The sequence below is a fragment of the Mirounga angustirostris genome, unplaced genomic scaffold (assembly GCF_029215605.1).
Source record: "Mirounga angustirostris isolate CCGP_5_RB_7025 unplaced genomic scaffold, mMirAng1.0.hap1 SCAF_3, whole genome shotgun sequence".
In the NCBI taxonomy this organism is placed as follows: domain Eukaryota; kingdom Metazoa; phylum Chordata; class Mammalia; order Carnivora; family Phocidae; genus Mirounga; species Mirounga angustirostris.
In genome coordinates, this window is record NW_026991711.1 from 31265900 (window position 1) to 31330531 (window position 64632).

Here is a 64632-nt window from a genome sequence, read left to right on the forward strand (position 1 = left end):
GTTGTTAAGCGTCTGCCTTCGGCTCAGGTCATGATCCCAGGGTCCTGGGATCGAGTCCCACATCGGGCTCCCTGCTCAGCAGGAAGCCTGCTTCTCCCTCTCCCACTCCCCCTGCTTGTGTTCCTGCTCTTGCTGTCTCTCTCTCTGTCAAATAAATAAAATCTTTAAAAAAAATAAATCATCACGTTGTACACTTTAAACTTACATAATGTATGACAATTATATCTCAATAAAGCTGGAAAAATTCATGTAAACAAAAAAATATACATATATAATGATAAAGTCGTAATTATCCCATCTTTACCCGCAAAAATATATCTAATAGTGTTAGTAATTAAAGGATTATGATATTGCCAGTACTTAAATAATGACATTCAGGCAAGTAGATTCAATTCAATGGAAGCCAGAGAGAAAAAAGAAGCTAACGTGTTACAGATAATGATTAAGAAATGAAGATAAGAGGGAAGGATATAGAAGGGGAAAAATCTAGGTGAATCCATATTTTATCACTCCCCCAAAATGTAGACAAACCGTGAGGAGGTTTTTAGTATGGCCTTAGGATGGTGATGAGTGCTTTGCCCAGTGGATGAAGACAAGGGTCCTAAATTTTCTTCTGAACCTGCTGGATGGTTAACTGAGAAGGAATAGGTGAGAAGCCCTTGGCTCGTATCAACCTTCCCTCTGTGTTCACAGACATCTCATTAAGAGATCAACTGAGATTGTAACTTTCAAAACATGGGACCAACCCCATAATAAGAACAGTTATTTTCTTCCTACTGTAAAAATCTTAAGAGTTTAGAGTTTGGCTTCTTTTTTTTTTTTTTTTTTTTTTTTTAACATGTAGAACAGTTTCCTATCATTGAACTCAAATTATTTAACATAAAACCTAGGACTTTTTCTTGTTGTTGTTGCCATTAAGATCCTGCATCTGCATTCTAGCCAGAATTGCAAAACCACACTATAATTCTCTAAGTGATAGCAGTGAGATCAAAAGGACTTACCCTAGAATTAGCTTTAAAATAAACTATTGGGGATTCTGGGAAAGAAGGAGAGAATGTGTGTTTACTAAACTTCTCTTCCTGAAGTCCCGTGAAATGAGTAAACTCTGTATTTTCCCTAAAAGGATATCTTTAGTAATTATAATCACAGATAAAAATAGTCAAGTCCAGATTTCTCTAAAACATATTTATTTTTTTCTTTGTTATTATGGTTTGGGAGAGAAGTTCTACCTAACTTTTCATTAAGTTTACTAAAAAAGAGCAACAACTATACTATCTGTTCAAATTGTTCTGCTTTTAAAAAGGGAGGGAAAAAAAATAAGCACAGGGTTTACTGTATTAATACTTTAGAATTATAATAACCATTGTTTAATAGTTATTCTGAAACCATTAAACCATTGTTTAATGTTTACATTCTGAAATGGACCCATAGAAGAAACAGCTCATCCTTATAGCAAACTTAATTTTATATAGTTATAGGAAACAATTCTTTTTTTTTTTTTTTTAAGATTTTATTTATTTATTTGACGCACAGAGACAGCTAGAGAGGGAACACAAGCAGGGGGAGTGGGAAAGGGAGAAGCAGGCTTCCCGTTGAGCAGGGAGCCACGATGCGGGGCTCGATCCCAGGACCCTGGGATCATGACCTGAGCCAAAGGCAGACGCTTAACAACTGAGCCATCCAGGCATCCCAGGAAACAATTCTTTTAATAACCCTTTCATTCTCCCTATGATGTGAGAACTGGCTACACATTGATAATATATTACCTTCAAAAAGAAAGGATTCAAAAACTACAAAATAGACTGGCCTGAGAAACAAGAGACTCAGGTTGTGCTCCTGGGTTTACCACTGGTACTAGTCTGGCCTCAGTTGTAAGATGACAGATATTTTTAAAAGATTTTATTTATTTATTTAAAGGGAGAGTGCGCACAAGTTGGGGGGGAGGGACAGAGGGAGAAGCAGGTTCCCCCACTGAGCAGGGAGCCTGACGTGGGGCTCAATCCCAGGACCCTGAGACCAGGGCCCTGAGCCAAGGGCAGCCACCTAACCGACTGAGCCACCCAGGCGCCCTGGATGACAGATTTCTAAAAAGCTGTTTCTTATTTTCATGTAGTATGAAGAAATCTTACAAAGAGCCATAAAAAGAAGTCTCCAGAGTCCCAGGATGGCCATGATATCATGCTGAGACAGGTCTGGTGCTCCCTCGAGGATTGGAGATTATCACAGAAGAGGCCAGCCTTAGACCCAGCTCAGCCAGAAGCTTCCGAACGAAAGGAGGTAAAGGGGTTTCCTTGAATGTGGGGATCACTTGAGAATGCTCCCAAGGATCATGAGTGAAACCAGATGGTCAGTGAGGTAAATCACCAAAGTTCCCGGGAGTTCTTGCAGGAAGAATGCTCCATCCGTGACTCTATTGTAAACTTCTTTGGTCCCTGTGGACAGAAATAGACCAGTCAGGCCAAGCCATTTCAATCCTATATAACTGAATTCAAAACAAAAACATGACATTGTGGCTTTCTCAGGACAGAGAAGACAACTATCTACTCCATTTCTGCTTACTAAGACAGTTAATTACACTTTGTTATGGATCAAGGCTACACACACATTCACACACACACACACATACACACATACACATTCACACCCCTCCACAGATTGCACATACATGTATCTTCTTCCACTGGATCTTTGAATAATTAAAGGTAGTGATTAGGGCTACATGGCTTTGTTACTTCAGGAAGTATTATAATGGACTCCATTTTATTTTTGCAGAGATAGGCCTCTGGGTATGGTCTAGGTAAGAAGAAGGATATGGGGAAAAAGGCCTAACACTCTGCTCTATAAAATGTAAAGAGCTATTCATTGTAGACAGGAAAAATTCTTTGCAAGATATATTGGCAATGCAAAATTAACCTTTTGTTTTAATTTGTACAACAAAATAATTTTACAGTACTATTTCATGCCAGAAAAATTCTTTGCCAAAGAGGTGGTTTATTCATTAAACCCTCATGGCCAGAGAAAAGCTTATTGGATGCTAAGTCAAAGAGCAGGAGTTATTAATTTTTATTTTTTAAATTTTTTTTAAAGATTTTATTTGTTTATTTGACAGAGACACAGCAAGAGAGAGAACATAAGCAGGGGGAGTGGGAGAAGGAGAAGCAGGCTTCCCGCTGAGCAGGGAGCCCAATGCGGGGCTCGATCCCAGGGATCATGACCTGAGCGGAAGGCAGAGGCTTAACGACTGAGTCACCCAGACGCCCCAGGAGTTATTAATTTTTAGATCTGTTTTTAATTGATATCCTGACATATTCAGCCAATGCCATGAGAGAAAATAAGCTCTTCTCATGCATAGATTTTTCAAAATCAGACATTAGTATTATCTATGTTTATTGCCCTATCTGTTGAATAGATCTAATGTCAGGTTAGGATGGTGGTCATAAATCAACATGTCACCCACCGTAAGTATCCACTTCTAGTTTGGTCCCTTTGAAAGGAGTCCCAGGTTTATAATTCTTAAAACTCTTAAAAGCATGGCTAGAGTAGGAGCATCAATTATGAAGGTAGTACTTACAAGATTTAGAAAAAGAATGAGAAAAACTTTTCAAAGCTAAGTCCAGAAGGATCTTAATAATGCTGGGCTCACAAATCTAAACTAAAACTGGCTTTGAGTAGCTTGGTTGACATTTCTGCATGTCCTTAACACCTTGTATGTGATAGCACCTTACAAACTACAACATGCCTTATGCTACCTTAATGTCCTCCATCACCCAGACATAGCCTACTGTTACAAGAGATCAATAATGATTATAAATTTTCCAGGAGGGGTATAAATATTTGCAATATTGTGGCTACTGGCAATAAAAGTTCAGATTGAATATGCCTGGGGATGTTCTGCAAGATTGACTTAACTTTGTCTCAGTTGTAGTATTTACTTCCTAACCTCCTTCTGACTTCTTCTTTTCCATCTGCATGTGTTCCAGAAGAAAGCCAAATGAAGGCATTATGCCTTAGAGCTTTCAAAGCAACAATAGAGAAGTCGTCAAAGAACTATTATTACCTTCTGTGCTGCCGACTCCCTCCGTGGTTTATAGCCAGCCCACACCTACCCAGACATGGGCACTGGTCACTTGCCTCCATATTTCCAGCACTCAGAGATCTGTTCTCAGCATAGGAAGTCCAACTGTAAAAAGTGGAAACATTGAATGTCTGAATTTTCTTTACAGCAGTTGTAATAATAATTAACATAGGTTTATATCACAACCATGTATTGAACTTGTCTGAACTCGTTTTGTCATTCTAGCACCATACTGGAATTTATCAAAATTCAAAGAGCTTGTAAATGAAGCATGAGCAGTTATAATAACTTGAAATGTTGAAATAATTATTCAGGGTGATTTAGATTCTGTAAACATAGCTATCAAAAAGAAAAACAGCATTCTTGGCCCTCAAGGGTAAAAGATTCAGATAAAAATGTTTTCCTAATGAGCAGTATGCTTCAGCATAGTATTATTACAGGAAAGACCAAAATTCCAATCATCCTTGCTAAATTGCATGTCTGCTAACTTCAGCTATTTTGAGATTTTTTCAAGTTAAACCATTTCTGAGTTACAGAAGAAATATGCACAGTTCCCTTGTGCACGGAAACAGAATGTGATCTATTCATTCCATCTTATTCAAATTCTTTAGAAAATTAGGCGAGTCTGATGATTCATGACACAAACTTTTAAAATTATGTTCAATACAGCTTATTGCACTCATTGGGGTGATTGTGATAATAATCACTATCACTTTTGAGTACTGGCTTTTATGTACTACATTTATAATTCTCACAAAAAACCCACAGTAAGAGTACTTTTATCTAATGTGTTAATAGTTTGCCTAAGAGCAACCACACAGAGACAGAACCAAGACTCAAACCATGTCTAACAACAAAGCCTGAGCTCTGTTCCTGAATCAATGACATTTAGATAAATTTTTTGGTAGAACCACTATATTTTATGCCATAACTTCAGTATCATGCTGTCAATTAAGCATTGTGAAAACACTGAGATTCTATCTTTGTTTTATTTGGGGGGGGAGGGGCAGTGGGAGGGGAAGAGAGAGAATCTCAAGTAGGCTCCACACCCATCATGGTGCCCCTGATACCGGGAAAGGGTACTAATTGGATATTAGGGGGAAAAATTCTCCCTTAAGAAGTTCCACCAGCCAGGATCTCCAGATTCTATAGGGGTTTAATTCTCCTGCCCATGGTTTACTCTTCAGCTGGGTTCTAGAATCACCCTACTCAAAGCGGAGTCCTCAGACCAGCAGCTTGGGGTGCCTGTTAGAAATGCATAATCTCAAGCCCTATATCTATAATGGCTGAATTAGGATCTGCATTTTGGCAAGATCTGGCATCTCCAATCCTCATTCAAGTTTGAAATGCTCTGTTAGATGACATACCTTATCCCACCCCCAATTAGATCCCTCAATCATCCCATTTCTTACCTGTGTTCTCAACTTCTCTCTGCTATTTTTTGTTTAGTATTGTTTACCCTCACATAGAAATACTCTTTTAAAAGTCCTCTGCTGGGTGCCTAGGTGGCTCAGTCAGTTGGGCATCTGTCTTCAGCTCAGGTCATGATCCCAGGGTCCGGGGATCAAGTTCTGCGTGGGGGTCGGGGGGAGGACCCTGCTCAGCAGGGAGCCTGCTTCTCCCTCTACCCCTCCCCTCTGCTTGTGTGTTCTCTTTCTCTCTCAAGTAAATAAATAAAATCTTTTTTAAAAATTTTTTAAATAAAAAAATTTAAAAAATGTAAGTCCACTGCTGATCCTGCCTCCACGTACCTGAGACATTTCTCTTTTCTCAACCATGTGCCTTGAAGGAGGTGTTTGTACTCCTTGAATCTATATCTCCACCTCCTGTTTGTCTCAACCCACTGCAATATAGTTTACACATCAAATACCGTCTGGCCCAACATTGTGCCAGACTCTGAGGATAACCTGGTGTGCAAGAGACATGGTCTTCAAATGACTGTCTCTGAAATTGTTTTGACATGGATAACCAGCTGACTCTCTAAATTACCAACTCCACTTTTCATTCATTATCAGATAGGAGGATTCAGCTGTCTTCCATAAGTCAGAGATTAAAGAGATTTTGCAAAAATGTAAAATACTGACTGCTATTCTGACTTTTTAAAGAGAGTAGTTATTTTTATAATAATTGTTCTTCATGTTAACAAGTGATGGGTTTATTTTTATTTTAAAATGAATTAATATTCTGAAAATGTGTCTTAATATCTAATATTTGTAGGTCAACAGATAACATCCCTATAAAAGTTCTCTCTTTCTGGGCCCCTCAATAATTTTTAAGAATGTGAAGGGGCTTCTGAGACTGAAAAGTTTGAGAGCAACTACATCCCATTTTGAAACCAGCTTAGTTGCTCAACAAATTGCTAAAATCTACATAGCTATCAACTATACAATTAATATCAGAGGGACATGAATAAATTGGCCTAAGCATTTTCTATCCTATGTTTTAATTTGGCTAAAGACGTCACTTTCTCTAGGCATTTCATGCACAATAAGAAAACAATAGTTGACTACTATGCCTGAAAAACTAAAAGCTTTCACAGGAATATTTTTAGTATCTGAGATGATATACGCTCTTGTCTCCTGAAAATGGAAAACAACAAGGTAAAAATTAGAACAGTAAGGTGAACAGTTGGCTTTAAACATTCCTTCTGTCTTTCTTTGCCCACAAGGAATATTTTCTAAAGTTCTTAAAATCAATACCATTATGCTCTTATCTTGAATACTTCATGTGTACCTGATTATCAAGCCATACCAGACTATGGCTTTAAAAGTAATTCTATTTATCACACTAAATGAAGAAATATTTAAGGCATTTGCATTTTGTTTATAAAAGAAATCAATTTCTCAGAAGAATGCATCTTTTAAATTATACCCAAACCATGAAATATGCTTTGGTCTCCACCATAAAAATATGAACAATGTAACATTCCCATTAACTGTGTACACTATTATCAAATGTGTATAGTTCTTTAGTAGTGATGAAGAACAGGATGAACTTCTGGCTCCAAATACTTCACACTGGAGGCGGAATAAAGAAAAATAACTTTCTACTGCTTAGCCCTAAAAGAAAATGCAAATGTAACCTGTTGTCATCTTCTACTACAGTAATTAAACTCTCAGTATGCAGCACAACTTTTCAGCAAACAGGTTTTAGGACATTTTTAAATGGTCTAATTTACAACCTTTGCATGCGTTGCAAGTCTTTCATGTTTAGGATACAAATAAAGCCTCAAGCAATTTTTCATCTTGTTCTTACAGAACATGTGCAGGACAGAGACTTTATCCTTTAGCTCTAGAAGGATACACTACTGAACATAACTGTTATTTAAATACCAACTATGTTCACATGTTGTTAAAGGGCACATTTTGAATCAACTAAAATGTGTCATTCACATTATTTGAGATTTATTCTTGACCACATGGATTTTTATTCTAAATAATTCAATTTATACTCATAGCTGTCTTATAGATTAGAAAGGCTTTATTATATATTTCTAAGCCTTTTAAAGATTTTATTTATTTTAGAGATAGAGCAGGGGGAGGGGCAGAGGGAAAGGGAGAGAGAGAACCTGGAGCAGACTGCTGAGTGTGGGGTCCAACGCGAAGCTCAATCTCATGACCCTTAGATCGTGACCTGAGCTGAAATCAAGAGTCGGACACTTAACCCACTGAGCTACCCAGGCCCCCTAAGCCTTTTAAATAATTGATTTTGCAAAATAGCTGTTAGTATAGGTTATGTATATTTAATGCCTCTAAACCAAGGATTCCCAACCAGCCCAACAATTAGACAATAAGGTAATGCTCGTACTATATAGCCTTTATTGTCTACATAACTTCCCATGTATTATCTAGGTGTGGACTACGGACAATGTCATACTGGGGACACTCACCTATAATGTAGGTGGAAGCAACAGACAGGTTCAGAACCACTATCTTAGAGAAGTCTGGAGAAAGACTTAGAATAACTTTTATTTAAAGGCAAAACAAGTAAAAATATACAGGAAACTAAGGCATGGGGATTGGTCTGATCGGCTGGCACCATTGGCACCAAGACAATCAATGTTCATTACACTGAATCATCTACATCACAACAGTTTATGCAGGTCATACTCTGAAATCAAAAGAAGCAAAAGAAATGACAAAACTTACTTTTGGTTTTCTGAAAACTCAGTATTTTCCACACTTGGTTTTTAGTAGTAATTTTGTTGAGAGTACAAGGAACCTCATTTTAAGATCTTACCAGAGAATCTTAATAAAGACACTATTAAACTTTATACATGTGTGTACAAATCCTTCTAAATTAGCTAAAAACCTTCTGCAATGATTACATACTTTTCAAAGTGGTTTTACTTTAATTTCATATTAAAGGATTTAAATAATCCACAGAGAATTTAGACCAAAGTTATTTGCCTATTCAAGGTACAAATGTGTGAACATATGTGTGCACATATATATACATGCATATACATATCTATATATTTGTTAGTTCCCAGATAATGATATATACACAAAAATATAAACATATGTACAAATATATGTGTGTGCATACACATATATACATATATGTAAGCTTTCTCTAAAAGAAATTTCTACAGACAGAAAAATGTTTTAAAAGTGATGAAAATACTACTTTTTGCAATTTTCTCACAAGCACCAATATAAGAATCATAAGCCTACAGATGTTACTTTGAAAGATATTATGGTAGACGGATAATAGCTGAAAATCTCTTAAACTATATTATTTTCAAAATGAAATAAGCAGGTTATGTGTTATACACAACCCAATTACAAAGCTTACCTAATAAGCACTGTACACAAATCTAAGATGGAATGAAACGAAATTTAAATGAGGTTTAAATAATTTTTATATGGTATTAAAAATGGTTTTCATTTAAGACATATTAAAATTTGATTCACCCCAGAATACAGATAACTTCTGGTTTAGTCACAAATGAACATGGAAAATATTAGAGGTTAAATATGGATATCATAAATTCTATTCCAATACTTCAAAGCAAACCATTATGCCCACTGAAAGGTGATGTTTAGTCAATTCCCAAAAGTCCAAGTAAAAACATTTAAAGTTTCAGTTCTATTTAGTTCTATTTCCCCCAAATATATTAAGTCATTAACAAGTTCCAGAAATTACCCATGACTTGACCACCCTTAGTGTCTCTCTACAAGTTTCTATACAAAATTAACGATCAATTTCTTCTACAAGTGCTAAATTTTAAGAAAGTTACTAAACAGAGTATTATAGTTAATACAGTAGTAGGACTAAAATCCTAGACATAAACCTAAGAGAAAATTTTCAAATTTTGAGTTTCACAAGGAACTAGCATCCTAATGTGTGCAAAAGAATGCCAGTCCTAAATGTTGCTCCATAAAATGTCTAGAAAATTACATTCATAATACACAGATTTTTTTAAAAAAAGCTCTGAGTTCTGCAATTGCCCCCACCCAATATAACTATTTTTTTTAATTAACTTTAACCCAATGTTTTCAACAGATACGGAACTTCAAACCCTTCTTGCTCATTAAGTCTGAAAAATTAGTATGCATCACAGCAAACTCTGAGAAATAATGTAAACTTTTGGTAATAAATGCTAGGAGAAATTCAGCAAGGCAACAGGCAGAGAGCTGTTTAGGAAGACTTAAAATTTTAAGATAATATACAAAGTAGATGGGAGTTCAAAATGCAAATAAATGATGGAACAAAAGAGTAGAACACTTGGTTGTTACTGGTAGGACAGAAGCACCATCCCCATACACTATCAGTTGTTTCAGATGATTTCTTCATCCCTATTGCCATCACTTCATTCAGGCACTCTTCAGCATAAGGAGTTTAAAGGTCTTCCAAAGTGATCCTCCTCATTATAGTCTATTTTTTTCTAATCCAGTGCTTCCCAAACTTAATATGCATATTCATTGCCCAGGGATCTTGTCGAAAACCCAAGTTCTGATTTGGTAGGTCTAGGGTGGGGTCTGAAATAATTATTTTTTACCAAGTTCCTAGGTAATGCTGATGTAACACTTTGAGTAACATAGATCTAATCCATTCTGTAAGTCACTGCCCCATTACTCTTTCTAAAATACCACTTATCTCAGGTCACTGCCTCAGGAATCTAGGTTACCTCAGTGAATCAGGTATACACATTTACATTCAGTGATTGTTCCAGAACTTCATTCCAGACCAATTTGGTCTTTCTCCTAACTGCTATACTCATTCCAACCCAACTCTGTATTTTTTCTTTTTTTGAGTTAAATATATATACAGTGAAGTACAGATTTTAAATGAACAAGTCAATGAGTTTTGATAATTGCATACACCTGTGTAACCAATACTCTCCCCGCCCCAAAATACAGGGCATTGCCATCACACTAACCCTGTGTTTTGACCCAACTCTATACTCTTCCACCTTTCCTCTGCCTTCCACCTATCCTTTAAGACGCAGCTGAAGCCCTCCCTTCTTCAAAACACACATCAAATTCACACACATAGCTCTGTCTAAATTACCACTTCTTTTAAGATTGAGCCATCACCATCGCTCATTGCTCATTGACCTCCTCACAAATCTCTCCGCCTCCATTCTTACCCGCTCCTTAATATATTATCCACAGAGGAGTCAAGATGATCTTCTAAGATTGTAAGTCAAATCAGGTCACTCTCCTGCTTAAAACCTTCCATGGCTTACCATCACACTTGCAATAAATCCAAATGCCTTTTTCTGTTCTGTTCAGTCCAGCTCATGACAAGTCGATGCTCCACAACTGCTTGTTAAGGAAATATGTCAAAATATGTGATATATCATATATTTATACTATGCAGATGGAAACTGTACCTGTACCCAAGACAAAATCTCCCATGAAATTTAAAAGAGAGTAAGAAAGTTATCGCTAGTCCTCAGACAAGGTAAGTCGTTCACAAGAAAGAAAGGGGAGAAAAGAATGACAGCTTTAATGTGCAACAGAAATAAAACACAGATTAAGTCAAAGTTTAATTCACATAAAGTTTAATCAGTCAAGTTAATGAAAATATCAAAATTTTTGAGTTAGTGTATGGCAGGAGAAATTTAATTTTTGTTGCAGATAACACAGTATTGGGTGTTTCCATCACTGACCAGCTATGCTGCAGATAGAGCAATGGCGTTGAATCTCAATTCCTCAGGGTCACGTTCCATAAACTTCTTGCAAACTTCTATGGCATCCTATGGGGAAAAAATGTGTAGTTTTTCACTTTATAAACATGTGTTTTCCTTTCAAATGATAAATAAGTGTTTCACATTTTCCTAATTCATACTAATCTTACATCAGACTTCTTTTTCCAAATGCAAAATAATTTAAAGCACACACCAGAAGAGTGAATGGTTGGTAGCCTAATTTGCTTAGTACAAAACTGTAAGATATAGTAAGTGTTCTTTCTTAAAGTACTTTAAAGAAACCTTTAACTTGAAAATTACTATTTCTTAGCCACATAATTTGTTCATAAATCTAAAAGTCTCTAAAATCAGGATCAAGATACAAACGATGGTATCTTGGATTCAGTGAAATATGAGATAAGATGTGCAAATCTTCAATACTATTACCTTTTTCAAATTTGATACTTGTTCACACAAAGAGCTCTGAAAATCTCTTCATTTGCTGTAGATTTTTAACACTAACTCAGAATTTTCTTTTTGGATTTTCTCAAGAGTGTAAGGATCCAAATTCAGAGAAAATGTTATTTAAGAGTTCTTTAGAGATATTTTAAAGATAACAAGAACATTAGTAACACTTAAAGTAGGCCAACAAGTTTTGTTGTTACCTCTAATAAAGTTTCATCGCTAGTTTCCCCATGGTTAATTGGAAACGGTTTCCGTCCATCTGTGGAAAGTGAACAAAGAGCTGTAACATTTAGCTGCTTATAATGTACTTCCAACTTCCATTTTCCTCTTCCCACAGTGAGGCGGAAGTTCAAAGATATTGAAAATAAAATATCCTAAAACAAATATTTTAAATGTGCTACCTATCAGTATTTTTTACATTATATGTTATTAGAACCTTGCTTCCATGTTTGAAAGCCTAAATTATCTTCATAAACAGAATTTATAAGAAATAAACATTGGCTTTAATTTCCTTAAAAAATGAAAAATTCCTAAGTCAGTTTTTAAAAAGCTACAACCCTAGTTTCTACCCTCAGGAATATGAAACATTTATTTCAAATCAGAAGGTTCCTAAGACTGACATGCTTATACCAATGAAAGGGAGCCACCACAAGATTTATATATTACTTCTACTAATTGTGTAGCAGCAAGGCAGTAAGTGGTCTATACCAACAATCTAAATAATCTAGGGTTATTTCACTGACCACCAATGTTAATTAAACACAATTATAAACATCTTGAATAAACTACTACTTTATGAATGCTATGAAAAAAGGAAAAAGTCCAGTATTATATAAACTCATCCTAACCCAAGTTAACTGATACTCTATATCCAAATCTAAATCTCTTATGTCTTTTAAGTGGCACTTCATGGGGCACCTGGGTGGTTCAGTAGGTTAAGTGTCAATCCCAGGTCCTGCGATTGAGCCCTGCATTGGGGTCCCTGATCAGTGGGGAGTCTGCTTCTCCCTCTCCCCAACCTGCTCGTGTTCTCTCTCTTGCTCTCTCTCTAATAAATTCTTTTAAAAGAAAAAATGTGGCACTTCAAGTTCAATCCATAAAACACAATCCTGGGCGCCTGGGTGGCTCAGTTGGTTAAGCGACTGCCTTTGGCTCAGGTCATGATCCCAGGGTCCTGGGATCGAGTCCCACATTGGGCTCTCGGCTCAGCGGGGAGCCTGCTTCTCCCTCTGACCCTCTCCCCTCTCATGCTGTTTCTCTCTCGCTCGCTCTCAAATAAATAAATAAAATCTTTAAAAAAAAAACAACAAAAACAAAACACAATCCCTTCTATAATTCCATGGCTTCCAAATGTAGTAAAAATGTCTGAATCCATATACATACACAGTGATAGAGCTGGGCTGGTAGATACCACAGTGAAAGAAAAATATGAGGGAAGATTAACCAAACAAACCAAAAGGCAAAATGAGACAATTATTAAAACTGGAGAAATAAAAATGTATTTATTTTTATTTATTTATTTGAGAGAGTGAGAACAAGAGAGATCACAGAGGGAAAGGAAGAGGGATAAGCAGACTTGCTGCTGAGTGGGGAGCCCGATGCGGGGCTCAATCCCAGGGCCCTGAGATCATGACCTGAATCAGACGTTCAACCAACTGAGCCACCCAGGCACCCCAAGTTTTTTAAAAAGTACATTAATTATGGCTCAGCTGAGAATAAATATCTCCGTGGTCATAGTAATATAACTACAACAGAACCGGGAGAAAGGAAATAATCTATTTCATGATTGGGAGGGTGGGTGAGGAACAAGAGTGACACAGGAAAGCTAAATTCTGATCTTCCTTGTGGGAAGTGAAGAAATAATACTGAGGCTACTTCCACCTCCAGCCAGGTTGGAATAACTGGTACTGGATGAGGCCTTCCACTGGAAACAACGAAAAAGCTGGAGGAAATAGCTGAAACAGTTGTTCTTAAACATCAGGAAATAGGTAGCTTTTATGTGAGCTCAACAGTGATAGCTTTCTGCCAGTTCATGAATTGGAAACCCACGCAGAGCACAACAGTCTTAATGAGGAGACTGAGGAGAAAGAGCGGGGTTCAGGAATTTGCACAATATCAGAAAGAAGGTGGGTCCCCACTTTGCAGAGTTGTTGCTCTGTATGGGCCTGGCCAGGCAAGGATCAGTTGGGGGCAAGTCAGGGGGAGGTGCAGGGAGCATTGTGTTTGGGTCTGAGTTTTAGGCTGGGGTGGCTAAGAGCTTGTTTATATACAAGAGGAATGGATAAGTCAAGAAATACATGAGGGGTAATGGAGAACACGAGAATAAACTATATACTATTAGATTTAGAAGTGTTAATGGAAGGGCGCCTGGGTGGCTCAGTTGGTTGGGCGACTGCCTTCAGCTCAGGTCATGATCCTGGAGTCCCGGGATCAAGTCCCGTGTTGGGCTCCCTGCTCAGCAGGGAGTCTGCTTCTCCCTCTGACCCTCCTCCCTCTCATGCTGTCTCTCATTGTCTCTCTCGCAAATAAATCTTAAAAAAAACAAAAAAAAAGAAGTGTTAATGGAAATGAATGCTTTTTAAAAAAAATTTATTGTTATGTTAATCACCATACATTACAGCATTAGTTTTTGATGTAGTGTTCCATGATTCATTGTTTGTGTATAACACCCAGTGCTCCATGCAATACGTGCCCTCTTTAATACCCATCACCAGGCTAACCCATCCTCCCACCCCCTCCCCTCTAGAATGCTTTTAAATATATAAACAGATATAATTGTGGGTGTGTCTATACTCATATTCACATATATGTATGTGAGTGTATTTTCTAATACATACAAACATTTCCTACCTTTGTCCTCTGAAAGGGCCTAGAAGCAATGATATCTTAGTAGCAATGAGCATACCTACCACCCAGATATTGGTTCTAAATATCATTTTCCACTAAAAGGAACCAGGGCTCTATGGAGAAGCAACTGAATAACAGGGCCAGGGCACATAAAATCAAAGATGAGTCTAGTCTTATTCTACCTGACAGTGAGAAAGTGCTTGAAGAATGAGAGAAACATATCAAAAAGACAAAAGGGCCAGCTTGAGGGGGTTCCCTTCAAGGCCAATTTGGGGAAAATTTAAGCATCAAAATAAATTATGATAATCAACTGTATGTAACCTTTTGAGTGAAATATGAATCCATGAGTCCATTCTGACATTAATGAATGAATAAGGGAAAAAGGAAATGGTGGAGGAATTTTTTTTTTTAAAGCACCATTTGGCAACCATCATAGTGATAATCAATTAAAAATCATTAATGGATGCTAAATCTGATAAAGGCTTAATGAGAAACTACATTTACATAAGCTCAAAGTATCTCCTGATAAAATATTTATTCATTACTTACTAATTAATAACTATAACATATTAACAAGTTTAACAAACTTGTTAACTTTATAATGGAGAAATGCAGATACCACCTAGACCAAATGATAAAGGTCATCATCACCAGTGATGGGACAAATCAACATCATGAGTCTCCTGAAATGATGTGCTGAGAACATAGCACCACTTCTGTGGTGTATGTGCCAAAAATGGATAAATCATGAGGAAATATCAGACAACCCAAATTGAAAAATAATCTCAAAGTAACTGCTCTGTACACTTAAAAATAAATGTCAAAGACATGAGAGAAAAGAAAAGATTGAGGAACCATTCCAGATTAAAGGAGACAAATGTGACAACTAAATACAACACACAATCCTGGATTGGATTCCAAACCTATAGAGGACATTGTAAAAATCAGAATAATTTGAATAGAGTCTGTGAATTCAATTGTAATATGGATCGATGTTAATTCCCTGATTTTGACAGTCATACTACAGTTATGTAAGACAGTATCCACCTGTTTTGAAGAAATACATACAGAAATATTAAAGAATAATGGGGCATTGTGTCTGCAACTTATTTTCAAATGGTTCAAACATATTAACTGAATCTGGGGAATCTGAGTAAAGGGTTTATGGGAACTCTGTATACAATTTCTATAATTTTTATAAAAATTTAAAATTATTTCAAAATAAAAATTTTTTAATGTTTCAGAGTATTCCTGTTACTCCAGGTAGACAATAAATTGTTAGTTATTAGTTTTCTAATCTGATGATTCAATCAGTTCTGAATTCACTTCCAAACCCATTGTTCTAATTTATCCATAAAGGGTAATTTTATCTATTTAAAAATATGTTACTTCTCCCCTCCTACATATGCCATTAATGACATGAAGTCCTAAGGAAAAGGAAGAGGTGACAACCAAAAGATGAATAACTCAGTTCCTTTTATCAGTTAACCTTACAATTTAGTATGGAATAAATATATTAAAGATAACCACTATCCTTTGTGGAATAATTGTCCTGTAGTAATTAACTTGCACATGTCTACAATCATATAGCCTTATTTTTAAACAAATAAGGTCACTTCAAAATGATTTTTTTTTTTTCTTAAAAACCTATGCTGTTCTCTTAATCACTGTTTTCTTTGTGTGTGTGTGTGTGTGTGTTCCTTCAAAATTTATTTACCTCTCATCATGACTGAGTTTAGAGGTAATGGACAGAGGTGAATGTACTTTAAAGGCCAAAGCTCTCAGATAAGTAGAGAGCATGTTTCAAGAATCTGGGAATACTGCAGGGCAAGAGAAATATATGATCAAGCCCCTGAAGATTACTATTTCATTACATAGGTGATTCTATATTGCCAAATCACAAATAACTATACATAATATATGTTCTCTGTATTAGCAAGTATTGTGTGTGTGTGTTTTAATAACTGCTAGCATTTTCTATCACAAATATTTTTTTATTATGTTATGTTAATCACCATACATTATATATAATCACTGTTTTCTATTCACTAACTCAATAGTTCTTGCTCAATATTCCTTTAGTATTTATTAGGAATCCGGGGTGCCTGGGTGGCTTAGTCGTTAGGCATCTGCCTTTGGCTCGGGTCATGATCCCAGGGTCCTGGTATCCAGCCCTGCATCCGGCTCCCTGCTCAGCGGGAAGCCTGCTTCTCCCTCTCCCCCTGCTTGTGTTCCCTCTCTCACTGTGTCTCTGTCAAATAAATAAAATCTTTAAAAAAAAAAGAACGCTGAAGTGATCTATAGTAGTTTCCTATGATTTTTACTTCTCTGCTTTGCTTGAAATACAAAGGTGGTATGCACACTTCTTTGAATTATAACTTGCTTAAACAATCAAAAAAATTATTTTTTTCTAGTAAAAAATCTTAAATGGAAAACTTTCATTATGCCTACTCAATGTTAAAGGGCAATTAATATTAAACACAATAAATGCCAACAGTCCTGTTAATATAGAGACTTTCCCATTTATCATTTACCTCCCCAGAGTAAATTTAAATAGTTCTTACCTAATTCATAGAGATGCCCATCTACATGAACTAATGCAATAAAATGAAGATCTACTTTTTCATCTATACTTGGTGCCTGAAATAGGAGGGAAAAATACATATTATGCATGTTAGTAGTCAAATCAATCAAGTACATGTAAACACATACAAATATGAAATGGCATGAGAGAACATTTATCCAATATAATTCAAGGTTTATTAATCTTTGATATGGTAGACAAAGAATGAACATGACCACATTTATGACAATGTCCTCACCCATTAACCAGGAAAACATCAGCTAAAAGCCTATCTTTCTTAATCTCAACTGATCTAAACACCTTTAATATCGTTGAACCTTGGAAGCCCTGGTGCCTAGCGTAACACCTGGTACCTAGTAGATACATAATGCATACTTGCTGAATGAAATGAATGCATGAACTCATTTGTCTAATTTTTGGTATTTGAAATAAGAAAGGTTAAAAAAATTTATAACATAAACAGTTAAAGAAACTCTTTTCAAGCTGAATTTTAAGACACCAAGAAAGTGAATTCTTTCCTTAATGATTTGAACTTGATAATCTTTTTTGAACAATGTAATATGTCTTAGAATAAAATAAGTCTCATTATTCATTATAGATTCAAAAAGTTTAAAAATGAATAAATGCAGGAAACCAGCCCAAAAGAGTAAAAGGGGGGGGAAGATAAATGCAAATTAAAGTGCAATTAACTGTAACCTATGATTTTTTGGGCTGCTTTCTTAGTGAACTACTTGAAATTAAAATTAAATTACACCTAGTTTTTTTTGTTGTTTTTTTTTTTTAGTTTACCAAATTCTATCTGCATTAAACAATATCTGCTACATTTCTTAGAAATGTAAGTAAGTTACCCAAAATCAATACATGATTAAATGGCACTGTCTATGACACACAATAAGCTGCACAGTTAACACTAATGTACATTAGCTATATCTCAAATCTTAAATGGTTTGAAATAAAACACAATCACTATTAAACGCAAGTGCAAATTTTAGAGGCAAACATTTTGAAGAGGCATAAGTCAAATCACATTTCATATTAACATCCTATAACATAATAGTGTCTGAAATGTACAGTTTATACTTTTTTCACCTTCAGATAATTTTATAATTTTAAGTAGTTTTTTTTAAAGTAGTTTTAAGAAGTTTTCAGAAGGAAAAAATTGAAAGCGACAGAATAAACATTACTATTTTGGATTTACTGAATGTTTCTAAAACATGTACAGATAGAGTGACTCATCTAATCTCACATTATTCTTCAGAGATTATTTCCCTCCAATTATGAATGGGAGAATCTCAACATAACATTAATGTGACAAACTAGCTCTCCTTAACTTCAATTTAGAATGAAAGAATTCCACTGTTGGTAGGAAACAAAATGATCTACTTCTGCTGCTCCAGTAGTAGACTCCTCCCCCGTGCAGCCCCATCTGCAGTGGCCCCTAGGAGAACGGGGGACTGGCACTAGGTTCGGAGGCAGTCCGTTCTGTCTTTGGACAGTTTTGCTGCAGTTATCCTTCATACCGAGACTAATATATGTCTCCCGGTATTTTCCATTATCTTAGAAAAAGCCTAATCCCTCTTGAACAGGATACTTCTTCAAATATTTAAAGATAGTGATAATGAATTTCCTTACTTTCCTGGTCAGAGAATCAAAAAATATTAGTGATCACTCAAATCCAATATCGTTTTACTAATGACCAGAAGAGAATCCAATTTTTCAAGGCTAAACCTAGGCAATTCTACAAATTATAAATTCAGTTCTATAACAAAAAAATACTAGAAATGATATTTTACCCAACTAGAAAAGAGTTTTGTTTTACTCATTTTAAGACAATTCTCCAACAGGATATCAAGTATTTTAATTTTTTTGAGCTATTGCATTTTAAAAAATTATAAATGATTTTAACACCGTCTCTTCTTAAGAAGAATACATCTTATAGCTTCTATTTTTCATATTTTGTCAGTAAATACAACCATGCTAGAGGATAAAGGAGTACAAGTGAGGGTCAGAGACCTGAATATATACCCGATCCCTGTGTACACTGGGTTTCTTATCTGTTTTAAAATTTAAATGAAATGCATGAAAATATTTTGTAAATTGTTAAGTGCTATAAAAGCATTATGTAACGTCACAATATTAATACTACATTATCACAAATAAAAGAAATCAGTAATGTTAGTGACTCATAATGGTGAGTCATTATACCTTTTATCCAAAAGTGCATACTAAAAATATAAAACTCAAAAGAGGGCATGAAAAGCCTTCAAACTTTATTATAAAAGGTAAGTAAAGCTAAAAACTTCTAAGCCTTCCACAAAACCTTGGTACCTACTGGGAGCCTTGCCGTTTGATCAACTTCATTAGTCTGAGAGTGTGAAATTTGCAGTTATCTAACTGCTTAAAAATTGTTCCACTAAAAACAAGAACAATACATAAAAGGCAAAGTCTTCAATTTCAAAACATGACCAAGAAGGCAGAAACCAGAAGCTATAGACTGGATCATGTTGACTACATTTATTTTTATGTATTATTTTTTATGAAGTTCCCTAATTTACAATACAACACTTATTATTATCTCAAACAGTTAAAAATAATGTAACAAATCAATGAGAGAAATTAATTAAATACTAAATATAAATTTCAAATTGTTGAAAATGACAGTTTAAATTTAATTTCTACTAATATGGCACTTAATATATGCCAGGCACTGGCACTGTTTTAAGTACCTTAAATGTACTGACCAATTAATTGTTACATAAACTCTATGAGATAGGTAATATACTCATTTATTCTCAAGAAAACTGTTCAACAGTTAGTAAGTGATGGAATCTGGTTTCAAACTCAGGTGGGGTAGTTTTAGAATCCATGCTATGCTACGAAAATACTTATGAAGCTATAAAGCAACAAAATTAATATGGAGAGCAAAGATCAAAATTATGTAAAATCATATAAAACTGGAAACACCAATTTTATGGTATGTTCACTTTTATTTAGAATATTTTAAAAGTACAAAGGAATCAGTCATATTTAGAGTCAATTGTGCCCAAGTTAGTATTTACAAAATTAGGGTTTTACTCTGATCATATAATTCACCTTATGTCTCCTACTATGCCAAACAGTGTATGGCACAGTAGGGAAGCAACAGATACTAAATCGATAAATGAATAAAAATGGCAAATGCATGTTGTGATCCAATGGGGAAAATGAAATAGACAGCAGTTTATTGATTGATATTCAGCATAAATGAAAGGCTATTTTGATGACCATACTGACATTTGGTGGAAACAGATATTTAAGGAAACATGTCAAGACTCTACTTCACAGTTTGAGTCTAGCTCTGGAAGAGTAAATAAGGGGAAAGAAAGAATGTTTGACACCAACTTTTAATTTTTTTATCATTAAATATATAAGGAATCAGACTTCCTCTGGCTTCAAAAGTTATGATGATTTCCAGAAGCATCAAGTTTCTTATAAATGGATAGCATACACCAAATCTTTCAAATATAGCATTTCTAAGTAGGCTCTGCCAAACCACAGTCATTGCTATTAACAGTCTAAAATATCAGAAAGAAAAGAGCTGGAGTTGCCTAACCCTACAGTTTATTTCAATCATGAGAATTATTAGAATTCCATCATCAGTCTCAACATTTAAGATAATTAGCAAGATTATAAGAACAAATGTACTTTTTTAATAGTTTGTTAATATTATCAACCTAAGAAGGAGAAATCATAAAATTTATGGGAAGCAATTCATAAGGAGAAAATCTTCACCTCCTACTTGGAAAAAGATCTTTAGAAACTGAATAGGCAGGGAAGATTGGATCAAGATTAAACCAAGTACCTGAGACACCTCAGGGAATAAAATAGCTTAGATGAAACACCCTACACCATGAAGGATTAGGTTAAGGAAAGAGTAAGTAAAGTGACCCCAGAGTATGACAAGAGACTACAGTCATGTTCAGAAACATGAAAAAAATAAAGAGATGGCAAAGAACTCAGAAGGTACACAGCATTGGCTGACCTGGGTCAACTAAATGAAATCAGAGAGATGAAGGTTAAGAGAATACATATTTACTTTAACAACAGACAGGAACTTAAACATTATCATGAATGTCGATCAGTACTCATCAAAAGGCAGGCATCCTTATGCTAGCGGGATATGGAGTGGGAAGATGAATGTTCACCAAGGCACTGGTGAAAGTCAAGCTAGACTGCAAAGCATAAAGGTATGCTTGCAATCTTATTGGGGGAGAAAAAGCTAATGGTTGAGTGAACCAAGAGAAAAGCACTTTGAAGACTGAAGAAGTGTAAGGGAAAAAATGGACTATCCTTGTCACTGGAAGAAGAGATGGAAGATTGACTACACTTACAACAGAATGGAGACCCATAGATGGTAGGCGTAAGAAGGGTCGCCAGCGACGAAGACGGAGAGATGGACTGGTAGCCTTTGCAGGGCCTACATGGTTACGTTTGACCCAGGGCAGGGATGCATGGTGACACAATGATGAGGCCTTCGTTCTGCAGTGGCTAGAATGAGGCTGTGATGAGGATGACGAGGAGGACTACATAATTAAAAAAGAGAACACTTTACTTAGACCACGTTACTGGGCGATCATTTATTCTTAAAAGCAACGTATGGTCATACTTGTATTTATGTGGTCTAGTACTTTTAATCAACCATAATCTAGAAAAGGATCATATGTGAATGTTGGTTAAAACTGGATAAAGTGGAAATATATAACTAAGGTATAAGGTTATATGCCATAGCTTCTGTAAGTACACATCTAAAATATTTACCTATTCTCATTTGTGTAGCACAGACTCGTGGAATTATTTAAAAGCCACTAAAATGGAATTATCACATCAAATCATTTAACAGGAACACACACACACAGAACACACAACATGTAACACATACAAAACACAAAGAATAATGTGTAGAAAAAAACAAGATGGTGATAGGCACTGTGAAAAGAATTCTTTAGTGAGAATAAGCTGTAAGTGGGGGGGTGGGACTTTAAAATATAAAGAGGAGTAAAGCAAAATCCTCCAAAGCTGATGACCTGCATAAAGTATCCTCTTACTTAGGCTGACAAGTTAAATGGAAACTATCATAGCCTATTAGCCATCTTTTACTAATCAATAGTGTTTTGTTAAAATACGTACCACTTATTTTGTCCTGGGCACTCTTTTAAAAAGCACTTTACATTATCAATTCATTTAATTAACTCTCAGTAACCCATGAGATAGGCACCATATTCCCATTTTACAAATGAGGAATCAGAACACATAGAGGTTAATTAGTACAACCGAGCCCATTGTACTAGCAAGTGGCAGGGATGGGAGTCAGATACAGGAAATCTGGTTCTAGAATCCATTGTGTAGAATCACCTTGATGTATAGCCTAATTTTCCAAGAGAAACATTTTATAACTAATTTAATAGACCAGATTCTAATGAGAGGTACAATCCTCTTAAAATTAGTATTTTGAGAATCATGGTTTCAAACATAATTACACCACAAAGGTTGGATATGGCCCAACAGTTTTCCACAAAATGCACATGCTTACAATAAGTCACTTATTAATGGTAACCCAAATGATAATTTTATGATTGCTACCTCCAAAAAATATTACCAGTACATGAAATAAAAATTTAAGGCAGTATGAAAAAATTATAAGTGTTTATAACCATAGTGAGAAGCAGCAATAAGAATAGTGTTATGAGTCCTTGGGAAGCGATAGCAATCACTAACCATGACCTATTATCTTTAGGAAAATGAAGGGTTTCTCCCTGAATGATTTCTAGGAAAATCTAGAAAATTTCTGAAAATTCTGTGATCCTACTTAGTACTTTCAATCTATGTAAACAGTACACTAACCTAAAATAAAAGCTATCACTGTGGTGAGGGTTTAAAAAACATGTTTGTGAACATTTTAGTGGCTCTTAATAAGAACCAGTCAATCAGAAATGCATAAATAAATCCTCTTGGCTCTATACAGGAATAAACTGTCTGCTCTCACAGACATGGTCTAATCAGAAGTTTGTCATATTCAATCTGATTACATTAAAATAGCAGAAAGAAAGGGAAGGAGAGAATGGGGAAAAGAAGAAAAATGGATGAAGAGGGAAAAGAAATGGAGTAAAGAAAGAAAGGGAAAGAGAGATGACTAATGATCAGTGGAACAAAACAACAATCTTCTAAGCATCTGGGAGGGAGAGATTACTAAGCTAGAAGTAGAATGTGTAAGATTTGGGGAGGTGAAATTGGAAAGGGATTCCTGGCAAAGAATTCAGTGTGAGAAAAAGAACAGAAAACAGGGACAAGGAAGACATGTTCACAGAACCAGACCATCGGGTCTGGGATTTGATTTTACCCTTTCAATCAAAAGAGCTGGCCTGTTACTTTTCCAGGGATGCTGGAAGAAGACTTGAGACTCCTGGGTCAGAGAAAAAGGGCTTGACTTCCAGCACAGCCAGGAGCATAATCGTCTATAGGTTTGCATTGCGCTCACAGGAGGGCGACACAGAAGGCCTAGATGGATGGCTGCACAGGAGGTGAGCTGCATTCCAGGAGAGGAACATTGAGTTTGGGGAAACGTGTTTTATAACAAGAAGCAAGCAAACGTACTCTTCCTATAAGCAGACCTTACCTAATCCCTCACAGTTGCTTACTGGGAGAAAAGCAGTTTCCCTTCAAGTGTAATGGCCCTCTTCTTTTGGCATTTTTGAAAAACCTTTTAAGAACTTAAAAACAAAAAACAAACACACAAAAACCCTCAAGCTTATAAAGTTACAAAAACAAAAATAGCACAGGAAACACTGAAATCTTTGCCCATGACATCCTACCCACCCCCCCCCATTCGTTTTGTCCTCTGCATTTACACTCTCTCTCTATGTAATTTTTTTCCTGAACCATTTGGGGGTTTAGGGTAAGTTACATATATCATGGTCCTTTACCCCTAATACTTCAGTATTTCTATAAGAGAATTCTCTTACATAACAGCAGTGTAGTTATCACCTTCATAATTTTACACTGCTTTAATATCTTGTCTAGTGTGTCCATATTTTAATTTGTTAGTTGATCTATTCATTTCTTTTAGAGCATTTTCCCTTGTGACCTAATCTAGGAACAGGTACAATGAATTTACTTGCCATGTCTTTTTAGTATTCTTTAACCTGGAATATTTCCAATAGTCTTTCCTTGTCTTTTGACATTAACATTTCAAATACAGTCTCCATCCCCCATTTTTAAATAAACAATTTTCTATATAAAAAATCATGCTATGGAGTGTTATATGCAAACAATGAATCATGGAACACTACATCAAAAACTAATGATGGAATGTATGGTGACTAACAAAATAAAATTTAAAAAAAATTTTTTTAAAATCATGCTATGAATACAGTTTTATTTCTTCCTTTCTAACCCATATGCCCTTTCTTTCTTCTTCTTGCCTTACTGCCAGGATCTTTAGTACAATAATGAATTTCATTGATTTCTGCTTTTATCTTTATTATTTCTTCCTTCTGTTTGATTTGGGTTTAATTTGCTCTTCTTTTACTATCTTAAAATGTTAGATCACTGACTTGAAGCCTCTTTTCTTTTCTACTATAAGCACTTAATACTATGGATTTCTCTTGAATCCTTGCCTTTTCTACTGTAAGCATTTAGTGCTATAGATTTTTCTGTAACTCCTGATTTTTTCTCTTCTATAAGCATTTAATGTTAGAGATTTCTAATTCCTGCTTTAGCTGAAACCTGTATATTTCGATTTTTTAAAATTTTTATTCAATTTAAAATGTTTTCTAATTTCCTTTGTGACTTCCTCTTTGATCCATGAACTATTTAAAAGTATAGTGTTTCACTTCTAAATATTTGGGAATTTTCCAGATATTTTTTGTTACTGATTTCTAATTTAATTCCATTAGTCCAGAAAACATTCTTTGTATGATTTCAACTTTTAAGAAAATTGTTAATTTCTTGATCCAGGATATGGTGTATCCTGGTGAACATTCCATGTGTATTTGAAAAGAATGTCAATTAAGCTGTTTTGGGATGGAATATTCATAAATGTTAATAGGGCCAAGTTGTTTAACAATGTTGTGAAGGTCTTCTATGTTAAGGTCTTACTAATTTTCTGGGTCTACTTGTTCTACTGATTACTGAGAAGAGTGTTGAAATATCCAACTCTATTTGTGGGTTTGTCTATTTCTCCCTTCTGTTTTCTCAGTGTTTGCCTCATATATTTAGAGGCTCTATTTTCAGCTACATACACAAACTGTATGGTATGTCTTATTGGTGAATTGATCTCCTTATCCTTAGAATGTCCTTATCACTGTTAAATATTCCTGGTTCTGAAGTCTACTTCATCTAATTTCAATATAATTATTCCAGCTTTCTTTTGATTGGTGTTTGCATTGTATATCTTTTCCCATTATTTTAATTTTAATCTTTCCATGTCTTTATATTTATAACTTTTTTTTTTTTTAAGATTTTATTTATTTATTTGACAGAGAGAGAGAGAGCGAGAGCAGGAACACAAGCAGGGGGAGTGGGAGAGGGAGAAGCAGGCTTCCCACGGAGCAGGGAGCCCGATGCGGGACTCGATCCCAGGACTCTGGGATCATGACCTGAGCCGAAGGCAGACGCTTAACGACTGAGCCACCCAGGCGCCCCATCCATGTCTTTATATTTAAAGTGACTCTCTTGTAGACACAGATAATTGAGTTTTGCTTTTTTACTAATGTTATAATCTTTCTTTCAATTTGTGGGTTTACATTCAGACCATTTATATTTTATTAATTTCATGTAATCATTGATATGGTTGACTTAAAACCTATCATCTTGTCAGCTCTCTACTTTCTCCATCTGTTGTTTGTTCCTTCTTTGCCTTTTTTTGGATTATTTCTATGATTCCATTTTATATGTACTATTGTCTTATTGTTTATATTTCTATCTTTTTCAGTAATTGTCCTTGGGTTTAAATATGTATCTTTAGTCATGGTGTACCTTCAAATAATATTACACCACATCACATGTCATCTAAAAGCCTTATGGTAGTATTCCAAATTCTTTCTCCCATCCTTTGTGCTAATGCCATATATTTTAATCTATGCTATAAATTTATAATGCATAGCTACCATTTTTATTTAGACAATTATCTTCTAAAGCAATTTTTTTAAATCACAAAATTTATTTTATATTTACCTTCCCTTGTTCCATTTCCAGCACTCCCCAAGTCTTTGTGTAGTTCCAAATTGTAGTGAAGGTAAGTTGCTAATGAATTCTGTTTTTGTTTGTTTCAATGTGTCCTTTAGTTTTGAATAGTTTGTTTCAATGTATCCTTTAGTTTTGAAAGATATTTTTGTTTCATTTAATTTTTTCAACACTTTAAAAATATCATTCCATGGTGTTCTGGCTTGCATACTTTCTGATGAGAAGCCTGCTGTAATTCTTATCTTTGTTCCTTTGTATCTGACTTGTCTTTTTCTTCTGGCTGCCTTGAACATTTTCTACTTACCTTTCATTTATAGCAGTTTGAATATTATGCATTTCAGTGTATATGTGTGTTTGATTTTCAGAGGGTGGGGATATTTATCCTACCTAGTGTTCTTTGAGATTCTTGAAGCTGTGGTTTGAGGTCTTTAATTATTCTTTGAAATTGAAAAACAGCCATTAGATCTTGAAATATTTTTTCTGTCCCACGTCTCCATCTCACCCCCACCTCTCCTTTCCTTCTAGGATTCTCCTTTCATGTATCCGATCATTTGAAATTGCCCTACAACTCTTAGATGCCCCGAGTACCCCCCACCACCAGCAGTATATTTTTGTGGTTCTGTATGAGTAATTTCTAGTGATCTGTATTCATATTTACTGATTCTCCCCTCAATTTTGTCTAGTCTACTGGTTGGTGAAGCCATTAAAGGCATTCTTCATCTCTGATACCATATTTTTCATTACTAGCATTTCCATTTGATTCTTATAGTTTCCAACTCTCTGCTGATACTCCCTTTTTGTTAGTACATGTCCACTTTGTTCACATGAGTCTTTAACATATTAATTATAGTCACTTCAAACTATATCTGACAGGTCCAATATCTGGATCATATCTGACTCTGATTCTGTTGACTGCTTTGTCTAATAACAGTGTATTGTTATTTTTCTTCTTTCTTCTTTGTCTTGTAATTTTTGGTTAAAAGCTATACATCTTGTGTAAGAGCAGACTGGGGTAAATACTATTTATGCCTTGGAATGGGCATACCTCTTCTGCTAGACATTTAATGTGTGGAATTGAATCAATCTGGTCAGGAGTTGAGCTGTTTGTGTTTTACTGTGCTATGGTTAACCTTAGCACCCTATCAGCTTAAAATTCATCTAGCATTACTTTGTGCTTAGGGTAGCAGCTGGGTTGCTGGATGCTTTCTTTTTCAATGTTCTTGTTCCACCCAAAGCTTTAGGCTTTTTCTCAGAGAGTGTGCTCAGAGGTCTCTCTCCTTGTTCTTGACTCACTCTCACACTTTTGACACTTGTTTATTGGTGCTTGCTGGTCTTTAATGGTGGGAAGGTGGAGATATTCTTTATTGTTCTGGTTTAGCCATTGCTTCTACCATTATAGTTAGGCTGTTTATCCCGGTATCAAGGATCAGGCTTTCCTCCTCCAGCAATTTCTCTCATAGTTTTCTGCTCCTTCCCCAAAAAGGTGGTTTTATCTATTCCCTTCCCCAAAGAAAGTGTTTTGTCCTAGCATCTTTAGGTTTTGTTCTGTAGGGGAGAAGAACCAAGGCTTAGAGCCTTAACCAAAGTAGAAACTGCTCCCTTCCTCAGGTTTGTACCTTAGGGCTCTCTCTAGTCCTGTCCCTAGCCTATCTTATAAGTACCAGTGAGGTCTGTGGAGTGAATGAGAGCTTCCCTTTTGGGGCCCCTTACAGCAATTTTATAGTTTCATATTAGCCTATACTTGGCCTTTAGCAATTTGTTAAAATTTTTTAGCATTTTGGTTTTTTTTTTTACAAAAAGGGATCATACTCTTCATGCTGCTATTTTCACTATCCATATATTTTGGGCATCTAACCACCCAATAAGTATGTATCTATATCATTTTTCAAGGCAAGTTATTTCTTAAATAGATGTACCATAAATATATATATTATTGTATATTTAGGTTGTTTCTACTTTCCTACATTTATAAACTATGCTGTAAATATGTTCACACAAGTATCTTTATATGTTCACCAGTGAATAATAGTAATAGCTAATATTGTGTGATTACTATTATGTAACAGATGTTCTAAACTATAGATGCCATAGATCCTCACAGTAACCCTATAAGGTAAAAATTATGATCATTTCTTTTTAAAGATGAAGATACAATTTTTGCCCAAACTCTTATCAGGTTATCTATAGGTGATTTTAGCCCTTTTTACTCATTATGTCTTCCAATGTAAGCTTATATAAGAGGAAAAAATGAAAAAAGTACACTCTGCTGAATGAGTTCCACCCTTTAAGTTTGTGTGTGTGTGTGTGTGTTTGTATCTGGCTATGTTTTTATATTGTAGAACATAAAAAATGGGATGGTACATTACTATATTATGGCTGTTTTACTTTAACCACCTTATAAAGGTCTTAGGCAGGAAAGCTGTTACCCACTATTTTATAGCCCAAGTGTCAGCTTACTATTATTTTTAATAAATAAATGAACATGTTAAGATGTTAAACATTAGAAGTAATAATTCTAAATGTTTAGTCTAGTCATTTTTATGTCTACCTAATGCTAAATGAACACAATATAATTGGAAAAGATCAAATTTTTACAGTTTATTCTTGAGTCTTTCAGAAGAGGCATAATAAAGAGTTCACATCCTCAGTTTTTCAGTTCTGGTAGAGGAATCCAAAATTGCTAAAAATTACGTATTTCATTAAATTATTAAAAAATCAACATTTGCCAGAACTTTAACATTGAACCTGCACCCCCTCTGTTGTGTGAGTAATGCAACAGTATAATGTGACTACATATAGAACATTTCACATGTAATATAAATCTATCTCTTTATTACATGATGTTTGGGAACACCTAGAATAGACTTTTCAGAACCTAGCCATTTTAAAAACAGAGTAAATGTTTTGCTCTTTACCAAGAACTCTTAGGAATTTAATAAATTATTATTGCATGAAAGAATTAGGTATAAACATTCATTTTAAGAGATTTTTAAGCATTCTCAGTCTGACTTAAATCCTCTCAAGAGTTAAAAATAAAATACCAAAAAATAAAATAAAATAAAATACAGACACAGAGTGAGTTTATCATGACAATGCTGGGGTTTTTAATATTCAGAAGCACAAAGACTTAGTTGACTTGCCCAAAGCATTCAACTAATGACTGTCAAAGCCAGAGGCAGAACACATGACTCCTAGCCCTAAATTCAGTGTTTTCATTACATACAAAGCCACTCACCCATCAACTGTCAACTAATTTAACTGATTCATAGAGGGAAATCTATTATTATCTTTATCTGTATTCTCCAAACACAACTTAAGAGTTTGTTTTCCAAAACTTACAACTAGTTCAGAAAAAAACAACAAAAAAAACCCCCAAAAACAAAATACCTGGGTCCTACAAGGCCAAATTACTTTTCCTTCACAGGTAATGTGCATGTCACTTTGTATATGAGAAAATGAGTCAACTACTCCTTAAACTGTTTAATAACAATAAAAAAAATTAGAAATACCATGAAGGCTAAAAAGAAATGATCTAAACCTTTAATAAAAAGGTGGAGTGTGTCCCTTTAAAAAGGAAAATTACCTTCGTCCAATTAATGTACATGTCTCTGTGTGTAGGAAAAATGAAGATTACTCTTTAAACTGTTTAACATTAACCAAAGAATTAGAAATACTATAAAGGCTAAAAAGAAATGATACAGACATTTTTTAAAAGGGGCAGAGTGTCTGCCTAAAAGAACTTGTCTATTAAGAAATAAAGTGTTTGGTAGGTTAAGTGCTCAAATCTGAATTATTCTAAAATGCTAAAATAAACTAAGTAGATTTTGGCTTACACCCAAAACATCTCATTTTAATGGGCATCCTGTTATTAAGAAAAATATCATTATAACCACGTAATTTTCTGAACATGAAGGGATCATTAACTGGTAGATACTTAAAATAATTACTGTTTTCTGAAATATACACAATATGATAATCAAAAGACTGTGGTTGGTTTATGAGTAAGATTTTATGTTTAATATAAGGAAAAATCTACTAAGAGCTAACTTAGATACAGGGGTAACAAAGAATAAAGCATTCAGCACAACTCTGAATGGACATTTATAATGCATTACATATTTCACTAATTTATTAGCTGTAGAAAAAAGTCAGTCAGAGAAAGACAATTATCATATGGTTTCACTCATAGGTGGAATTTAAGAAACAAAACAGAGGAGCAGAGGGGAAGGGAGGGAAAAGTAAAACAAGAAGAAATCAGAGAGGGAGACAAACCATAAGAGACTCTTAATCATAGGAAACAAACTGAGGGTTGCTGGAGGGGAGGCGGGTAGGGGAATGGGGTCACTTGGTGGTGCACATTAAGGAGGGCACATGATGTAATGAGCACTGGGTGTTATATAAGACTGATGGATCACTAAATTCTACCTCTGAAACAAATAACACACTATATGTTAATTAATTGAATTTAAATTAAAAAATTATTAGCTGTGTTTAACTTTGCTTTTAGGACAAAAACAAAACTTTTAAATTAAAAATCCTCCCTTTCTTCTTTTTTGTGTTAGCAATTTTGATTTATGTTCATATTCTGTTGCCTTCAGAGCATGGTCACTTACTAGCTATGTGACCTTGAACAAGTTACTTCTCAGTTTTCCCACCTATAAAATGGGGTAACATAGATAGATCTTAAGGAATTTAGAAGATTAGTACAGTGTAACTATACTAATCATTAAAATAAGATGGCAAACATACTTTCAAAAGCGGTGAAAATTAAGAAGATGACAATATTTGGAAGCTACGAAGCACCTTAATTTCTATTTGTATTCACCCATAAATGACACCAAGGAGTTACAAAGAAAACTTCCTCAATTGACACTGTGGCACCCAAAATCATGCCTAATGTTTCCAAGCATCCCCAGTCACTTCACAGTGAGAATTTTTTGGCTTCAGAACCTATATTATTTGTGCATCTCTAATCGAGAACAATGTGCGCTTTTTTCACAGTATCTCCTCTTCACAGGGTAGAAATGGGAATAAAATACTGAAAAAAAAAATGAAATTCTACTTCTAAAAATAATTTTAGCTTCTCATTATATGATCATTAAAAATCATGGTTCCTTTTATTGACTTGTTAATAAAATATGTACTTGATCACAATCAAATTTAAGTTATTCCTGAACGTATATGTCCTTTCAGATGTTAGAAATATCACTGAGTCTAAAATGTGGCACACGGACAGAAAAAGAATTAGGAACTTCTCTAGGGCTGCCAAATGCTATGAAAAGAAGTAAAATATAAATGTGTGTGCATACATGTATGAGCACGTGTGTGCACATGCATGAGAACATGTACACATATATAAAACATGAAAAGTTTTTAACTTGAAAAGTTTAAAATCAAAATTATAAATTAATTCTAAACGGATTTCTGTAGATTTTTTAGTAACTATCTATACAATACATTGGATTACACTAAATGTAAGGTCCAAATTTAAAATAGGAAAGTAAAACCAGATTCATGCAAAAGATGCAAACTTTCCTATAGAGTATCCATATTTAGTTGGCAAAGAAGTCAAAGTAAAACACGGGCTACATATCAAAATACACAAAATACCACCACATAGTCCATGGAAAATCTACGTGATGGCAAATTTATTCATTTTGCTCACCTAATAAATCAAAATGCCCACATTCAAGAATGTCTTAAAAGACTTTTTGTCTCCTGGTTTTAACAACTGTGTTTTCTCACCTCAATTTATAATTCTCCAGGTCAGAAATCTCTATTAATATAATGACTTATATCTGTACATGTTACATTAAATTCAACCTTACCACTGTGTTAAGCTGGCCAAACTAATTCCCAGAAATTCTTTTTTTTTTTTTTTTGCAATGTGAGAATAGGTTCTCATTTATTACAAATGAAAAAATCCTAGCATTATCCTCTGTTTTGGAAAGCTGTGGTTTAAAACAAAACAAACAGAAAAACCTCACCATCCCCAAACCTAACCTTGACTCTATGTTTATTGCTGAAGACATTTTTACATAGAGGGTTACAGCTAGTCAGATCTGAAAGAGTATACTCATGAGTTCAGTCTAAGAATTTTCCTTTAAAATAAGTAATAGCTTAATATCTCTATTTCCAAAATGCTCAGATTGTCAAAAAATAATAAATACGTAAAATGATGAACAAAGAAAAGAATATTTTGATCCATTTTAGGACAAAGCACTTGTTAACCTAAGAAGGGGGGGAGAAAAAGTATAAACAGGATAGAGTAGTAATTACATTTCTTATCCTTCAACAACTAATTTAATCTATAAATCATTTTTTTAGTGAGAGTAAAGAACTGATTACATGCTTGGAGACATGGTGTTAGTGTCTGAATATTACTCAGCCATCAAAAAGAATGAAATCTTGCCATGTGCAACGATGTGGATGGAACTAGAGGGTATCATGCTAAGTGAAATAAGTCAGTCAGAGAAAGACAAATACCATATGATTTCATTCATATGTGGAATTTAAGAAACAAAACAGACGAACATAGGAGAAGGGAAGGAAAAATAAAATAAGATAAAAACAGAGAGGGAGGCAAACCATAAGAGACTCTTAACTACAGGAAACAAACTGAGGGTTGCTGGAGGGGAGGTGGGTGGGAGGATGGGTTAACAGGGTGATGGGCATTAAGTTTCTGCCTAAATGGATTAGCTTCTTTAAAAGACGGGAAAGAAAAAAAAAATCCTTAAAAAAGAAATAAATGTGAACATCTTAATTTACCCTAATTCTAACATAATCAAAATCACCAAAACTACTGCAGCATAAAATGAAGTCATGAAAACTACTACATCGAATGAAAATGAAACCTGACACTGTTTTTCTCCGCTGACAGTCTGCACTGATTGGGCCAAAAAGCAGATAAACACACACACACATTTTAGCTTTAACTGTGTATACATATATGAACACATACTTGAAATCACAATTTATTCATTGCTTACCTAACAGTCAAATAAACTTCCTCTTATAGGACAACACTAACCAAAATATATTATCACATATTTCATCATAAAGAATTTACAATTTAATTTCATGATTTAAATTCATTCTGTAAACTTGTAGTAAAGATCTTTGAACTGTCATTAGCAACCAAACTTATTACTTCCCTCTATCACACATGACAAAATTTAAAAATAGAATTCAACACTGGCAAGGGTTAGTTTTGGGGCTATTTCCACTGAAGTGAGAGATCCTTAAAGACACAAACTATCCTATTCATCTTTGTACATACAGCTCCTAGCACAGTGCCTGGTATTATAGGTGCTCAAACAGGTTATGTGGTTGATCAAATGAAAGAAAGACAATTTTATATTCTACAACAAGAATCTTAAAAATGTTCATCCCTTTGTCTCAGTAATTCTACCTCTAAGAAACTATCTTAAAGAAAGAACCTAGAATGAATACTTGGATAATGAAAGATATTTAATGAAGTTATAGTTTTAACTTGAAAAACTGAAAACAATACAAACATCAAAAGTTTAAAAAAAAACCTGGAAATTATGGTTCATTCACATGATAGTACACAGCCACAAAGAATTCTTTATGAAGAGGTCGTGATGAGATAAGAAAATGTTCATGATAAAATATAAAGAAAAAAATCCCACAAAATTCTTTGATCTTAACTATTTTATTAATTTTTTTAAAGATTTTATTTATTTATTTATTCAATAGAGAGTACACCACAAGCAGGGGGAACAGCAGAGGGAGCTGCAGAGGGAAAGGGGTAAGCTGACTCCCCACTGGGCAGGCTCCATCCCAGGACCCTGGGATCATGACCTGAGCTGAAGGCAGATGCTTAACCGACTGAGCCACCCAGCTGCCCCTTAACTGTTTTAAAGATAAATTTAAAAGGGGGGGGGTACCTGGGAGGCATATGACTCTTGGTTTCAGATCAGGTTATGATCTCATGGGTCATGAGATGGAGCCCTGGGATGGGCTTTGCACTCAGTGTGGAATCTACTTGGGATTCTTTCCTTCCATTCTCCTTCCATCTCTGCCCCTACCCTGACTTTTGCGCACGTGCTCTAATAAATAAATCTTTAAAAAAAAAAAAAACTATAAATTTTAAAGGGGCGCCTGGGTGGCTCCATCAGTTAAGCATCCGACTCTTAATTTCAGCTCAGGTCATGATCTCAGGGTTGTGAGATCAAACCACAAGTCAGGCTCTATGCTGGGCATGAAGCCTGCTTAAGATTCTCTCTCTCCCTCTCCCTCTGACCATCCCCGCTGCCTCTCTTAAAAAAAAAAAAAAAAAAGATACATTTTAAAGAAAAGACTGGAAGTAAATATATATAAATCAAAAAGCATTTTTTGCTACACTTTCCATATTGGCATGTTTATTTAAAACCATAAATAAAACAGTAGTGCCAGGGGGCCCCTGGGTGGTTCAGTCGTTAAGTGTCTGCCTTCGGCTCAGGTCACTATCCCAGGGTCATGGGATTGAGCCCCGCATCTCGGGCTCCCTGCTCCCTGCTCGGCTGGAAGCCTGCTTCTCCCTCTCCCACTTCCCCTGCTTGTGTTCCTTCTCTAGCTGCATCTCTCTCTGTCAAATAAAATCTTTAAAAAAAAAATAGTGCCAATTTCTATTACTTTTCATTATTATTATAAACTTGAATGGAGAGTTCTGAGCAGTAAAATAAATTTACTCTTTTGTAAAAAGTTAAATAAACAATAAATTATCAGAAGATCTCTACTTTTATCTGGACTGGCTCCTAGACTAATATGGACAAATGACAAACTTTAGAAATTGCTTTTTAGGTAAGCATCAGTGAAATAAAAGTACAGTTTAAAGGCAAGTTAAATACCTTTTTGGATTTTTTTTCTTTTCTTCACATTGGACTTGCAGATTGCTTCCATTATTGTATCACTGATACTTGTTCACAATTTTAAAAACACATAATTTAAGTTCCTCATATCTCATTGTTCTTTTATCTTAAGTGAAAAATGAAAGCAATAATTTTCAGTATAGGTTAATGAAACATAAGTGAGGTGGGGCTAAATTTCTGATTAGCCAGAGTCAGCCTGAGTTCATGGTGGGATGGTGGGATGGCAAAAACCATACAGGTAAACAGACAACTGGTCTGTAGTAGCATATTAAGGCCAATCTTCTGAAGACACTATTGTATCTGGGTGGTTTGACTTACTGATTTCTCATTTAGTCTACAAATCTCTACATGCACTAAGGCTCCTGCCTGCCTACTCCCATGAACATGTTCTGACAGAGCACCAACGATGTCAATGACAACTACCATTGCAATTACACTGTTATTACTGGCTCTTTTTCCTCTAACCACTTCCTTTAATACCAACATGCCTGGGGATTTACTGTGTCCACCACTATTCTCCCTCTATAGAATTCTCAAGGTTCTAACTACTACCCAAATACAAAAGATTTCAGATATCTCCCCAAAGCTTTAGGCTCCATATCCAACTTCTACACAGATAACCCATAAACTCACCTTAAACTCAATATGCTGAAAACAAAACACAACATTTTGGTGGTTCCCCACTGCCTATAAAATCCAAGCCCCCTCCTTGATCTGGCTTCACCTTATTACTTCTTCCTCTGCCTCTTCCTCACCTTATTAGAGCCTCATCCTCTGCCATCCATATTCATTTTTTCTGAATGCCTAATAAAATTAACCATCTAATATTTATTGAAGGTCCATTACATGCCCAGCACTATTCTAAGCACTTTATATGATTCACTCATCAATCTTCACAGCAATCCCATGAGGTAGATGCTACTACTTTTACACCTCCATTTACACTGAGGAAAGTATCCTGCCTAAGCTACAAAGTAGTGGAGTCAGCATACAAACCTATATCCTGTGCTCCTTACCTTTATATATGTAATTTCTCATAAATGCCTACACATGCCAAGCACTGTCCTGGATATTCAAGGTGAATGGGACAAACAAGGCCCATGACCTCATGGGGCTTATAGTCTAGTAAGTAAACAGAAAAACAAACAAACAAAAAACCTTATTATAAATCATTTACAAGTTCCAGGAAGAAAATAAATAGGATTTTATGACAGAAAATTCACAGAGGTGGATATACTTAACAGTGATAAAAGAAAAGCCTCTTTGAAAAAATGACTTTTAAGGAGTGACCTCATGGATAAGAAGGTGCCAACTATACAAATAGGAGGGATATATCCAGAAGAGTAGAGTACTGAGTCAATAGACAGCATAAAGATGGTGTTACAGATTGAACTGTGTTCCCCCAAAATGCTTATATTGAAGCGCTGACCCCCAATGTAACTGTATTTGGAGTTAGGGTCTTCAAGGGCGTAATTAAGGTTAATAAGGTGGGACTCCAATTGGATAAGACTGGTGTCCTTATAAGAAGAGGCGAGATCAATCAACCGATAGATCAATTGATCAATCCCCCCCTCTCTCTCTCCCCCTCTCTCCACATACACACAGAGGAAAGGCCAGGTGAGAAAGTACCCATCTTCAAGCCAGGGAGAGAGGCTCACCAGAAACCAACCCTGATGGCACCATGATATTGAATTCCAGCCTCCAGAACTGTGAGAAAATAAATTTCTTTTTTTTTTTTTTTAAAGATTTTATTTATTTATTTGAGACAGAGAGAATGAGAGAGAGAGAGCACATGAGAGGGGGGAGGGTCAGAGGGAGAAGCAGGCTCCCTGCCGAGCAGGGAGCCCGATGCGGGACTCGATCCCGGGACTCCAGGATCATGACCTGAGCCGAAGGCAGTCGCTTAACCAACTGAGCCACCCAGGCGCCCGAGAAAATAAATTTCTGTTGCTTACGCTATCCAGTCTGTGATATTTTGTTATGGCAACCAAGCAAACAAATACAAATCAGACTTAGTTGTTTTTCAGGAACTGACAAAAACCAGTGTGCTAGAATATAGAGACAATGGAGATAATAATATGTCAAAAACTCTTAAGCCCATAGATGGCAGATGAACCTGAAATAAGATGATCACAAAAATAGTACCTGTGCAAAAGTTTTAAGCTGGTTCATACTGGATTTGAAAATGTATGCTGTGGGTTTTTGTTCTCTCAGTGACTGGGAGTCACTAAAATAGTGACTAAAATACAGTAATTTATATTCCACCGTGGAATGCACAAAATGGCCCCATAGAACAAAGAACTGAACCCTTCCCAAAATGTTAATAGTGCCCTATTGAAGAAAAATGGCTAATGGGTATGTCTTGTTTACATAGAGGACTATGGAAAAAACAAGGATGGGGTTGTTGTTGTTGCTGTTTAGTTCTTACATCACTAAGGATAGCTCTGAGGGAATTATGGTGAAATAATAAATATGTGTGGTGCTCATGTGTAAGGAATGGTGTCGGATATTTTGGAGCATGTCCAAATGAACCAGATACCAATCCTAGGCCTAAGAGCCACAGTAAGGTAGATATGATGCCCCATTTCATCAAATCTAAGGTACCAGTCATTATGTGTCACATTTTATGCACAACTAAGCAAGTTAATTACGACATTAACTGTAAAAATACATCCTAATTTCAGGGCTGTTTAAATGTAGAGAAAAAAAGTGAAAAAATATACATCTTAAACAAATGAAAAAGAATATGAAAATAGCTAAATGCAAATAGAAGTCATATAAAAGAGTCTATAGAAGGCATGTATTGTTTCATGCAGAAGGTAGTATTTAAGCCAAATCTTGAAGAATAGGTAGAAGTAGGAAGAGCAGAGCTTGATGAAGGAATATTTTTAGCAAGAGTAAATTGCAAGAGGTAAAGCATAGCAACAATAAAGTGAGGTATGGCAAGAGAAAACTATTTAAAGAGAAAACACTATTGAAAAGTTAGAAGGACAAGGGCTAGGAAAACCTTGAATACAGCTAGGCTAAAGAGGCTGAAATTTATTGTATATCCTTGGGGAATGGTTCTCAAACACTTCGTTTTTTTACCCCAATACACTTTGGAGCTATATAGTACACATAAAAAAATGGGGCCACTCTAGCAATGATCCTCAACTATAAGAGAGGCAAGATGAGCAAAAGCAATTAATTCTTCTGAGAATAAATATAGAAAAAGCTGTCCAGAAAATCCTAACTTCTACCCTTACCTCACCTTGATAATCACTGCTTTCTACACACTAAAAAAAACCCAGAATAATTTGAGTACCTTTTCAGGAAAGGTAATCCAGGAGAACTGTGTAAAAATGAATGAGTATTAGAATAAAGATTAAGGATTGAGAATCTACATAAGAAGCTGATCTTCCAGGAAGAAGTGAAATAAATTCCTATTATTAGATTAGTGATAATGGGGAAAATGTATGATGCAACTATTACAAGAAACAGGAAAAATAAAGGAAAGAAAAAGTTTAAAATACAACGTAATAAGCTCAAACAAGGACAAGTGCATTCCAAAATATTGGTGATCATTCAGGTGATGTCTAAAAGCATCCAAGATTAAGAAAAGTGGAATTTAGGTCTGGAAAAAGCTGTGAACATCATCTAAAAAGAGTTATTGAAGCATAATATAGATAAAGCCACCAAAAAGAAGGCAAGAGAAGGTACTGCAAAGACAAATTTTTTGAAGTAAACACGTATTAAAGCATTTAGTAGCTTTACTATAAATGTCTTCATATTTTATAATAATCTCATGCTGATCATCATCATTGCTAATTTTAATACTATAAGTTTACAAACAAAAAAGCAAAGCATAGTGAAGATTAAGAACATGCTTAGGATCATACAAAGCAACTTAAAAAGGGAGCATTTCATTAATTTCCAATCCGGTATTATAGTCATTTAGAGATGCCGTGTGTGTGTGTGTGTGTGTGTAAACTTAGTCAAAAAGCAAAAGTCCAGACCCCTGAAAACAGAACTTGAGAACAACCAAGACGGTATAATATAATTATAGGGGGAATTAATGTTTAAATTCCTAAGTGGCTTTATTCCAAACACTCAGTTATCCACTTCAATCTATGAAAAACTGCAAGTATATCATAGTATTGAATTGTTTTCTCCTTAAAAAAAAAAAAAAAAAAAAAAAAACACCTTTTGGAGATAGTGAAAATATTTAAGAACAATATTTTTAAATCAGATTATTTTTTCAAGTATTTTTTCAAGTATTGTTAAAGGATAAAGGCAGTATGATCTTTGTATGTGAAAAAATATGGTTTCAAGTCACACATGGATAAGAAAGAAGAAAATCTATAATTTTCTGGTGTTAAGACTTAAATTTGTTACAAATTTACCAAACGACTTTAATTAAACTCTATTCATTTTGACTGAAATACCTTTTGACAAACTTCCTCCGAAAGTGGGAACATGAGGCTTGGAGGGAAAGAAAAGAAATGGAGAGAGAATAAGGGAAACCAAGAGAACAAAAAAAAAAAAAAAGAGAGAGAGAGAGAGATGAAGGAGAGGAAAGGTGACCCAGGTGAAGAACTACTAACAGAATGAAGATGGTAGAAATCATCATACTGCCCCAGAACAGATTTATTGAGCAAAGAGAACGATGGGTTTTTTGCTGGAGGTTGGGCATGATAAAGAGTCTTGAAAATCCTACAGGTTCATCTACTAGTACTATCATGCAGGTATTTTTCTCAAAACACTTGCATAAGTCAGAAGAATCTAATAAGGAAGATGCAACCAGCCCACAGTCTGCAATCTGTCTAAATGATTAGACAAACTGAGATGGCCGATATTGAAGTGCCTATTAATAGCTTATTGATACATGTTCTTGAGCTACTTCATGACTACTTTCACATAAGCAAATTCCCTTAAAGGAAAAAAAAGTCCAAGTAATTTTCTAAAACTACACGCCATACAACAACACTATGGTTAAACTTACACATGGCAAGAAAAGTTTTGAAAAATGTGAAATACCTCAGTCTGACCTTCATGGGCACTGGTCTCATGAGTGACTCGAATAGCCTGTAATAAGAACACAAGATATTAATTGGAAAAAATGACTATATCCAAAATTTTAAAAGAAAACAACAATGCTAAATTTTAACATCTAAAGCTTTGTTAAGAGATAACAAATTGGAAGAAATTTAGGAACAGTTTAATATTAAAGAATGATTTCTGGATAACCAAATGAATTGTTCTACTTTCCAACCCACAAATCCCTGAAGACTTAGGAAAGTGACTATCTGATTATTTGTAATTTCCAGACGTGAAGTGGGAGCCATTTAAATTATTTGTTAGAACTAACGTTTTAACACTTTATTCAGCTGGGACTAGAATAAAGTAAGCATCTCACAGACAGAGACTGGAAAACTTATCTCATCTGCTTCTCCAGGTTACATGCTCCTCTGCAGCTCTGGCTGTAGTTATGCTTAATCATGCAGCTTCAGTCAGCAGTTTAAAAATCGGGAGCAGAAAGCATGCATTTATTAGAAGCTAGAGATTTTAGTTTTCTGAACTTAAAAAAAAAATGCTCTTATAATACCCACTATTAGGAAAGATGAAGAAAATGGGCAAAAGTAGTAAATTTCGGGTGAAAGTACCTTTATGAATGGCAATTTGGCAGTAAGTATCAAAGCCTTAAAAACATGCAAACTATTTGATCCAGCAATTTCTGTTCTAGGAGTTTATTTACATGTAATTGTACATAAGTATATATAATTAAGGATATCTGTAAAGATTTAGCTACAATAATATACCTTGTAGTATTTTTTTAAATAGTGAATAAAGAGGAAAAATATTAAATTTCCAACAATAATTTATTGGTGAAATAAAATACTGCACAATGGAAAGCTATGCAGCCATTAAATGATGATGTCAAATATATACTTACTGGTATGTAATACATTTGTGATAAGTTAAGTGAAAAAAGCTTAAAACAATATTACAGTGTGATCAAATTTTTGTTTTAAAAAATTGTGTATATATATGTATACTCCCTATAAAAAATATGAATAATCGTGGCTATCTCTCATTGGTGGGATCACTGGTGACTTTTGTATTGTTTATTTTACTTTTGTGTAAAATAAAGATATCTTATGAGATCTGCTGGGTTTTTTTTTAAGAAAAAACAATTTAAGATAATCAAAGTGTATAAGAATGCTAAAACAACATAATAAAATCAATTAATTTATTGGGCACAAACTCTGTGTAAGGCATTTTTCTAGCCAAATAATCTGTACACTACACCGCTTCTAATTTCAGAACTTACCATCTACTTAATAGTGTTACCAAAAGGTAAAAAGAACTTCAAAAGAAAAATAGATTTCAAAACCAATGAAATTTAAATGCCACTCTAAAACCATTCTATGAAATGGTACAATCGTTTAAAAGTAGATTATGTAGCCTGTGTCTTCACACATGCAAAAACATTACTAAGAGGATGAAAGAGCTAAAGTATGGTCTGGCATCTACCATTAAACCTTTGCTTTTTCCATTGGTATTCAGCCTTGTTCCAAATTCCCAGTGAAAGACACATAGGGTATTGGCAGGCATATATTTATTTATAGGGAGGGAATGGTAAGCAATAGTCAATCATAAAATATTTTTAATATTTGTCAAACTTTTTTTCTCTCATTCAGCTCTGGATGTAGAAAAGAAGTGGCAATTGATCAACATTTATGGATATTTCAGGTAATGATACAACAAAATCCACAAGTGCTCAAAACTAGTTTCAAGATAAACCCGCAAACAGAATCTACAATCCCACAAAACTGCCCATAACTGAGATCGAGACAAAAAGAAGGTACCGACATCATAGTTCTCTAGGTATCTGGCCCGTTCTTCAGGACTCATTGACACAGACTCCTCGAGGAATTTTTTCAAGGTTGATCCAGATTCTGAGAATATTAAAGAAGATAAAATTGAGAAGGTTTGCTATCTCACTGATATATGAAAATACTATTAGCATGCTAACTTTTTCGGGTAAAAACCTTTTCACTGGTAAGCTGGGAATGTAAGAAAATTGGGATAAATGATAGGCTTTAAGTTGTTTGTTAAACCTCTGTTTATCAATCATAAAAGAATGGGAAAGATGAATACTTCTTCAACACAATATACATTGCCATTATAAAAGGAGAGAGGAAAAGGTTTCCTTTACTACTTTAAAAGAAAGAACTACAGCACCACCTACTGCTCAATAAGTTAACTTTTAACTTAGAGGGGTGAGGGGGCCAAGCAGTAACACAAAATTATTTACCAAAGTGCATCTTGTCTTTATTGTTGGCAATAGCATGGATCAGTCCAATTGTTCCACAGGCATTGCTGATTGTTTGCTTCATGAAATATACTGATGATGTAACATCTTGTCCCTGAGATTTTATTTTTTCCTCCTCCTCTGTTCTGAATACTTCATACTATTAAAAAAAAGGTCCAAAAAAAAAAAAATAAGTCAATAGTCTTATGAAAATAATACATTAAAAAGTACTCAAACATAAAACTGGGAAACTTCTAATTATCCATCAATAGGGATTTGGTTAACATACTATGGCATATCTTAGTGGAATACTATAAAGCACATAAAAAAGAATGAAATAGATTTACATATTCCAACTCGGAAATTTGTCTGTGATTATGGGGTGATTCTAGGTCAATAGACATTAAAATGATTCTCATTTATGTTTTCAAAATATCTACTTTATAGGGGCGCCTGGGTGGCTCAATCGGTTAAGGCTCTGCCTCTTGATTTTGACTCAACTCATGGTCTCAAGGTTCATGAGAGGGAACCCTGTGTCAAGCTCTGCGCTGGGCATGAAGCCTGGTTAGACTCTCTCTCTCCCTCTGCCCCTCCCCATCCACTTGTGTGCACATGAGCGCTCTTTCATTCTCTCACTCTCACTCTCTGAAAACAAAAACAAAAACGGTTAAGGGGCACCTGGGTGGCTCAGCTGATTAAGCATCTGCCCTCAGCTGAGGTCATGATCTTGGGGTCCTGGGATAGAGCCCTGCGTCAGGCTCTCTGCTCATTGGGGAGTCTGTTTCTCTCTCCTTCTGCCCCTCCCCTCTGCTCATGCTTTTTCACTCTTTCTCTCAAATACATAAAATCTTAAAAAGAAAAAACATAGAAGCCTGAAACACTTTGTATTCCTAAAATACCCACTAGATATCCTTTGAGTGACTTTAATATGTCACTTATGAACAGAATAAGAATACACCAAATTGTAAGAGAGATCCAAAAGTGGCAGAAGCCATTATATTCTCCACTTTAGTATTTTAGAAAATTGTGTTCTTTCTAGCAATAGGCACAATGAGCTTTTCAGTACTGGTGATCCACTAAATGAAGAGTCCAATTGATAAGGACAACATGCTTTTTTTAAATAATGATGACCCACTAAATGAAGGAGATCAAATCCAATTTATTCTTTAACTTAAGAAAGTGAATAAAAAAATAAAAATAAACTTTAAAAAAAAGACAGGTCATAAAACTCAATGTTTTGGGAAATTTCCAATTCAGACCATAAACTCATATCTGTATCACACCAACTAAGAAATCCTAAGTGTTAAGCAGCTGTTTTTTTTTCTTTTTATTATTCCTTACAATTGGAGTCCTGGGATAGCTATCTATTGGCTTACTTTAGTAATCCAAAAAAAAGGAAAAGAAAAGAAAAGAACACTGGACTAAGAGAGAGTAAACTTAAGTGTCCTAACTCCTTCTCAAATTTCAGAATAATTACAACCTCACCATTAAAAGTAGTTTAGTCTAAAAACGGATAATCATCAAGAAATTTCTAACTCTGAATTTCTATATTATAAACAGCAAATATGAATAAATATCCCTTCCTTAATTTTTTGTAGCACCTTAAGTAGAAAAGAGAAATATTTCAGTATTTTTTTATTTATATTGAATTGAGGCTAATTATGGCATAAAGAAAATTATCCAGGAATTTCTAGGACTGAACGAAGCCTAATTCTTATTTTCTGTGAGACTTGGCCCCATTTATTCCTGAAAAATAAAATGACCTGAGCATGTATACACCAAGTCATCAGTACTTCACTTCTCCCACATCTTTCCATTTACTTCCTCATTTTTCACAACTACTGACTTCATCCTGTTGTTTCTAAGTTTAAAAATAAAAATCAGAAGGATATGAACTCAAAAGCTGTTTTAAAAATTAACATAATAAAAAAAATTACTAGCAAAAAAAAAAGAAGTATATGGAGAAAGAAAAAAAAAAGAACTTAAAAGTTCTGGCTCCATAATATATATATCTAGACAAGGCCTGAAATACGGAGATTTGAAATTAAATACAGAACTCTAAGAACAGCTAATTATAATCCCCAACACATCCTAAATCTACCAATAAAGCTGTATTTAAACTTAATGATTTCCACACATACTGAGTTTATTCTGAAAAGACTTCTTTTTATATATATATTGGAAATAATTACATATTTTATATACTGAAATTGTGAATATTCTTTATTTCTACCTTCTCTAAGACAGATTTAAGATTATTCTAGTACTTAACATTTCTAAAGCATATACAACGAAATGTGATTAAATGTGATTTCGAAACACGCTGAGGCAAAAAATCATATTTTATAAAAGAAGAAAATTAGCCAAGTTTAAAAGTCTAACTCAGGGCTTTACTGTCAATCTATACATTAAAATCTAAATATCAGCTCTTTTTTTTTTTTAAGTTGAGGAGATACAATTTTTTTTTTTTTAAGATTTTTATTTATTTTTTGACAGAGAGAGACACAGCGAGAGAGGCAACACAAGCTGGGGGAGTGGGAGAGGGAGAAGCAGGCTTCCCACAGAGCAGGGAGCCTGATGTGGGGCTCGATCCCAGGACTCTGGGATCATGACCTGAGCCGAAGGCAGACGCTTAACGACTGAGCCACCCAGGCGCCCTAAATATCATCTCTTTAATAAAACTAGGGTTTTGGGGTTTTTTTAAGATTTATTTATTTATTTATTTGACAGAGAGAGACACAGCGAGAGAGGGAGCACAAGCAGGGGGAGTGGGAGAGGGAGAAGCAGGCTCCCCGCTGAGCAGGGAGCCCAATGTGGGGCTCGATCCCAGGACCCTGGGATCATGACCTGAGCTGAAGGCAGACGCCTAACTGACTGAGCCACCCAGGCACCCCAAAACTAGGTTTTTTTTTAAGATGTCTTTTAGATTTCCTCATTTCATGCAAGAAGGAGGTCATCTGTTCTTAAAGAAGAGTATGTTTTTAATTCAACATTGAAAGAAAACATTACATTTACCAGAAACTTTGTTATCTTAGTTAACAATTACCTTTTCTGTAATGGGGAAGAGAAGTAACACTGCACAAACTGGTCTTGGTACCATGCTAAGGAGTTCAGGATCCATTCCATATACATCAACAAACTGCCAGTTAGGATGTAGACCTAATTGTTTGAGAAACTGGTAAAAAGTTGAAAACAAACAAAAACTGTAGTGTTAACAGGGAAATAATGAACATGTATTACTACAAATCTAATAAATAAGAGGGAATGAAAGGTACAATTATTACTGATGTTTAGTAAGAATGAAGTAAAGCAGGTTTTCCATGAACAGGGTGGGAAGAGACAGCAATATATTATACCAATTAAAAAACATTAAAATTTTATAATATATTAAGCAAAATCCCTTTTTTAAAAATCCATTACTTTGGGATTGAACATAATAAACCAGGACTTCACCAAACACATACAAGTTAGTTTGGTTGGTATGTTAAACTCATTTCCAGTACATGATTTTTAAGAAGATGTATTTAGGTCCGAGCAAATAATTATATTAGATGATCAACACAGTTTATCCTGCTTACCAAAGATGAGACTTGAGGTTTAAAGATAGATATACATCACAAATTACATCAATGAGCAAAAAGTACATAAAGCCAAAGAAGTCCAGTGATAATATGAACACCAGAAAATGCTTGATATGAGAAGTAAACTATGGGCTTCCTGAGCTCTAGTACACAGTGAAACCTATTCAACTTCACTGTCTTTCATACTTGGCAAAACAACTGTAATAAAAGATTAGTGTTTTTTTATTTTTTAAATATTTTATTTATTTATTTGACAGAGAGAGAGACAGCAAGAGAGGGAACACAAGCAGGGGGAGTGGGAGAGGCAGAAGCAGGCTTCCCGCCGAGCAGGAAGCCTGATGCGGGGCTCGATCCCAGGACTCTGGGATCACGACCTGAGCCGAAGGCAGACGCTTAACGACTGAGCCACCCAGGCGCCCCAAGATTAGTGGTTTTTTAAACTCCTAAGATTTCATAGGAAAATAAAATGTCAGACCCTAATCTATTGCAGAGAGAAAAAATGAGAATGATGTCAATTTCACAATGAAGTCTTAATAAATGTGTTGAATGAAGCTGTTAATTTATAAAAATACACCACCACAAAATAAGGTTTAGATGAAAGAAAAAAAGGAGCAGAGGGGGAAAAAATCATATTAAAAATGCATCATGGGGCAGCTGGGTGGCTCAGTCAGTTAAACATCCGACTCTTGATTTCAACTTGGGTCATGATCTCAGGGTTGTGAGATCGAAGCCCATGTTGGGCTCCCCGCTGGGCGCGGAAACTGTTTAAGGTTCTCTTTCTCCTTCTCCCTCTGCCCCTCCCCCTCTAAAAAATGCATCATTGTATCTTAGTTCAAGAATATAAGTTATTGGGGTGCCTGAGTGGCTCAGTTCAGTTAAGCCTCCAATTCTTGATTTCAGCTCAGGTCATGATCTCAGGGTTGTGAGGTAGAGCCCCATGTTGGGCTCTGAGCTGAGCACAGAGCCTGCTTAGGAGTCTCTCTCTCCCTTGCCCTCTGCCCCTTCCTCCCCTCTCTTTCATGTGCTCTCTTTCTCTTAAAAAAAAAAAAAAGAAAGAAAGAAAGAAAAAAGAATATAAGTTATCTATTGATCTAATATTATCTAAAATTTGAAAATAAGACAGTGCCTTGGGTACTTCTCCCTGAAGAATGATTGCATGTACTTGGACCATCAGTTGAGATCTTGCAAAACCAAGAGAAAATGCCATGTTACATAAACAGTGCCATTCGTCTCATAGTCACGTTCTATAAGAAAAGACTTTCCTAATTAAACAGAGAAACTCCTTCTCTGCCTGGTGAAGAAACTCTAATGATAATATGGTTGGTCAAAAATAAGGTCCTAGATATGTTTAATAAGAAATATATTAAATTAAGGGCGCCTGGGTGGCTCAGTTGGTTAAGCGACTGCCTTCGGCTCAGGTCATGATCCTGGAGTCCCAGGATCAAGTCCCGCATCGGGCTCCCTGCTCAGCAGGGAGACTGCTTCTTCCTCTGACCCTCCTCCCCCTCATGCTCTCTGTCTCTCATTCTCTCTCTCAAATAAATAAATAAAATCTTTAAAAATATATATATATATTAAATTAAAAAACTTCTCTCGGCAGAATGTGCTCAACACCTATTAAGTTTATCAAGTCACATGCTCTCCAACAGTCTGGGGCCACAGAAATCAATGGGCTCCTCTGTATTATACCTATTCTTCATCTGATTCCCACTCACTCCAAACTACTCTCTCCATTCTCCACTTTCTCCAAAATTCTTAGTCAATGCCCTTCTCAATATTCAGGTTTTTTTAAAGCACTAAACCAATTTATTTAGTTTTATCTAGAAACCAAAAAGAATTAAAATTGACAAAATCAAGGGAAGGAACTGTGTCTTATTCATTTGTTTAATCCCATCCCCTAGCACTGTACCTGGCTAAACCAAAGACACTCAAGTTATACTTGTTGAACTGAAGATTATATCCCTATTTTAACAAATAATCTTGCCATCTGTATGTCTATGTATGTCCATTAAGCTATGGACACGTATTTAAAATGTATTCATTTTTATTTGTGAAAGATGTATTTGCCTAATCTAAACCAGGCATTCATTTAATCAACTCAGAATACTACCTGCTCAGTCTACAACCATACCACCCTGAACGCACCCGGCTCTTGTCTGATCTCAGAAGCTAAGCAGCGCTGGGCCTGGTTAGTACTTGAATAGAAGAATACTACCTGCCCAGGATTGAGAGCTCTAAAAGTAAAAGTATCATGAACCCTGAAAAGAGGATTTAAATTTGTTAATTTTATATACCCCCAAAAGTCATACAGTCATAAAATTATAAAACAAGATGGTACACATAAGAGAGTAATTTCACATCTGTGCCGCAAACAGCAAGTAACAGTTAAACATTTTAGTGACACTCTGGACAAAACTGGCCAATTACTGTGAAGTAGAGGGCCTTTGTTGTCAACTGACTCCATGGCAGCCAAAGTTATTAAGTACAAAAAGTACCAAGATCCAAGGCAGCAACTGTAGTGAGACTGGTAAGTAACAAACTGAGGAATGAATGACTAAATTAACACAAAAATGGCTAAATTTTAACTGGACTCACACTTTTTAACTTTTTACTCATATTGCTAATCAAATGAGATTGATATAAAAAATTCAATCAATATCTATCAAGTACATTAGTTGCATCCTCTGACCAGATTTCTGTAAGATTCACACAGGAAGTTATCATATGAATAAAAAGAACAAAAGCAGCTATTAATAATAACTACCTCTGGGAAGTGGAGAAAAGTGGAGAAAGGGTGAGGAAGAAGGTTTTCAACTTTTACATCTCACTTTTTTTTTTAAATCATGAAGCTGTCTTACGTTGATCATGAAAACAAAAACAAAACCTGTGTTTAAAATTATCCTATGCAAACAGAGAAAGATTGGATGGAAATTTTCTAAAATATTGACTGCAGTTAGCTTGGGTGGTGTGAACTCAACTTTTTTATTTTCCAGTTTTAAAAAAATGTGTTATTTTTACAATAGGTATATATAGTTTGTAAGTTACAAAAAAAAAACTATAGAACTGACACACATATGTATTTTGGCTAAATTTACAAAACTGGAGGAAAACTCAAAATAACAATCTTAAAACTATTCCAAAAAAATCTCTCCAGACTACCCACAGAGTATTCTATATATGCATTTGCAAAGCCATCTCTACACAGTTAGAAGCATCCAGTTTGCATCAAGCAGGATAACAGACTTAAAACCTCTAATACCAGTCTCTTGGCTTTTCTAAACATTGGATAACAAAATAACAAAATTCTGATTGATTAGCTCACTAAATTTTCACAATGCCACTAAAATTTTGTCCAGTCAAGAAAAATGAGTAAATTAGAGTATGTGCCTTTAGGGGCGCCTGGGTGGCTCAGTAGGTTGTGTCTGACTTTAGCTCGGGTCATGATCTCAGGGTCCTGGGATGGAGCCCTGTGTTGGGCTCCCTGCTAACAAGGAGTATGCTTGTCTCTCTCATGCTGCCCCTCCCCCTGCTCATGTGTGCTCTCTCTCTCAAATAAATAAAATCTTAAAAAAAAAAAAAAAAAGAATATGTGCCCATAAAAGATCCTTAGGCCACTTATCTTTTTTATTCTATGGTCCAATGACAAAATTTTCCACCAAATAAATTTAAAATTATTTGTAAGTATTTTTAAAAAGTATGATGTATCAGAAACCATGCTAAAAGGTTTAATGTACTTCACCTTTATTGCAACTGGCAAGGTAGGTTTTATTTTTTATTTTTTAATTTTTTTTTTTTAAGATTTATTTATTTGTTTGAGAGAGCGAGAATGAGAGAGAGTACATGAGAGGGGGGAGGGCCAGAGGGAGAAGCAGGCTCCTCGCTGAGCAGGGAGCCCGATGCGGGACTCGATCCCGGACTCCAGGATCATGACCTGAGCCAAAGGCAGTCGCCTAAGCAACTGAGCCACCCAGGCGCCCAAGGTAGGTTTTAATATAGCCTTTTACCAGTGAGAAAACGGAGTCTGAGAGTTTACATGATTCTTTAAGCTCACACTGCCAAAACCCACATGCAGAGCTCCAGGATGCTCTCATCCCCCTATTTACTTTCCTAGCCTCATTTTTTCATTGTCTGAAGTCTCTTTTTTTGTACCTTGTTCTCTAACTTTAGCTACAAAGAACTCTTTGCATTCTCAAACGGTCTTATAACCACCTATTCCCTCCGGGTTTTGCACAAAAACTAGATTTCTCTACCTGAAAAACTGTTACCCTCTGCCCCTAATTTATAATGAATTCCTCCTCCTTCTTTAGGTGACAGTCAAATAACAAAGACTCTGATTTTATAAATTGAAGAAAATAGAAAAATAAAATTCACTTTCCTTTCAAATTTGTTCTAAAGCCACTTTCTCCGGTCTTTAATGGCCTGCTCAGGGCAGCAATAAACTCCTCCTTATTACTTATTTGTTAATGATTTAGGTTTTAACAGAAATTACATTTATTTAGTACTTGCTTGATATTACTACTAATAAACCTATACTACTAGTAATTGCTAGATACAGAAATAGGAGAATAGTAGTTAAATGAGAATAATTTTTTCTATCACTTAACTGGTTTTATTCCAGGTAAGTCCTACCTGCACCATGACAAAGTATCCTTAGAAGGGATTGACAGCATATTAATCAGTAAGAAAAATCATTGCTTATCACATCTACAGAGACACATGGTTACTACTTAATATCTGACAGTTAATAATGATCTCCATATAGTAAATATGGATTGATCATTCTTCTACAAATTAGGCATCATTAGAACATAAAACAGTATTTGCTCAAACTAAGAGTACAATAATAACATATGCAACTATCAAACTGTAACAAGTAAAAGGCCTAAGATTCCATTAAGATAGGGAAATAGTGTGGGGATAGATACTGTTGGGGTTTATCTGGTTTAATTTACTAATTCTCCAAATTTTAAGTCAGTTATTAAATTTCTATTCATTTTCTACCCTCAGTTTTGTCACTAATATACAGAGAATAAAGAAACAACCACAAAAATTTTGGTTAAAACTAATCACTCCTTAGATTTTTTCCCATTCTCCCCTAAAAGCATATTACTTCTTTAAAACAAATTGAACCATGCCAAAGCAAGCCAGAAATAGTATAGAATCATACACTAAATAACATCTTTTCCCTGTTTATGTCACCTCAGAATGGCCTCCTGTCACCATCCAACCTATTATGTTTCTCCTGATGGTCTCGATCACAGTACCCTATTAATTTTTTTCATTGCACTTAAAACAATTGCTAATTGTTTGCTTACTTGTTTATTGTCTATCTTCCCACTGAAATGAAAAGCAGAAAACCATGAATATTTTAATCACCAAAGAATAATCAGCTCCTGCTCAGATACCTGGCATTATAAAAGGTATTATTATTTATATTATATTATATAAATATTATTTAATTAATGCGAAAAAGTACATTTTTTTGTTTTTTTTGTGGTTTCTTTTAGTGAATGTGTTTTATAGTTTATTAAGAGTACCTGGGGAAAGTCCAATAGCAGCTAGATCACATCAGAGTTAAATAAGTTTATACCTTATTAATAACAGTATCATCTAAAAAATAGTTTTGTTCATTAGTCTGTTATATGGTTAATTATATTGATTGACTTTTGAATGATGAACTAGCTTTCCAATAACCTGCATAAACTGCCCTTAGTCATGAATTATTATCCTTTTTACATGTTGCTACATTCTCTTTGCTAACATTTTGTTGAAGATTTTTAGATCCCATGAGGGATACTGGTCTGCAGTTACTCATATTATGGCTTGTCTGGTAATGCTGGCCATTAAAATGAATTGGTAAGTGTCCCTCCTCTTCTATGTTTACACAGAATTGGTATTATTTCTTCCTTAAATAATCATCTCAAGGGATGCAGAAAAGTCATTTGAGAAAATTGAACACTGACTCATGATAAAAACTCAGCAAACTAGGAAAAAGAGGAAACTTCTTTATCTGAGAAAAAGTATTTACTGAAACCCTACAATTAATATACCTAATGATGAAAAATCAAATGTTTTCCACCCAAGGTCTGGTACAAGACAAGGACGTCCTCTCTCTCCATTCTATTCAACTTTGTATTGAAGGTCCCAACCAGTGCAATAAGAAATAAAAAGCACACAGACTGAAAAGGAACAAATAAAAAAACAGTCTATTCACAGAGAAAATTATGGTCTATATAGAAAGTTCCAAAACATCCACAAAAAAGCCACCAGAGTAAGTGAATTTAGCAAGGTAGTAGGATACAAGTCAACATATAAAAATCAACTGCATTTCTATACATAGCAATGGACAATTAGAAATTGAAATTTTAAAACAGTATCATTTACAATAGTACCAAAAATCATTAAATATTTAGGTATAAATCTAACATATGTGCAAGTCCTAAATGCTAAAACTACAAAACACTGTTGAATGAAATCAAAGAAGACCCAAGTAAATGATGAGATATACCACCTTAATGGATTACAAGACTCAATATTTTTAAGATGTTAATTTCCCCAAATTAAATCTACATACTTAGACACACATTCACGATTTTTTTGTAGAACTTGATGAGCTGATTCTAAAATTTGTATGCTAAGGCAAAGGAGCTATAAAATAACCTAAAACAATTTCAAAAATGAACAGTGGGAAGATCCATACCATTCGATTTCAAGATTTACTACAAAACTACCGTAATCAAAACAGTGTGGAATTGGGAAAAGAACAGATACATAGATAAATGGAAAAGAACAGAGTCTACATATATGGTAAACTGATTTTTCACAAAAGGTGTAAAAATCATTTTGGATTAAATCTGAGAGAAAAATACCTCCTTCACTATGGCACTAAATCAGAAGTTGCAAATACTGACTTTTTCGGCCCAAAGATTTTTTTTCTCTTTTTACAAAAGTGTCAAAGTGTTTTAAGGAAAAAAATTAACAGCAAATTTCGAAGGGGGGAAACAAAAGAAAATGGACATGATAATGGACAGGGAATGCCACCTAAAGAGTAATATAAAAGATATATGCTGGTTTTCAGTTTTTTACATTTCTAGGTTACTAAAGAGACAGAAGAGTTTGGAGTCATTCTGAAAACATAAAATAAACTGCATAAGATTTAGGATTTGCTGTCAACATTAAAATAAAGCATTTCTATCTACTTTCTGTATATAAGGAATTTTCTACAAGCTCTGAAAACAAAAAAATCAATTAAGTATGTGATGAATCATTATTCCTTGGTGATGAAAAGGAAGATTATGGGGGGCGGGAGGGAAGTATATCGTATGATAAAGTAAGGGAGCAGTAAAAAGTCAATGAGCTGTTGAGAATGAAAAACAGGCCAGGACAAAATACACCTGAGCAAATCAGAAGTTTATACCTGGTAGCACTTACTGTTCTTTTAATCGAGTGGCGGGGAGATGTTCCCTTTTCCCTCACCAAACCTGAACCTTCCACACCCAGGGGAACTTTAAGTGTTTGTAGGTGGGCAAAGAATGGCGCGGGTCCCTATTCCTGCGCTTTCTATGGTATCAAAGCGAAACTGAATTCCAGTTTTCAGGGACTGGAAAAGAAAGGGGGCGTGGCAGGGAAGAGAAGTGACTTGATGGAGCAAGAGAAGATGATTGGAAGATGATTTCATAGTGCGGGCGGTGGATGGAATTACAAGGACTGGGTGGGCGAGTTTACAAAGCTTGGAGTCAGGTAGTGTAGACAAATTAGTCACCCAGAAGGTACAAGGGTTGGGAAATTATGGAATCGGCACCAGCAGGAGGCAAAACGAAGAGGGAAGAGGTATGGGAATACAGGGTCAACGTGCCAAAGCCTCAGACCCGGACACCCGAGGAAACGTGATGACACGGCAGTGGGACCAGAGGGGGGACTGAGACAGCGGGGAGCATCTCCAGGAGCCAGGTGGGAGGCACACGGCCGTAAAGGGGGCGCACCCGTCTGAAGCAGAGCAAGAGGGCCCTCACTGAATCTAATTCCAGATTCCCAGTAAGCGTAGAGATGCAGGCGGGCAGGGAGGGCTCCGGGGTCCCGAGCGACAGACACCTCACTCACCTGGTTGGTGACCTGAAAACGAAACAGAACACAATTTATAGAAGCAGACGCTCTGAACTAGCCGCGGCAGCCCGCCTCCCTCGAGCCCTGCCCGCGGCCTCAGGCCGAGATCCGAGCCGCCCTCACCTCGGGATTGGCCTCCAGCGGGAGCCAGCGCTGACCCTCCATCGCCGCTCCGCCCGGCCCCTCTCCAAGCCTGACAGCCGCCGCCGTCACAGCCGCCGCCGCTTCCGCCCCCGCGCTTCTTGACCTGGGACCGTCTAACCCTCCGCCCCCACCCCGGGAGGGGGGCTGAAGAACGAAGAAAAGCTTGACAGCACTCTAGGGCCTTTCTTGCTCTCTGCAGAGCCACACTCAAGTCTTACAAATTAAGATACAATCGAAGAGGAGAAGAGAAGCCACCTCCCTACTGCACAAAGAAAAAGAATCTGAATCCACAGCCAGCTCCCCTCTCACTTGGACTGTTCCTATCCGAGCCAGGCGCTCGCGCGCTACGCATGCGCCATGCACGGGCCTGGGACCGCATGTTCACGCGTGCCCTGCCATTCCTGCAGCTTCATCTGGAGGCGCTAGGGGGAGCCCGAGAGGCGAGACGGGATTGCCACCCACACATCAGGACACATCAGGAGTACTGAAGGCCACGGATGCCCGGGAATCCTGTCCCAAAAGCTCATTTGTCACGGTGCAGAGGGGATATGTTGGCCTTTTCTGATGTTGCAGAGTCGGGGGGGAGAGGGGGAAAGGGTGCCCTCTATATACCTATTCAATTACGTCTGAAAAAAAATGTCAAGCACAGATTATGAATCAGACCCTGCACTCACCATAGAGTAGAAGAGGTGGACAGAAGAATGAAAAATCACAATGAAGTATGATACATATGTGATAGTGGTAGCATGAGGTGTAGAACTGCAGAGATGTGCAGCTCAAGGGGGAGGGTGTGTCCAGAAGCTTCCAGCAGAAGGTGTACAGCTGGAGTGAGCCCTTAAGACGTAGTAGACATTAGCCAGGCAGAGGAAGATGCTCTGCAGAAGGGAAAGTGTGCACCGTGGCTGTAGAAACCAGCAGATTGAAGCGCTGAGGCTAGAGGTGATGCTGGAGCGGTAAGAAGGGACAAGCCCATCAAGACATCCAGGCTGCATTCTGAAAACAGCAGGGAACCACGGTAGGATTTTATGCAGGATTTTCTTTTTCTTTTTTAAAAAATTTTATTTTATTTTATTATGTTATGTTAGTCACCATACAATACATCATTAGTTTTTGATGTAGTGTTTCATGATTCATTGTTTGCGTATAACACCCAGTGCTCCATGCAGTACGTGCCCTCTTTAATACCCATCACCAGGCTAACTCATCCCCTCACCCCTCTCCCCTCTAAAACCCTCAGTTTGTTTCTCAGAGGCCGTAGTCTCTCATGGTTCGTCTCCCCCTCCGATCTTCCCCCCTTCATGTTTCCCTTCCTTCTCCTAATGTCTTCCATGCTATTCCTTATGTTCCACAAAAAAGTGAAACCATATAATTGACTTTCTCTGCTTGACTTATTTCACTTAGCATAATCTCCTCCAGTCCCATCCATGTTGATGTAAAAGTTGGGTATTCATCCTTTCTGATGGCTGAGTAATATTCCATTGTATATCTGGACCACATCTTCTTTATCCATTCGTCTGTTGAAGGGCATCTCAGCTCTTTCCACAGTTTGGCTATTGCGGATATTGCTGCTATGAACATTGGGGTGCATATGGCTCTTCTTTTCACTACATCTGTGTCTTTGGGGTAAATACCCAGGAGTGCAATTGCTGGGTCATAGGGTAGCTCTATTTTTAATTTTTTGAGGCACCTCTACACTGTTTTCCAAAGTGGCTGTACGAACTTGCATTTCCACCAACAGTGTAAGAGGGTTCCCCTTTCTCCACAACCTCTCCAACATTTGTTGTTTCTTGCCTTGTCCATTTTTGCCATTCTAACTGGTATAAGGTGGTACCTCAATGTGGTTTTGATTTGAATTTCCCTGATGGCTAATGATGATGAACATTTTTTCACGTGTCTGTTAGCCATTTGTATGTCTTCTTTTGAGAAATGTCTGTTCATGTCTTCTGCCCATTTTTTGACTTGATTATTTGTTTTTTTGGGTGTTAAATTTGAGAAGTTCTTTATAGATCTTGGATACCAGCCCTTTATCTGTAGTGTCATTTGCAAATATCTTCTCCCATTCTGTGTGTTGCGTCTTTGTTTTGTTGACTGTTTCATCTCTCTCCTCCACGAGACTATAAATCCCATGAGGCCTGCAGGAGTGTCTTTTTAAATTCTTCACATTGTTCCCTAAAGCCTAGCCCAGTGTCTGATACATAGTAGATGCTCCATAAATACTTGAGGAACGAATAGAGTCATCAGATATGCTGAAACATAATTTGTCAATAATGTAGGATTATTTGTAAGAGTGAAATGATGAGAAAATTAAGGCAGTAACCATGGAGATGGAGAGGTAGGCACAGATTAAAGAGAAACTGTTTTAGGGAGGTATACCTTTGATGAGCAGGAATTGTCTGTTAACTCCAGAGATTTGACCTGGGATCCAGTGCATATTGCTACTCTGCACCCAGTAGAGGGCATTCTGGGAGAGGAGCATTTAGAAGTGAGAAAAAGATAATTTTATTATGCTGAGTTTGCCTTTCTTGAGGAACTTCCAACTCTCCCATTCATGTTCTTCTGGCCACTGTTCTTTGACCTCCGAGGAATTTCCAATCCTTTGACTCCTTTCTCTCCTTATCTATCTGATAGATTGCTGTTATACCTGCCCGAAAGTGACTTGGTAAATCTGAAATGTCCAGCTTATGATAAGCAGCCATAGTTGCATAATAGTTAGTTGTATGGCCAGGTTTTCAGTGGCATGGCAGGGGCTGCTTTTCAAATAACAGGCTGTCAGTGAATGGCCTTGCTCCAGAACCCTGAGGTTCTGCACTGTGATTCCTTTGTTAGGATTACCTAAGACTCCACATAGCATCCTTACAGACTATGGACTTCTCTAGTAACGTTGGATCTGCTGAGACATAGGGCCAAACAGCAAGCAGCTTGCATTTCAGCATGGACTTGCTGCAGATCACTATCTTGCTCAGGGACCCACTCAAACTGGCAGCCATCCATATTGCCCAATAAATGTGTTGCAGCTATATTTTCAAGTGTGGCATATGCTGCTAGCGAAAAGCCAAAGAGGCCCAAGTCCTCTGCCTCTTCTCTATTAATAGGAATTGCAAGATGAAGTAAGTTATTCTTCACCTTAGAGAGGCTGTCCCAGTATGCCCCCAAACTTTCAGACTCATAAAAATATTATATAGTAGACCCCCAGTCTTTGTAGGGTTTAACTTCCACACTTTGGCATGAATGTACCTGTCATCATATTGAAGACAGTATTTTTCAAACTTGAATATACAAACATCTGGGGAATCTGAAATGCAGATATTTATTCAGTAAGTCTGAGATGGAGCTCAAGAGTCTGCATTATTGGCCCCCATTTTTTTTAACCCTCCTTTCACCTCCCTCTTTCACCTTATAACTTTGAAGTTTTTTCCCACTAAGGGGCAAAGCAGTGTTGATCCTTGTTTTTCATGGATTCTGCATTTTGAATTTGCCTACTTGCTGACATTATTTGTAACCCCTAAATTAATACCCATGTCACTTCCACAGTCATTTGCAGACATGCGCAGTGGCAAAAAAACTTGAGTTCCCAGCTAAGGTTGAGCAGGCAATATTCTTCCTTTTTGTTTTAGGTCTCGCACTAGAAACAAATGTCCTCTTTGCAATTTTTAATGCCGCTTTTTTTTTTTTTTTGCATTTTTCCACTTTTTATTGATGAGTTCAGAGTACATATGGCCCCAAGCATTATGCAGACGTTCTGTCCAGTGTTCCCAAACACAAGAAGGCTGTGATGTGCCTTACACAGAAAATACATGTGTCAGATAAGTTCCTTCAAGCATGAGTTATGGTATTGTTGGCCAGAAGTTTAATGTTAATGACTCAACAGTATGTATTAAGTGAGATGTCTCTAAACAGAAACACATTACACAAGGTTATGTATTGATCCGTTAATGAAAATGTGATCAGAGGCTCACAGGAAACGAACCTGTATTTCCCCTGGGGACAATGGTTCTGTATTTAGTAATGCAGTATTCATGGTGACTTTATAGACCATAACTACCACAAATAATGAGAATCAACTGTGTATTTCCCCACTCCTGGACACTGAGTTCAGCCATGTAACTTGTTCTGTTCAATAAAATAGGGCAGAAATAATGGTGTGCCTGTTCCAAGTCTAGACCTTAACAAGCTTGTGTTTCTGCTTGCTGTCTTGCACTTCTACCATCGCCTTGAGAAGAATGTGCTCGGGCTAGCTTGCTGGTCCCAGAAACACAGTAAAAGACACCTGGAGCACAGCAGAACCACCTCAGCTGAGCCCAGACTAGACTGGCCAACACATTGCTAACCCTTGAGAATTGTAAGGTAAATAAATGTTTGCTTGTAGTATGACTTTGGGTATTTGTGCGTGTTGGGGAGGGGGTCGTTAGTTTGTTTTTACATAGCAACAGCTAATTTCTGTACCTGCCAAAACTTCAAATAATCAAATTAAAAGGAATAGCCAGGTAATTGATACACTTGCCTCAAATTCTAAAAGGCAAATAAAAATGTGAAGTTTTACCTCCAGAAATTTTAAAAATGTATATGGTAATGCAACTTTAATTTGTTAATGAACTGTTTAACTATGTTAACTAAGTGAGATATTATTTTAGCAATGAAGCGGTGATATATATTCAGATTTGATTCAGGCTTTACTCTTAATAGAAACTTTGGCATTTCTCATATATTCGTTGGATCCTTACCACAGTCAAGCAGGCAGGTGAGATAGGGACATCGCCACATTACAAACACGGTAGCTATGGCTTGGAGAGTGTAAATTGTTTCCCAAGGCTGCACAAGTGGCAGAATGGGACTTCAACCTAGATTTCCAGCAGCAGATCCAAAATTCTTTTCAAAGCAGGAAGGAGGCAGGAGCAGTGAAGATGTTGACAAGCCAGGGAGGGTACTCAGAAGATAAGCTGGGGATTGAAGGAAGCTAAAAAGTATTGTTGCAACAGAAGGTGCCAGAATTCCTCTGAACTGTCTATTCAGAAAAATTTCACACCATTGATGAACCACTTAGGTTGGAGATTGAGCCCCAAGGACATCCGAGTCAGCAGGAGGACAGGCAACAGAAATTCATTATTACACCTCTCTTCATGAGAGAAGAGTATGAGGAGGGTTTGAGAAGGTGGGAAAGGAAGAAGGAGAGAGAAGATGAAAAGGAGGGGATAAAAAAAAAAAGGAGGTAAGTGAGGAGCTTGAGAGAGGAGACTATCAGAGAAAAATCCTAGAACTTAGTGGATTTCAGGATATCTCATTTTATTTTAATTGATGATGAATGAGTTTAGACATTTTTCAAGTTGGTATTGGCTATAACTTCCCATCTGTTCATCTTGGATCCATCCTAAAATTCTTTCTTAAAGCTCCTGTTGCATTTATTATCTATTTCAGTGCTTCCCAAACTTTTTCCCACATGATACATACAGATAAACAATATAATATAATCCATGCCTTCTATTGACTTTAACTCCAACAGACTGATTTTGATGGTTGTCAAGAATATCAAGGTTTTTCACCATTTCCTACTTGACTAAACTCATAGTTTCATTTTCTCAGCCACCGATGAAAATTCAAGAGCTTCTATTCAAAAACAGCAGGATGTTTCTGACAAAGTGATGTCTGACGTCTTAACAAAAGTACTTGTGTCTCAAAACCTGCTAACTCATCCTCATAAATTTCTTTCTTATACTCTGAGGGATTTGGTAATTTATCCAACCTTAAACTGGAATAAGCTACCTTTTTGTTTTATCTACTCAAGGCTATCTACTTTTTTAAGGAACTATAGATTATTTGGTTGTTTTGTGAGAAAACATGGATTTTTGGTCATTACTCCAATGAACCATATTTGCCCTACTGATGCAACTTTACACCCATTGTTCTATTTCCATACGTAGTAACTTTTTGTTATGCCAAATAAAGCATCATCTTTTTAAAGACATTTTAAGTGGCAGTTAAACATAGTAAGTATACAAACAATACCCCTAACTCAATAGAAGTGTTGATCAGCTATGACCAAGTTCATGCATGCACTTGAAAAAACAACTGAGTCACAACTACTGTCTGGCTACCTGTCACCTTAAGAAGCAATCTGATGCAATGTGCAATGCAATTGCTGAGATGTTAAATGTGAAAAAAATAAGAATAACAATGGTAGTTATTGTTATGCAATATTTGTATAACACCTGACAATCAAGTAAAGTTGTCATCACAGTGTTAACCAGCTCAAGGAATCCTCCAGGCTCAGGTCCACCCAGTTTTCCCTAGAGTTATGAGGATCAATTTCTCTATATACCTGTAACTCATTCGTAGTGCACCACCATGACTACCCACTATCTTATACTATTTAATAGGAATATGTCTAGCTATCTTCCTACTGTATGTGTATGCATCCTGTCATCATCTGCCTTGAGCCTGCATTGCATTCCCAAAACACCATCCCCAAACACAGGCTTTTTGCAATACTTAAGAACATATCCAGGGCGCCTGGGTGGGTCATCCCTTGGGCATCTGCTTTCAGCTCAGATCATAATCCCAGGGTCCTGGGATCTGGCCAGCATCATCTGGCTCCCCACTCAGTAGGAAGTCTCCTCCCTCTCCCTCTGCCCCCCCTCCCCCCTGCTTGTGTTTGCTTGAGCTCTCTGTCTCTCTCAAATAAATAAATAAAAATCTTTAAAAAAAAAAAAAAGGAAAAGAAAAGAACATATCCAAACCTTACATAATTTGGCCTCATCTGCCTGTGGGATGGCTTAATACTTCTCCCCCACTTGATCAGAAGTCACGACTACCACAATCTAGCTATGTTTCTATAAGCCGAGCACTTAACCTACTTAGGTCTCATTTTAAATAAGAGACTCTGTAAGATCCCTTTAAGCCAGAAGTTGGAACCTGTGTCTTGTTGCAGGTTTCACATAAATGTGCAAATTGGCCAGGTGAAATGAAAAGAAGAATGTGGGGACAGTGACAAACTGTAACATGTAAAACCTATCTAAATGCATTCTTACTCAGCTTTTTATATAATTCATTTTGTTTTCTTTGTTTGGTTTTAAATATGTGGGTAGGCCAGGTTTGGCACAAAGGCTAAGAATTTGTGTAATCTGCTTTAAGCTCTAAAACCTACTATGCATCTAGGATCAGTAATCATGGTTTATACCCAGCTCTGCATCTTTGCTTATGTTGCCCATCCATTACTACTACTATCTCCCATGACCCCCACCCCTGCAGTAAAACACACATACAAACACACACACAATCACTCACATTCTTGAATATCCTGGAGTACAAGTAGAACATTCAGTTAGCACAAGGAAGCTGAGAAGGATTTCAGCACGTATTCTGGGAGTTCTGAATCCCTCTGGAGTTCTCTGAAATTAGACTGCAGACTGTAAATTAAAACCAGAGTTTGAGGTTTTCCCTATTGGTGATGTTGCCAAACATTCTTGAACTTAATTTTCTTTTTTTTTTTAAGATTTATTTATTCATTTGAGAGAGCATGAGCGGTGGGTGGGGGGGGGTTGGGGGGGAGGTGCAGGGGGAGAGGAAGAGGGAGAATCCCAAGCAGACTCCCCCTGAATGCAGAGCCCAACGTGGGGCTCTATCTCGTGACCCTGAGATCATGACCTGAGCCGAAATCAAGAATTGGACGCTCAACCCACTGAGCCACCTAGGCGACCCTTGAACTTTAGTTTTCTCATCTTTAAAATGGGGACAATGTATGACAAAGATCACTTATATGCTTCTTTTGAGGATTGAATATCATGATGGTTATAATAGGAACCAGTATTTATTGAGCACTTACCATCTTCAGGAACTTTGCTGTGTGCTTTACATATGTGATCTCATTTAACCTTTAATAAAAACCTTCTAAGTCAAATATGAATAGCCTCATTTTTACAGATTAGAAAGCTGTTGTTCAGGAAGGTCACCTTCACTGAAGTCACACACCTGAGTGGTAGAGGACAGATTTAGATGTGACTCTCAAGCCTCCAGAACTGTCTTAATTTCCTATTGCTGCTGGAACAAATTACCACAAACTTTGTGGTTTAAAACAACATAAATTTGTTATCTTATAGTCTGAAGGTCAGAAGTCCAAAATGCGTCCTCCTGGGCTAAAATTAAGGTGTTGGCTGGGCTCTTGCATGAGAGAATCTGTGTCCGTTCCTTTTCCAGCTTCTGGAAGCTGCTTGCCTTCCTTGGCTCTTGTCGTCTACCACTGACACTTTCTCTCTGACTCTAACTCTTCTTTCACCATCTTCCACATATCAGGACCCTTGTGATCACACTGGGCCCACCTCAGTAATCCAGGAACATCTTCTTATTTTAAGGTTCTGGGATTAGCAAACTTAATTCCATTTGTAAATTGAATCCTTCCTTGTTATATAACATACTATATTCATAAATTCTGGGGTTTTGGAAGTGAATGTTTGTGAAACTAATTAAACAAGGATGCCATTCGACTGGGATGGCTCTACTGCCGTGCTGGCCTCTGTGAAGTAAACCAAAATCTGTGCCTGTGAAGGCCTCAAGTTTACAAGGTCAAAACACTGAGGACAATCAAAGCACACACAGCCAACGTGAGGCTTCAAGCCATAGCCAATCAATCTCTTCCTTACTTTGCTTCCACCATTCCTCTATGAAATCTCTTCTTGAGCTCCTGTCAGTGGAGTGTTCCTACCATTTCTGGTTTGGCACTGCCTGATAGGAATCGATGTTTTTGTTCCAATAAACTCTTAAAAATTTTTAACAGGCCTGAGTTTATCTTTTTTTTTTTTTTTAAAAGATTTTATTTATTTATTTGAGAGAGAGAGAATGAGAGACAGAGAGCATGAGAGGGAGGAGGGTCAGAGGGAGAAGCAGACTCCCCGCCGAGCAGGGAGCCCGATGCGGGACTCCATCCCGGGACTCCAGGATCATGACCTGAGCCGAAGGCAGTCGCTTAACCAACTGAGCCACCCATTGGGGGGCCATTATTTTGCCTACCACATCCACTGATTGTATAGTATAGTACAGAGTTAGTAAATGTATTTAGTGGATATCTATTGTTTTTGTTCCTTCAGTATCTTTTCATCTAAGTTTTTTGGCATCATCCTCACCTCTGTCTCCTGTAGAGTACATCTTCTTATCCTTTTTGTTGCTAGTGACTGCCAATTACACAATTCTACCTCTTGTGGTCACAATAGGGGGCAGAGAGAAAAAATAGTAATGCATCACCCTAGACCCAGTATTGGTCCGAGAGGTGGGCATACAACCCAAATAGTCAAATCAGAGTCCTTCTTTAAGAATTGACATGGAAGGGGTGCCTGGGTGGCTCAGTCAGTTAAGTTTCTTTCTTTTTTTTTTTTTTTTTAAAGATTTTATTTACTTATTTGACAGAGAGAGAGACAGTGAGAGAAGGAACACAAGCAGGGGGAGTGGGAGAGGGAGAAGCAGGCTTCCTGCCGAGCAGGGAGCCTGATGAGGGGCTCAATCCCAGGACTCTGGGATCATGACCTGAGCCGAAGGCAGATGCTTAATGACTGAGCCACCGAGGCGCCCCAGTCAGTTAAATTTCTGACTCTTGGTTTTGGCTCAAGTCATGATCCTTTTTCCTTTGTTCACTTTAACTATGGCCAGGAGCTCAACCCTAATCTCCAAGGGTGGGGCTGCAGACTCCTATGAGGGTCTCTCTTAAGGCAGTACTGCTAGTGATCAGCCCTCCCCAACGGGGGCCTTTGAGGAAGCCCAGTAAGGCATTTCCCCTACCCAACTTTTCCTTGAGTAGTCAAGGCCATTCACAGTGGGATGGGACTGATTCAGGGTAGGTGCATGTATTTGCCAAATGTAAACCCTCTCCCGACCACCACCATTTTCCTTATCTATCCATCAAATTAACTCACCTTACCAGTCCCTTCTCAATAATTGGTTCCAGCTAGACAAAATATCTTACACATCTATAAATATACAAATTTTATTCTTCCAGAGGAGCTGTTTTTTTTTTAATATTCTTTAATCTATATCTTATATCTTTAGGAATCAGCTCATTTATTTCCTGAATGTCCCCATGACACCCTAAACTTGGGTAGGTGCCCTACCTCTGTGCTCACATAGCACTATTTGCTTTCCTTTAACATATTCTAGTGTAACTTTGTTGCCAAAAGATGAGCTCCTTCAGGGATTTTCAACTGTGCTTTACCCATTTCCGTATTACTGGAGCCTGGCACATAGTAGGCCCTCGATAAAAGAAAAAGCCCCCCAGTGTGGGGCTCTGCATGCTGGAGATTCTTCCCCCCCTCCTTCTCCCTCCCCTTCTGTG

At 36.4% G+C, this 64632-nt stretch overlaps 1 protein-coding gene across 1 annotated transcript; it reads right to left on the reverse strand.

Annotated features, from left to right (window-relative positions):
- Window positions 1-11070: 11070 nt before the first annotated feature.
- Window positions 11071-54634, reverse strand: UCHL3 (ubiquitin C-terminal hydrolase L3). The gene is made up of 9 exons (XM_045869573.3): window positions 54303-54634; window positions 54177-54188; window positions 45542-45670; window positions 42499-42655; window positions 42054-42139; window positions 40218-40265; window positions 17090-17165; window positions 11879-11937; window positions 11071-11282 (listed from the first exon to the last, which is right to left on the reverse strand). Exons 1-9 carry the CDS (start codon window positions 54342-54344, stop codon window positions 11199-11201), a joined length of 693 nt encoding a protein of 230 aa, XP_045725529.1. The 5' UTR covers window positions 54345-54634; the 3' UTR covers window positions 11071-11198.
- Window positions 54635-64632: the final 9998 nt, after the last annotated feature.

What these genes read in the sequence shown, in the direction of transcription:
- UCHL3 (XM_045869573.3), bottom strand. Translation starts at nt 54,344, where the DNA reads ATGGAGGGTCAGCGCTGGCTCCCGCTGGAGGCCAATCCCGAG. An exon ending in TCTTCCCCATTACAGAAAAG is followed by an intron (nt 42,656 to 45,541) that starts GTAATTGTTAAC and finishes TTTTTTTAATAG; the next exon opens with TATGAAGTATTCAGAACAGA. An exon ending in GATACCTAGAGAACTATGAT is followed by an intron (nt 40,266 to 42,053) that starts GTCGGTACCTTC and finishes TTCTTATTACAG; the next exon opens with GCTATTCGAGTCACTCATGA.